Source organism: Heterodontus francisci, chromosome 5 (genome assembly GCF_036365525.1).
Source record: "Heterodontus francisci isolate sHetFra1 chromosome 5, sHetFra1.hap1, whole genome shotgun sequence".
Classification (NCBI taxonomy): domain Eukaryota; kingdom Metazoa; phylum Chordata; class Chondrichthyes; order Heterodontiformes; family Heterodontidae; genus Heterodontus; species Heterodontus francisci.
Genome location: NC_090375.1, coordinates 162,308,529 through 162,379,694, shown reverse-complemented (window position 1 = coordinate 162,379,694; position 71,166 = coordinate 162,308,529).

Sequence of the window (71,166 nt, the reverse complement as noted above, 5' to 3'; positions counted from 1 at the left end):
AGATTTGTCCTTTGTCTTTCCCAGACAGTTTGAATACACAAAAGCCAATCCCTTTTTCTTTGGTGGCCACTTTGGACCATTGTTCACTTTTTAAAATAAAGGTTCATTTTTAAAAGACAAAGTTAGTTTTTCATAACTCTTCAGAGTTAGTCTATAATTTGTATCATCGCACTTCTGGTGTGCATGACAAAGAGCTATGGTCACATTGGTATTGCACTAATGGGGAAGGGGGAGGTCAGCAGCTTACAATTGAGGCAAAATGGAACCTAGCATATGGACAATGATGGCTAAATGGCTAATGAATTGCACAAAATAACTTTTAATTGATGGCAACATTACATATGTTATACATATTAGTGGGAGGTGGTGGCATAGTGGTATTGTCACTGGACTAGTAACCCAGAGACCCAGGGTATTCCTCTGGGGACATGGGTTCGAATCCCACCATGGCAGAAGGTGGAATTGGAATTCAATTAATAAAAAAAAAATCTGGAATTAAAAAGCTTGTCTAATGAAACCATTGTTGATTGTCACAAAAACCCATCTGGTTCACGAATGCCCTTTAGGGATGGAAATCTGCTGTCCTTACCTAGTCTGGTCTACATGGACTCCAGACCCTCAGCAATGTGGTTGACCCTTGAATGCCCTCTGAAATGGCCTAGCAAGTCACTCAGTTGTACCTAACCACTAAAAAGTCAATAAGGAATGAAACCGGATGGATCACCCGACATCGAACTAGGCACCAGAAATGACAATGGCAAATCCAGCCCTGTAGACCCTGCAAAGTCCTCCTTAGTAACAGCTGGGGGCTTCTGCCAAAGTTGGGAGAGCTGTCCCACAGACTAGTCAAGCAACAGCCTGACATAGTCATTCTCATGGAATCATACCTTACAGACAATGAACCAGGCATCACTATTACCATCCCTGAGTATGTCTTGACCCAGCAGAGGTGGCGGCACAGTGGTATACAGTCAGAAGGGAGTTGCCTTGGGAATCCTCAAAATCGATTCTGGACCCCATGAAGTCTCATGGCATCAGGTCAAACATGGGCAAGGAAACCTCCTGCTGATGAATCAGTACTCCTCCCTGTTGAACACCATTTGGAGGAAGCACTGAGGGTGGCAAAGATGCAGAATGTACTCTGGGTGGGGGACTGCAATGTCCATCACCAAGGGTGGCTTGGTTGCACCACTACTGACCGAGCTGGCCGTGTCCTAAAGGACATAGCTGCTAGACTGGGTCTGCAGGAGGTGGTGAGGGAAAACACATACTTGACCTCATTCTCACCAATCTGCCTGCTATAGATGCATCTGTCCATGACTGTATTGGTAGGAGACGACGTCCCGTCTTCAAATTGAGGATACCCTCCACCGTGTTGTGTGGAACTACCACCGTGCTAAATGGGATAGATTTTGAACAGATCTAGCAATGCAAAACTGGGCATCCATGAGGCGCTGTGGACCATCAGCAGCAGCAGAATTGTACTCAACCACAATCTGTAACCTCATGGCCCGGCATATCCCCCACTCTACCATTACCATCAAGCCAGGAGACCAACCCTGGTTCAATGAAGAGTGCAGGAGGGCATGCCAGGAGCGGCACCAGGCATACCACAAAATGAGGTGTCAACTTGGTGAAGTTACAACCCAGGACTACCTGCGTGCCAAAGAGCAGAAGCAGCGTGCGATAGACAGAGCTAAGCAATCCCAAAAGCAACGGATCAGATCTAAGCTCTCAGTCCTGCCACATCCAGTCGCGAATGCTGGTGGACGATTAAACAACTAACTGGAGGAGGTGGCTCCACAAATATCCCCATCATCAATGATGGGAGAGCCCAACACATCAGTGCAAAAGATAAGGGTGAAGCATTTGCAACAATCTTCAGCCAGAAGAGCCGAGTGGATGATCCATCTTGGCCTCCTTCTGAGGTCCCCAGCATCACAGATTCCAGTCTTCAGTCAATTCGATTCACTCCACGTGATATCAAGAAACTGCTGAACGCACTGCATACTGCAAAGGCTATGGGCTCGGACTACATTCTGGCAATAGTACTGGAGACCTGTGCTCCAGAACTAGCAGTGCCCCTAGCCAAGCTAGTACAGCTATAACACTGGCATCTACCCAGCAAAGTGAAAAATTGCCCAGGGGTTGTTCCTGTACACAAAAAAGCAGGACAAATCCAACCGGGTCAATTACCGCCCCATCAGTGCACTCTCGATCATCAGTAAAATGATGGAAGGGGTCGTCAACAGTGCTATCAAGCGGCACTTGCTCAGCAATAACCTGCTCACTGACACTCAGTTTGGGTTCTGCCAGGGCCACTCAGCTCCTGACCTCATTACAGCCTTGGTTCAAACATGAACAAAAGAGCTGAACTCCAGAGGTGAGGTGAGAGTGACTGCCCTTGACATCAAGGCAGTATTTGACCGAGTATGGCATCAATGAGCTCTAGCAAAACTGGAGTCAATAGGAATCAGGGGGAAAACTCTCCACTGGTTGGAATCATATCTAGCACAAAGGAAGATGGTTGTGGTTGTTGGAGGTCAATCATCTCAGTCCCAGGACATCACTGCAGGAGTTTCTCAGGGTAGTGACCTAGGCCCAACCATCTTCAGCTGCGTCATCAATGATCTTCCCTCCATCATAAGATTAGAAATGGGGATGTTCGCTGATGATTGTGCAATGTTCAGCACCATTTGTGACTCCTCAGATATTGAAGCGGCCTGTTCCCAGATGCAGCAAGACCTGGACAACTTTCAGGTTTCAGCTGATAAGCGTCAAGTAACATTAGCAGCACACAAGTGCCAGGCAATGACTATCTCAAACAAGAGAGAATCTAACCATCTCCCCTTGACATTCAATGGCATTATGATCACTGAATCCCCCCCACTATCAACATCCTGGGGATTACCATTGACCAGGAACTGAACTGAGCAGCCATATAATTGCTGTGATTACAAGAGCTAGGTCAGAGGCTAGAAATTCTGCAGCGAGTAACCCACCTCTTGACTCCACAAAGCCTGTCCACCATCTACATGGCACAATTCAGGAGTGTGATGGAATATTCTCCACTTGTCTGGATGAATGCAGCTCCAACAACAATCAAGAAGCTCGACAATCAGCAGCCGCTTGATCCACCACCTTAAACATTCTCTCCCTCCACCACCGATGCACAGTGGCAGTAGTGTGTACCATATACAAGATACACTGCAGTAACTCACCATTCTTCCTTCAGCTGCACCTTCCAAACTCAAAACCTCTTACACCTAGATGGACAAAGGAAGCAGACACGTGGGAACACCACCATCTGCAAGTTCCCCTCCAAGCCAGACACCATCCTGACTTAGAATCATAAAAAGTTTATGGCACACAAAGAGGCCACTTGGCCCATCATGTCTGCGCTGGCCGAAAACCGAGCCACCCAGTCTATTCCCACCTTCCAGCATTTGGTCGGTAGCCCTGCAGATTATGGCACTTGAGTTGCATATCCAGACACCTTTTAAATGAGTTGAGGGTTTCTACCTCTACTACCCTTACAGGCAGTGAGTTCCAGACCCCTATCACGATGCCTTTCCATATGACATGGAAATATAATCGTTCCTTCACTGTCGCTGGATCAAAATCCTGGAACTCCCTTCTGAACAGCACCGTGGGAGTACCCACACCAGATGGACTGCAGCCGTTGAAGAAGGCATCTCACCAGCACCTTCACAAGGGCAAGTAGGGATGGGCAACAAATGTCGGCCTTGCCTGCAATGTCCACATTCCATGAAATGAATAAAAAAATGTATTCTAGCCTTGCCCTGCGTCTATAAGCATTTATTACCCTCTTTGTCCATATTAGGCCCCACTCCACATCTTACTACCTGCTTACTATTTACATGCCGGTAGAAGATTTGTGGGTTCCCTTTTATGTTGACTGTCATTCTATTCCCATATTCTCTCTTTGCCAGTCTTATTTTCCTCTTCAGCCCCCCACTCAACTTATTGTATGTGGTCTGCTTCTCACTTGAAGAATTCTCCTGACATAGATCAGACATCCTCTTTTTTTGTTTCGTCATAATCTCTATCTCTTTTGTCATCCAAGGACCCTTGTTTTTAGTTCCCTTACCTTTCGCCCTTGTTGGAATGTACCTAGCCTGTAGCAAGGCATCTCTTCCTTAGAGATAAACTATTGTTCCATTACAGTTTTCTCTGTTAGTCTTTGGTTCCATTTTACCCTGGCTAGATCCTTTTACATCGCATTGAAGTTAGCCCTCTTCCAATCAAGATGTTCCACCTTATATCGTTCCTTGTTTTTCTGCATTACGTGTCTAAACCTCATGATACAATGATCGCTCTTGCCCAAGTTCTCCCCCATAGACACTAGGTCCACTTGGCCCATCTCAGTTCCCAGCACCAGATTCAGCAATGACGCCTTTCTAGTTGGGCCAACAACATATTGAAAAAGGAAATTCTCCTGAACACATTTCAGAAATTCCTTTCCCTCCTTACCCTTTAATTTCACATTATCCCAATTGATATTTGTGTAATTGAATTCCCCAGTATCACCACTCTATAGTTCTTGTGCATCTCTGTGATTTTCCTGCAGATTTGATCCTTTATCTCTCTCTCACTATTTGGAGGACTATATAATACCCCTAGTAACATGATCATACTATTTTTGCTTCTCAACTCTAACCAAATGGATTCTGCCCTTGCCCCCTCAAGGACATCCCCTCTTTCCAACACTACAATGTCTTCTCTAATCAGTACTGCCACCTCAGCTCCCTTTTTTCCTTCTCTGTCTTTTCTGAACACTTTATATCCTTGTGTATTCAGTGCCCCATCCTCATCATTTTTAAGCCACGTTTCCATTATTGCTGCTACATCATATTCCCAAACTGTTATTTGTGCTTGTAGCTCACCAGTCTTATTCACCACACTTTGTGCATTTACATACATGCATTGTAATCCTGTCTTTGCATTCCTTGTAGTCCTTCTCAGTCTGCTCCTGGCTCACTCCCTTCCCCCTCTCCTGCTCCTCCATTCAATAAGATCATGGCTGATCTGTTTGTGTCTCAAATTCCACACTCCCATCTACCCCGATAACCTCTGATTCCATTGCCTAACAAGAATCTATCTACCCCCTCTCTTAAAATTATTCAATGACCCTGCCTCCACCACCTTCTGAGGCAGAGTTCCAAAGTCGTACAGCCCTCAGAGAAAAGAATTTCTCTTCATCTCTGTCCTAAAAGGGTGACCCCTAATTTCAAAACAGTGCCCCCTAGTTCTGGACTCCCCCTCAAGAGGAAATATCCTTTCCACATCCACTTTGTCAAGACCTTTCAGGATCTTCTATACTTCATTCAAGTCTCCCCTCACTCTTCTAAACTCTAGTGAAAACAAGCTCAGTCTGTCCTACCTTTCCTCATAAGACAACCCACTCATTCCAGGTATAAATCTAGTAAACCTCCTCTGAACCGCCTCCAATGCATTCACATCCTTCCTCAAATAACGAGACCAAAACTGCACATAGTATTCGAGATGTGGTCTCACCAATGCCCTCTATAACTGAAGCATAACATCCTTACTTTTATTTTCTATTCCTCTTGTAATAAAGGATAGCATTCCATTACCCTTCTTTATTACTTGCTATTCCTGTATACTAACTTTCTGTGACTCATGCACGAGAACACCTAGATCCCTCTGCACCTCCGAGTTCTGCAGTCGCTCTTTGTGTAAGTAATACTGCTCTTTTATTCTTCCTGCCAAAGTGAACAACTTCACATTTTCCCACATTATACTCCATCTGCCAGATTTTTGCCCACTCACTCAACCCATCTATATCAGTCTGCAACTTCCTTATGTCCTCCTTATGTCCTGCTGAATATTCTGCAGCCTCTCTGTGCCGTCCTTTACCCTGGCACCAGGGAGGCAACACACCATGCGGGACTCACAATGACATTTACAGAAATTCCTGTGTGTCCCCCTGACTATGGAATCTCCCATACAATTGCATTTCTACACTTTGCTGCTCACTCCTGTGCAGTCCCTTGCTCGTTGGTGCCATGGTCTGGACTGTACTCCTTCAGGGTATTGTCACTCCCAGCAGTCTCCAATGCTGAGTATCGGTTTGACAGCAGCACACACCCTGAAGACACCTGGTATATAAAAAAAATTAAAAGATTTATGAATATTTGCCTGTACCTCAAGATGGCTGGAACATATAGAGGTGGAAGTTATGTTACAGTTATATAGAGCTGTTGTTAGAGCCTTATTCAAAGTACTGTTTTCAGTTCTGAGTACTGCACCTCAAGAAGGATATATTGGCCTTGGAGAAGGTGCAGCGCAGATTCACTAAAATAATACCAGGGTGAAAAGGGTTAAACTATGATGACAAGCTGCATAACCTAGGTTTGTATTCCCTTGAGTAAAGGTTAAGACGTAATCAAATTGAGGTGTTTAAGATGTTTAATGCATTTTATAGGTTAGATAGAAAAGAACTATTTCCTCTGGTGGGTAATCCACAACAAGGGAACATAACCTTAACTTAAGAGCTAGGTTATTCAGTGGCGATGTCAGGAAGCAGCTGTTCACACAAAGAAGAGTTGAAATCTGCAACTATCTGCCAAAAAAGCTGTTGAGGCTACGTTCATTGAAAATTTTGAAACTGTGATTGATAAAGTTTATTTAGGCAAGGATATTAAGGGTTATGGCACCAAAAGGAGGGGTGGGGGAGAGGATTAGATAGAGGGCTGAATTTTTCCAGCTACCGATCTCGTTGGCGAGCTTGAAAAACGATAGGGCACACGCGCAAGGTTTACTCCACAGAACCACCGCGATATTTAGTGTGGAAGGGTTGGCCGTTCCATCCCTGGGAATGGCATCCGGTGCCACTATGCAGGCGCCGGCGCCATTTTTAAAGGGCTTAGAGCCCTTACTGACAGTTTAAATTTTTAAAGGAACAGTTAATATTAAGGTGTTAATAATAATTAGAGAAATCATTCCTGCCCCTCTTCCACACCCCCAATAGCCTTACATGTGAATCCTGCCCTCTCCTCCCCCAAAATACTAACCTTGAGTATCTGACATCTCCCCCCGCCAAAGTTCAGAAACGTTTACCTTTACCCCTTCCCATCACCCCCTCAACCAATCAGGTAAGATTTTTTCCTTGCCCCCCCCCCACCCCCTTCCACACTGAAATACTTAACTCCTCCCCCGTCTCCACATTTTCGGGTCCCCCTGCCACAACCCCCACATCGGGGGGCTAGTAAATTCCAGCCCAGAGTTAAGGTACAGATAAGACATGATCTAATGGAATAACAGTGGAGGCTTGAGGAACTGAAGGCCGACTCCTATTCCTATGTTCCTATTAAGAGAGCAATAGAAAGGCTGATTGTTGACAGCAGCAGGATCAATCAAAATAAGAAAATAGCAAGAAACAAAATAGATGAAAGGCCAGATAGGTCCTTTAAGGGATACGTTAGGCTGAAATGTTATGAAAGAATCAGGAAAAAGCATGATTTGATAATAGATGATTAACCTTGATTCTCACATGAATCTTCATGAATTAATACTCTCGACAATACCAAACTGAATCACATTGGCCTGAGAATCGGTGATGGAGGAGGACCAGTAGTAGCAGACGCAGCAGTACAGAGAAGAGCAGGCTGCATGCCGGGCTGTTGCAAGAATGCCAAAAGGAGTTGAAACGAAGGAACCAATATCCATGCACCAGGTTCTACAGAAACTACACAACTTACCTCAATTTTACCGAGGAATTATGGCCCTGAACTTGATAGGGATGGGTTGTGTAAAAGGTAGGGTGGCGTCTCAATTGGGAAACCCAGAAATCTGGATTTCCCCGCATGCTGGAGAGTTTTGAATCCATAGTGTGTACAGTTTTTTTTTCATAGGTTCCCCATCCAGAAGTCAGCCTGAGTGACAGGCTTGGCTTCCAGTAATGTGGGAAGCACTCCGGGGCAGGCCGCAGTCCCGGGTGAACAGCCTGCAGTGGATACTCGGAGCATGGAGCTGTCTGATCCCTGACTGCAGGGGAGCGGGGTACAATCCCAGGGAGGGGTCTGATCTCTGACTCTGGTGGGGGGGGGCTATGATCCTGGGGTGGGGTCTGATCCCCAACCCTGGGGGACATAAGTTCTGAACCCTGACTCTGGGGGGCTTCTGCTACCCAACTCTGGGGAGGTGTGGAGCATCTGATCTCCGGCCCTGCGTACCTTTGCATTGGTGGGCTTTGATGGTGGCTGGGGGGGTGGGGGTGCGGGGTATGGGAGAGGGGGGAAGGATTCCTGCTCCTCCTAGCCCACATGTGGTGCTGTAAAGGCACTTACCTTCTCCCTGAAGCTCTCCTTCGCTTCCCTTCATCTATTGGGCTTCCTGAAGCCTGGGAAGTCTGGCTGGTGAGAGTTAAACCTGCAAAGAAGGTAAAATCTGTGGCTGTCAGCCTGATTAAAATATTAATTGATAGCCTTCCTTCTGGGAGCAGGTTGGCTGCCCGCCTCTTCTCCTGCCTCTGTTAAATCTGGAGGTGGGTGGGTTGGAAGCCAGTTGATGGCGGATTTGAGACTTCTAAAGTTTTAACAGTGGCGCAGTGGTTAGCACCGCAGCCTCACAGCTCCAGTGACCCGGTTTGATTCCGGGTACTGCCTGTGTGGAGTTTGCAAGTTCTCCCTGTGTCTGCGTGGGTTTTCTCCGGGTGCTCCGGTTTCCTCCCACAAGCCAAAAGACTTGCAGGTTGATAGGTAAATTGGTCATTATAAATTGTCACTAGTATAGGTAGGTGGTAGGGAAATATAGGGACAGGTGGGGATGTTTGGTAGGAATATGGGATTAGTGTAGGATTAGTATAAATGGGTGGTTGATGTTCGGCACAGACTCAGTGGGCCGAAGGGCCTGTTTCAGTGCTGTATCTCTAATCTAATCTAATCTTGCCCGACCCCAAAACATCTGTTTTTGGGGGGTAAGATTCAGCCCTAAGTACTAGGAGGCTCCAGGTCAGCAGCGGGGTTGTTACTGCCTTATATCAACTACTGCAACCAGACCTGGAAGCTAGACCTCTGGGTCTGGATTGGTCAAGGCTCTAGTAGATGATATGGTGCACTTTAACCAGTCAGCCGTTAACCCCTGAATCAAACAGGTTAGAAATGTGACCAATCAGCGTAGAACCAATTAGATTGACATTATGGAGTTTTCTCCCAGTTACCTTCAGGGGACATAAGGACTTATTTTGCTTTTTGTTATTTGCCTTATTCAGATTAACTAAATTAAGGGGAGTTTACGAGAGTGCAACTTGTGCACATTCTGTTGGGAAGAGTGAGGTTGATAATCTGAATATTAATTTCTATACTCTCATAAGTGCTTATTAGATATTTAACTAATTGCATGTCCAGCAGGTTTTGAAAAAAACATCATTAAAAATGTTTGTTTTTCTGGGAGCTATTGGCACCTCTGCATTCAGCTAAAATTGTTGTACAATGACTCTCACTGGTCAGTCGGAGAAGTACAGTAGTTCACATATTTTTCTGAACTCTCATTTTCTTATGAGGTTACTTGATGTTCTTCATAGGCAATATTAACATTAAGAACATAAGAAATAGGAGCCACATGGCCCCTTGAGTCTGCTCCGCCATTAAATAAGATTGTAGCTGAACTTATACATCAACTCCACTTTTCTGTTTGATCCCAATTATCTCTTGGTTCCTTTAGCGTCCAAACATCTACCATTCTCAGTTTGAATATACAACAACAACATGTAATTATATAGCACCTTTAGCATAATAAAACATCCCAAGGTGCTTCAAATGGCATTATAAAGTGAATAAGAAGATTTAGGCTTGGTCAAAGAGGCAGGCTTTAAGAAGCATCTTAAAGGAGGAAAGCGAGTTAGAGAGGCGGAGAGGTGTAGAGAGCTTAGGGCCGAGGCAACTGAAGGCAATTGGTACAGCAATTAAAATCAGGGATGCTCAAGAGGACAGAATTAGAGGAGCGCAGATATCTCAGAGGATATATACTCGATGACTGAACATCCATAGGAGATGGGGCAGAGAATGACAAAGATTAATAACCCTCTGAATGAATAAATTTCTCCTCATTTCTGTAATATTCTGTTACTATTAAGGCTTAGAACAGACTATCTGTAAGAGACTGACAGTTTCAGGGACTGGAGTTTATTTACATATGTCTGGCATCTATGGTTTCCACTCACACTCTACATGAGGTTCTGTACAAGTTCTGTAACATCACTTCCTGTGATGACACTCACAGATTATTTACATATTCCGCCCAGTAACAGCCCTATATTGCATGACACTACAATTTCAATCCTAAATGGCAACCCCTTGTCCTGAAACTGTTACCCCGTGTCCTTTCTTTTTCTTACCATTTAAATGTATTTATGAATGTATTTAAGAGTGGTAACTTGGTACAGTTTTATTAATACAGATGAAAATGAGTTTATCAAAAACATTTTAATAGGGATCCTCTGACGGTGTGTCCCTAATTTAAAATCCCAAAACATGATTTAAAAAATACTGATTCATTTAATAGTTACATTGGTGTACACTAGTCAGTTTCTGACTAAATGGCATACTTTTTGAAATGAGAAATCTTTGAAATTGTGCCTTTGGACCTAAGAAAATGAATGTAATTTGAAGAGCCTTCCCGAACCAACATAATCAGCAGAAACTTGCAATTTTAACCAGGGGGGGTGCATCACCAGTTTTGTGGGTAAGGCAAATTGAATCTTGAACCAATGTAAAAGCTTGAGGAAAACACAAACGTAAGTGGTTTTGGGCATAATTCACTTATGGTTAAAATTCCCCAATTGCTTATGCTAGTTGGGCTGATTCCACCCTAATTGTGCTGCTATTACTGTCTGAAAGAAGTAGAAACTATACCCCTTTATGTCCATTAATCCATTGGTTCTCAAGCTTATTTGGTTGAAGGACCCCTTTCCAAACGATTTAGAAATCAAGGACCATTATCGAAATTAGAATAATTATAATAATATGGTTGAATTTAGAATACAGATGGAGAGTGTGAAGATAAAATCCAATACCAGGGTCCTGCGCTTGAACAAGGGGGACTACAATAGAATGAGGGAGGACTTGGCTAAAGTAGACTGGAAACAAAGATTTTATGGTGGGACAGTTGACGAGCAGTGGAGGACTTTCAAAGCAATTTTTCAAAGTGCTCAGTAAAAGTATATTCCAGTGAAAAGGAAGGACTGGAAGAAAAGGGGTAATCTGCCATGGGTGTCTAAGGAAATAAGGGAGGCTATCAAATTGAAAGAGAAGGCATACAAAGTGGCCAAAAACAGCATGAAACTAGAAGATTGGGAAAACTTTAAAGGTCAACAGAAAGCCACAAAAAGAGCTCTGAAGAAAAGTAAGAAGGAACATGAGAAAAAACTAGCACAGAATATAAAGACAGATAGCAAAAGTTTCTATAAATATATAAAACGAAAAAGAGTGGCTAAAATAAACGTTGGTCCTTTAGAGGATGAGAAGGGGAATTTAGTTATGGGATATGATGAAATGGCCGAGGCATTGAACAGGTATTTTGTATCGGTCTTCACAGTGGAAGACATTAATAACATGCCAGTAATTGACAAAGAGACGAACGTAGGTGAGGACCTGGAAACAATCATTATTACGGAAGAGGTAGTGTTGGGCAAGCTAATGGAGCTAAGGATTGATAAGTCTCCTGGCCCTGATGGAATGCATCCCAGGGTACTAAAAGAGATGACGGGAGAAATAGCAGGTGCACTGGCGGTAATTTTCCAAAATTCGCTGGACTCTGGGGTAGTCCCAGCTGATTGGAAAACAGCAGATGTGACGCCACTGTTTAAAAAGGGAGGTAGACAAAAGATGGGGAATTATAGACAGGTTAGCTTAACCTCTGTAGTGGGTAAGATGCTTGAGTCTATTATCAAGGAAGAAATAGCAGGGCATCTCAATAGAAATTGTCCCGTTGGGCAGACGCAGCATGGGTTCATGAAGGGCAGGTCATGCTTGACAAATCTTTTGGAATTCTGTGATGACATTACGAGCAAGGTGGACAATGGGGACCCAGTGGATGTGGTGTACCTAGATTTCCAAAAGGCCTTCAACAAGGTGCCGCACAAGAGGCTGCTGCATAAGATAAGGATGCATGGCGTTAGGGGTAAAGTATTAGCATGCATAGAGGATTGGTTGACTAACAGGAAGCAGAGAGTGGGGATAAATGAGTGCTATTCTGCTTGGCAATCAGTCACTAGTGGTGTGCCTCAGGGATCGGTGTTGGGACCGCAATTATTTACAATTTATACAGATGATTTGGAGTTGGGGACCACGTGTAGGGTGTCAAAGTTTGCAGATGACACTAAGATGAGTGGCAGAGCAAAGTGTGCAGATGACTGTGAAACTTTGCAGAGGAACATAGATACATTGAGTGATTGGGCAAAGGTCTGGCAGATGGAATACAATGTTAATAAATGTGAAGTCATTCATTTCGGTAGGAGTAACAGTAAAAAGGATTGTTACTTGAATGGTAAAAAGTTGCAGCATGCTGCTATGCAGAGGGACCTGGGTGTCCTTGTGCATGAATTGCAGAAGGTTGGTCTGCAGGTACAGCAAGTAATTTGGAAGGCAAATGGAATTTTGTCCTTCATTGCTAAAGGGATTGAGTTTAAAAGCAGAGAGGTTATGTTGCAGCTGTATAAGGTACTGGTGAGGCCGCACCTGGAGTACTGTGTGCAGTTTTGGTCTCCTTACTTGAGAAAGGATATACTGGCACTGGAGAGGGTGCAGAGGAGGTTCACTAGGTTGATTCCGGAGTTGAGGGGGTTGGTTTATGAGGAGAGACTGAGTAGATTGGGATTATATTCATTGGAATTCAGAAGAATGAGGGGGGATCTCATAGAAACATATAAAATTATGAAGGGAATAGATAAGATACAAGTAGAGAGGATTTTTCCACTGGCAGGTGAAGCTAGGGCAAGAGGGCATAGCCTCAAGATTAGAGGGAGCAGATTTAGGACTGAATTAAGAAGGAACTTCTTCACCCAGAGGGTTGTTAATCTATGGAATTCCTTGCCCAGTGAAGTAGTTGACGCTTCGTCAGTCAACGTTTTTAAAGCTAAGGTAGATATCTTTTTGAACAAAAAAGGAATTAAGGGATACGGTGAGAGTGCGGGTAAGTGGATCTGAGTCCATGAAAAGATCAGCCATGGTCTTATTGAATGGCGGAGCAGGCTCGAGGGGCCGGACGGCCTACTCCTGCTCCTAGTTCTTATGATCTTATGATAATAATATAATACTCATCGAGTATTCATAGTATGAAAGCGCTGCATGTAAAGAGTGTTTTAATAATGCTATTAAGAAAACAAATATTTACCTACAGATAACAGTGAGATGGATGTGTCTGCTTCTCACTGTAAAGTCTGTCTATCCTTGGTAGGAGTACAGAGACAGCAGGAGCCCAGAGAAAGCAGGAACCTGAAGAGAGCAGGAGCCCAGGGAGAGAAGAGCTTGGAGAAGGCATTAGGGAAAGCACAGTCTGGAGAGAGCAGAAGAATATGGAATGTGGTGTCTGGAGAAAGCAGGAATGCTGACAGAGCATGAGCAGGAGCAGAAAAAAGCAGGAGCATGGAGAGAGCAGAGCATGGTGAAAGCTCAAGGGGAGTGAGGGGAAAGTAGATGCACTGTGGGAGCAGAGCACAGAGAGAGCAGGAGCATGGGAAAAGCAGAGTACGAAGAAACCAGGAATGAGCAGGAGCGTGGAGACAGCAGGAGCATGGAGAGAGCTGGAACCAGGAGACAGCAGGAGCTGGGAGAGAGCAAAAGCATGGGGAGAGTAGAGCCCAGAGAAAGCAAGAGCCCAGAGAAAACAGGAGCATGGAGAGAGCAGAGCATGGAGAAAGCACGAGGGAGCAGGGGGAGAGCAGGAGCACTATGGGAACAGAGCACAGAAAGAGTAGTGGCATGGCAGAGCAGAATACGAAGAAAGCAGGAGTATGGAGACAGCAGGAGTATGGAGACAGCATGGTTTGGGGTGGTAGCAGAAGCACAGAGGGACCACTTAGAGGAGCAGGCAGAAAGCAGGAGCACAGGAGGAGCAGAGTACGCCTCTGGCTGCCGCTCACTCACTTACTCTTTAACATAGCGCCCTGGGTGGTCACCTGTAAGGCCAGCCCTGCATTGCAGACCCTCTGGCCAGCAGGGGTCCACAGACCCCAGTTTGAGAACCACTACGTTAATCCTACATCTTCTCCTCTTAATTCAAACATAGTTCAGATGCTTCTTAATTGTGTTTCTCTAGCTTAAAAAATAAATTGCCAGCTAAGTACTGATCAACAGGGAATTCAGCCTCTTGTTATTGATATGCAGACACAAAGTGATATTCTCATACAACATAATAATAAAAGCAAAATACTGCGGATGCTGGAAATCTGAAACAAAAACAAGAAATGCTGGATTCACTCAGCAGGTCTGGCAGCATCTGTGGAAAGAGAAGCAGAGTTAACGTTTCGGGTCAGTGACCCTTCTTCGGAACTGACAAATATTAGAAAAGTCACAGATTATAAACAAGTGAGGTGGGGGTTGGGCAAGAGATAACAAAGGAGAAGGTGCAGATTGGACCAGGCCACATAGCTGACCAAAAGGTCACAGAGCAAAGGCAAACAATATGTTAATGGTGTTTTGAAAGACAAAGCATTAGTACAGATTAGGTGTGAATATACTGAATATAGAACATCAGCAAGTGCAAACCTGAAGAAAAACAACCTGAAAAAAACAGTGGGTAAGCAAACTGAACAAACTAAGATGAAATGAAATAAATGCAAAAAATGTAAAAAGGAATGCAAAAAAAAGGAAGAAAAAATAACTAAAAATGACTAAAAATGAAAGTAAAGTGGGGGGCTGTCATGCTCTGAAATTATTGAACTCAATGTTCAGTCCGGCAGGCTGTCGTGTGCCTAATCGGTAGATGAGATGCTGTTCCTCGAGCTTGCGTTGATGTTCACTGGAACACTGCAGCAATCCCAGGACAGAGATGTGAGCATGAGAGCAGGGGGGAGTGTTGAAATGGCAAGCAACCGGAAGCTCAGGGTCCTGCTTGCGGACTGAGCGGAGATGTTCCGCAAAGCGGTCACCCAGTCTGCGCTTGGTCTCCCCAATGTAGAGGAGACCACACTGTGAGCAGCGAATACAGTATACTACATTGAAAGAAGTACAAGTAAATCGCTGCTTCACCTGAAAGGAGTGTTTGGGGCCTGGGATAGTGAGGAGAGAGGAGGTAAATGGGCAGGTATTACACCTCCTGCGATTGCAAGGGAAGGTGCCCTGGGACGGGGACGAGGTGGTGGGGGTAATGGAGAAGTGGACCAGGGTGTCGCGGAGGGAACGATCCCTTCGGAATGCTGACAGGGGAAGGGAGGGGAAGATGCGACTGGTAGTGGCATCACGCTGGAGGTGGCGAAAATGGCGGAGGATGATCCTTTGGATATGGAGGCTGGTGGGATGAAAAGTGAGGACAAGGGGAACCCTGTCACGGTTCTGGGAGGGAGGGGAAGGGGTGAGGGTAGAGGTGCGGGGAATGGGTCGGACACGGTTGAGGGCCCTGTCAACCACAGTGGGGGGAAATCCTCGGTTGAGGAAAAAGGAGGTCATATCAGAAGCACCGTCATGGAAGGTAGCATCATCAGAGCAGATGCGTCGGAGACGGAGAAACTGGGAGAATGGAATGGAGTCCTTACAGGAGGTAGGGTGTGAAGAAGTGTAGTCGAGGTAGCTGTGGGAGTCAGTGGGCTTATAATGGATATTGGTAGACAACCTATCCCCAGAGATGGAGACAGAGAAGTCGAGGAAGGGAAGGGAAGTGTCAGAGATGGACCATGTAAAGGTGAGAGAAGGGTGGAAATTGGAAGCAAAGTTGATAAAGTTTTCGAGTTCGGGGCGGGAGCAGGAAACGGCACCGATACAGTCATCAATGTACCGGAAAAAGAGTTGGGGGAGGGGGCCTGAGTAGGACTGGAACAAAGAATGCTCGACATATCCCACAAAAAGACAGGCATAACTAGGACCCATGCGGGTACCCATAGCGACACCTTTTACTTGAAGGAAGTGCGTGGAGTTGAAGGAGAAGTTGTTCAATGTGATTACTTAAAGAAAGAATTTGCTTTCATATCGCCCTTATTATATCCTACAGACATCCCAAAGTGGTCACATTCAAAAGAATTACTTTCTGAATTATAGCTATCTAGACCAGCGGCACAGTGGTTAGCACTACAGCCTCACAGCTCCAGCAACCCAGATTCAGTTCTAGGTACTGCCTGTGCAGAGTTTGCAAGCTCTCCCTGTGACTGTGTGGGGTTCCTCCCATGTGCTAAAGACTTGTGGGTTGATAGGTAAATTGGCCATTATAAAAAAAAAGTTGGACCTGGGGAAGGTGGGGATGAGAGAGAAAGATGGGATTAATATAGGATTAGTATAAATGGGTGGTTGCTGCTCAGTGAGCTGAAGGGCCTGTTTCAGTGCTGTATGACTTTATGACAAGCACAGCAATCAATTTGCAGCCAAAAATTCCCCACAAATAAGATGAATGTCAGCTAAACTTCTTTTGATAAAGAAACAGAAAATGTTGGAAAAATTCAGCAGGTGTGGAAGCATCTATGGAGAGAGAAACAGAATTAACGTTTCAGGTCAATGACATTTTGTCTGATGAAAAGTCTTCAATCTTGAACACTAACTCTGTTTCTCTCTCCACAGATGCTTCCACACCTGCTGAGTATTTCTCGCACTTTCTGTTTTTATTTCAGGTTTCCAGCATTCACAGTATTTTGCTTTTACTATACGATAGAGGATGTCCTCAATGTGAAGAGGGGACTTCGTCTCCACACGGACTGTGTGGTGGTCACTCCTACCCATACTGTCATGGACAGATGCATCTATGACAGGTTGATAGGGAGGATGAAGTCAAGTAAGTTTTTCCCTCTTGTTGGTTCTCTTGCCACTTGCTGCAGGCCCAGTTTATGTCCTCAGTATGTCCCCAGTATGTCCTCAGAACTTGACCCGCTCGGTCAATAGTGGGTCTGTTGAGCTATTCTTGGTGATGGACATTGAAATCCCCCACCTAAGATCAATATCATACTCACAAACTGAGCTGCACTCATGCTGTTAATCCTCAAATTGCTGCTTTTGAAAATCTGCTGCTTCTCTACTGCTGTCTGCTGCTAATATTACTGTGACATTTTTAACTACGAAAAAGAAAGAAAATCACACCTGTGACAATGATTGCTGCAAAACCCTCCCCAAATCTGTGCCTTCTTACTTCTTTTTCTTCTTTCTTCTTTGGCCTCCTTGTCTCGGGAGACAATGGGTAAGTGCCTGGAGGTGGTCAGTGGTTTGTGTAACAGCGCCTGGAGTGGCTATAAAGGCCAATACTAGAGTGACAAACTCTTCCACAGGTGCTGCAGATAAAATTGGTTGTCAGGGCTGTTTCGCAGTTGGTTCTCTCCTTGGGCTTCTGTCTTTTTTCCTGCCAACTGCTAAGTCTCTTCGACTTGCCACATTTTAGCCCCGCCTTTATGGCTGCCCGCCAGCTCTGGCCATCACTGGCAACTGACTCCCACGACTTGTGATCAATGTCACAGGACTTCATGTCGCGTTTGCAGATGTCTTTAAAGCGGAGACATGGACGGCCGGTGGGTCTGATACCAGTGGCGAGCTCGCTGTACAATGTGTCCTTGGGGATCCTGCCATCTTCCATGCGGCTCACATGGCCAAGCCATCTCAAGCGCCGCTGACTCAGTAGGGTGTATAAGCTGGGGATGTTGGCTGCCTCGAGGACTTCTGTGTTGGAGATACGGTCCAGCTACCTGATGCCAAGGATTCTCCAGAGGCAGCGAAGATGGAATGAATTGAAACGTCGCTCTTGGCTGACATACATTGTCCAGGCCTTGCTGCCGTAGAGCAAGGTACTGAGGACACAGGCTTGCATACACGCGGACTTTTGTGTTCCGTGTCAGTGCGCCATTTTCCTACACTCTCTTGGCCAGTCTGGACATAGCAGTGGAAGCCTTTCCCATGCGCATCGAGCGACAGGTTACTTGTGATAGTTGAGCCTAGGTAGGTGAACTCTTGAACCACTTCCAGAGTGTGGTTGCCGATATTGATGGATGGAGCATTTAATTTCATACTCTGATTCATGGATCGTCCATTAACGTATTAAGGTGGTTTCAATGGGGGATATCCTGGTTATCATATGAGGTTGGTTGGTTGGCATCCTCCCATTAATGAAAGATGATGGACAGGCAGCAAACAATCCATTTAGGTGGAATGTCTTCTCTTGGTGCACGTTTGCTGATGGCTGTAAAGGCCAATCCTTGAGAGGCAGGTTCTGTCACAAGTGCTGCACATGAAGCTGCCAAGTGACGCTGTGAGTTGTTGTTTTTGACATTGGCGCCTGTTGCCAAGCTGCTATAGCAACTGGTCACTGTTGTAGTGCACGCCAATCCACAGGCTGTGTCGCAATTTCCCTCTTTCGCCAGCTAGTGGCTCCCAAGTGTGATAGTCAACATTTAGGGCTTTTATGTCAAGCTTGCAAGCATTCTTGAAGCGGGCACCACACTCATCGTTTGGCCCCAACTACTTCACCACACAGAAGGGGTATGTGATCATCTTCCATTCTGCGGACGTGTCCGATCCACCGAAGCCTCCTCTGTTTGATTAGTGCCAACACACTTGGGAGCTCTGCCTTTGAGAGGACTGCCACATTTGTGATTTATTCCTGCCAGGATATACCCATAATGTACCGCAGTGAAGATGGAAATGATTGAGCTTCTTTTCCTGGTAGCTGTAAGTCGCCCATGTTTCACAGCCATACAACAAGGTGCCAAGAACACAGGCCTTATAAACCATCAGCTTGGTCTTAAGGGTCATCTTGGAGTTATTCCAAAGGTGGTAGCTGCTTTCCCTATGCATGTATTGAGCTCTGCGTCAAGGGACAGATTGTCCTTGGAACCAATGTAGCAGAATTTGCTAACCACATCCAGTGGCATGTTATTTAGTGTGATCGGGGATGGAGATACAACACTTTGTCCCAAGACTTTGATGCTTATAGTCAAGGAGAACAAGTTACAGGCATGGGAGAGACAGTCCACGAGTTTATGTAGTTGAGTTTTCGTAGCTGAGTTTTCGTGTGAGCGACTAGCGCAACATTATCACCGTAGAGATGTTCTCTGATCAGGACATGATGTGTTTTTGTCTTTGCTTTCATCCTTGATAGATTGTAGATCTTGCCATCTGACCTAGTGTGCAAGTAGACTCCTTCCAAATCTGCAGGGAAGGCGAAGGTCAGGAGCATAGAGAAGAAGATGCTGAACAAAGTGGGGTCTCGGACACAACCCTGTTTCACTCCATTCTTCACTCCGAAACTGTTGGAAGTGGAGCCATCAAACTGTACAGTGCAGTGCATCTTGTAGACCTGCTCTGCTGACTGTGTCGAATGCCTTAGTGAGATCTACACTTCTCTTGTCGCTGGCGTATGGAGAAGATAATTTACACAGTAGATCTGCCAGCATGAAAACCGTATAGTAAATCCGGATACACTCGGTCTGCAAGTAAATGGAATATTTTAAGTATGACCCTAGCAACGGCCTTCCTTGTGATGCTATGGAGTGATATGCCCCTGTTGTTGTTGTAGTCTCCTCTGTCACCTTTGTTTTTGTACAATGTGGTAGTTTTGGCGTCACGCATCTCCTGTGGAGCAGAGCCTACTTTCCAGCAGAGAAGGTCATAAAGGAATGGCAATGGATAGGTCTTTCCATGCTTGAGCAGTTCTGCTGGGATTTGGGTGTCTGTCAGGCAGTTCCTGTGGCTGTGCCTCACCCAAATGTGTGTACCTAGCTCATAAGGGAATGGCCTGTGGCAGTTCATTGGAGCACATCCTGTGTAACATGGGAATAATTGTATGGTGCTGTGGTAGTTTGGAAACAATGTGACTATTGACACCACAGCAGTGGAGAGCAAGGAGGCAACAAAGAAAAACAATGCTTTTCAAGAGCAACCAACAAACCCTCCTGAATGAGACTCAATTTAGGAGATAAAGCTTGCTGGGTGACAACCTTGTGTGACAGCCAGATATAATTGATGTACAGTGTTCATTTAGCAATGTATTGGGGGAAAAAGGTGCATCTAAAATAATTCAGAAAAACTCCAAGAGAGAAAGCAATTGATAATTAGATAAAATAGAAATACATACAAATAGAGTAAATTTAGAATCAATCTATGGTTAAAAAGTCAAGAATCCACTTGAAAAACTCAAAGGAGTTTGCAACATATACGCAGCAGATGGTAATGACCTGGAACTTGATGCCCACAAGGCTGGTGGAAGCAGAGTCGATCATTGACTTCAAGAGGAAGTTGGATGGCCACCTGAGAGAAATAGATTTGCAGGGCTACGGGGATCAAGCTGGGGAGTGGGACTTACTGAATAGCTCCGTGAAGGGTCAGCATGGACACGATGGGCCAAATGGCCGTCTTCTATGCTGTAAATGACTCTATGATTCTCTCTATTCTGTGCCCTTGTTACCCTCAGTGCTTTTTCCAAGTGGTGTTCAACATGAAAAAGTACTGAAATAAAAACAAGAAATGCTAGAAATACTCAGCAGGTCTGGCAGCACCTGTGGAGAGAGAAGCAGAGTTAACGTTTCAGGTCAGTGACCCTTCATCAAAAGTACTGATTCATCAGCTGAAGGAGGGCGGTTGGCATTAATCAGCAGGAAGTTTCTTGCCCGCGTTTGACCTGATGCCATGAGACTTCATGCGGTCTGAGTCGATCTTGCGGATTCCCAGAGCCACTCCCTCACAACAATATATCACTGTGCTGCCACCTCTGGCTGTACATACCCAGGGATGATGATAGAAGAGTCTGGGATATTGGCTGTACAGTATGATTCAATGAGTATGACCATGTCAGGCTATTGCTTGACTAGTCTGTGGGACAGCTCTCCCAATTTTGACACAAGTCCCCAGATGTTAGGGAGGAGGACTTTGCAGGGTCAAATGGGCAGGGTGTGCCTTTGTCGTTTCCGGTGCCTCGGTTGATGCCAGGTGGTCCGTCTGGTTTTATTCATATTTACATTTTCTATAGCAGTTTGATGCAACTGAGTGGCTTGCTAGACCACTTCAGAGGGCAGTTACGAATCAACCACATTGCTCTGAGTCTGAAGTCACATGTAGGCCAAGACTGGGTAAGTATGGCAGCTTTCCTTCCCTGAAGGGTATAAGTGAACCAGATGGTTTTTTAGAACGATCTGGTAGTTTCATGGTTTTTATTAATGAGACTAGCATTTTAATCTAGATTCATTAATTAATCAAAATTAAATACCCCGAGCTGCCGTGGTGGGGTTTGAACTCACATCGCCGGAGCATTACTCAGTGCCACAAGATTACTAATCCAGTAACATTACCACTATGCTACTGTCCCCCTTTGAAGAAGTTCTGCTCTTCTCTCCAACAGGAATTCCATTTATCCCTTTCATCTTGCTCATGTTCATTGCTTTCTGTTTCCCTTCTCGTGTTTGATCAGGTACCTAGAAAAACTTGTTTTCACAGCCACATCTGATCCCTCAACAACTGTTTCGGGACTCTGACATATTCCACATGAATTCCAATTGAAATTCCACCCTTTACATTTCAGATCCACCCACAATTCCAGTTATCTTCAGCCTTCCTGGAACCACTGCTCATGCCACACCCTTAGATCCATGCTCAACACCACGCGCTACCATATGCACACTCTCGACCTCTCTCTTCTGCTGCACCAACTTAAAGTTCTGATGAAAGGCCATCAACCTGAAACGTTAACTCTGTTTCTCACTCCACAGATGCTGCCTGACCAGCCGAGTATTTTCACATTTTCAGATTTCCAGTGTCCATAGTATTTTGCTTTTGTAAACCTTTTTTGGAGTTGGTTTAGTGAGGATGTTTGGCCTGGGCACAAGGACAGCTCCCGTCTCTTCAAATACTAGAATAGGATCTTTTACATCTAGCTGAACCACCTGAAACTCAAATTGACGTAGCATCAGTTTAGCAATTCATCCAAAGCATGGCCTGTCTGACAATGCAGCACTCCTTTAGTATTGCACTGAAGTGTTAAGCAAGACTATATTCTCAAGTCCTACAGTGAGATTTGAACTGTCAACATTCTGAAGTGTGAATTACATAGAATCTACAGCACAGAAACGGGCCATTTGGTCCAACTGGTCTATGCTGGTGTTTCTCCTCCACATAAGTCTCCTCCAACTCTCATTACCTCTTCCCACCTTGCCCTATAGCCCTCTATTCCAAACAAGAGAACTTAATAATTATACAGGATATCAAGCAGGGATTTACAAGGAATATAAATACTGGATTCTTGATACTGAATGTAATAATAATACTGGATACCAGGGAGGAGCCACAGAGACAATATAGGTTTCCAGTGAGTGATCACAGAGACCATACTGGATATTGGGGAGAAGTACAGAGGAGATCCTGGATAAGCAGATAAAATACAAATGGCAATGCTATATTCTCTTAAGCCATGATCTGCTAGAGTTTCATCAATATGGGAATGGTGGTGCAGTGGTAATGCTACTGGATTAGTAATCCAGAGGACCGGATTATTACTCCTGTAACACAAGTTAAAACCCCCACCATGGCAGCAGGTGGAATTTAAATTCAATGAATGAATAAAAAGCTAGTCTGAGTAATGGTGGCCGTGAAACTACCAGACTGTCTAACAAAAAAATCACATTCACTAATGTCTTTTCTGGAAGGAAATCTGCCATCCATACCTGGTCTGGCCTACATGTGACTCCAGACGCACAACAATGTGGTTGACTCTTAACTGCCCTCTGAATGGCCTAGCAAGCCACTCAGTTGCATCAAACCATTACAGCAAAGTAAAAAAAAAGGATGGACCAACCAGCATCGACCTAGGCACCACAAACAACAAAGGCACACACTGAGCAGTCGACCCTGCAAAGTCCTCCTCCCAAACATCTGGGGACTTGTGTCAAAATTGGGAGAGCTGTCCCACAGATTAGTCAAGCAGCAGCCTGACATGGTCATAGTCATAGTCACCAAATCATACCTTACAACCAATGTTCCAGACACCTCTTTCACTATCCCTGGGTATGGCCTGTCCCACCACCAGGACAGACACGCAAGAAGTGGTGGTACAGCGGTGTACAGTTGAGAGGAAGTGGCCCTGGGAGTCTGCAACATAGATACCAGACCTCATGATGCCTTCTGACATCAAGACTAACATGGGCAAGAAACCTCCTGCTGATTACCACCTATCGCCCTCCCTCAGCTGATGAATCAGTACTCCTCCATGTTGAACACCACTTGGAAGAAGCACTGAGGGTATCATGGGCACAAAATGTACTCTGGGTGGGGGACTTCAATGTCCGTCACCAAGAGTAGCTCAGTAGCATCACTACTGGCTGAGTCCAGAGGACATATCTGCAAGACTAGGTCTGGGGCAGGTGTTGACAGAACCAAGAGAGAAAAATATGTTTGACCTCGTCCTCACCAATCTACCTGTCACAGATGCATCTGTCCATGACAGTATTGGTAGGAGTGACCACCGCACAGTCCTTGTGGAGACAAAGCCCAGCTCCACATTGAAGATGACCTCAATTGTGGTGTGTGGCACTAATACCATGCTGAATGAGATAGCTTCAGCACAGATCTAGCACCTCAAAATTGGCATCCGTGAGGCGCTGTGTAGCATGAGACATTAACAGCAGCAGAATTGTATTCAACCACAATCTGTAACCTCATGGATGAGCATATCTCTCACTCTACCATTACCATCAAGCCTGGGAATCAATCCTGGTTCAACAAGGAGTGCAGGAGAGCATGCCAGGAGCAGCACCAGGCATACCTGAAAATGAGCTGCCAACCTGGTGAAGCTACAACACAGGACAACAGTGGAAGCAGCATGCTATAAACAGAGCTAAGCAATCCCACAACCAAATGATCAGATCAAAGTTCTGCAGTCCTACCACTTCCAGTCATGAATGGTGGTGGACAACTAAACAGCCAAACAGAGGAGGTGGATTCACAAACATCCCCATCCTCAAAGATGGGGGAGCTCAGCACATCAGTGCAAAAGACAACGCTGAAGTGTTTGCAACCATCTTCAGCCAGAAATGCTGAGTGGATGAGCGATCTCAGCCTCCTCCTGAGGTTCCCAGCATCACAGATGCCAGTCTTCAGACAATTAGATTCCCTCCACGTGATATAATGAAATGGCTGAAGACACTGGATACTGCAAAGGCTATGGGTCCTGACAACACTAACATCTTCCTGACAATGTGGAAAATTGCGCAGGTACGTCCTGTCCACAAGAAACATGGCAAATCCAATCTGGCAAATTACCACCCCATCAGTCTTCTCTCAATCATCAGCAAAGTGATGGAAGATATCATTGACAGTCTTATCAAGCTGTACTTACACAGCAATAACCTGCTCGTCAATGCTCAGTTTGTGTCCCACCAGAGCTACTCAGCTCCAGATCTCATTACAGCCTTGTCCAAACATGGACAAAACAGCTGAACTCCAGAGGTGAGGTGAGAGTGACTGCCCTTGACATCAAGGCAGCATTTGACCGCATGTGGTATCAAGGAGCCCTAGCTAAATTGAAATCAATAAGAATTAAGGGGAAACTCTCCACTCGTTAAAGTCATACCTAGGACAAATGAAGATGGTTGTGGTTGTTGAAGGTCAATTATCTCAGTCCCAGGACATCACTGCAGGAGTTCCTCAGGGTAGTGCCCTAGGCCCAACTCATCTTCAGCTGCATCATCAATGACTTTTCCTCCATTAAAGGTCAGAAGTGGGGATGTTCATTGATGATTTCACAGTGTTCAGTACCATTTACAACTCTTTAGATACAGAAGTGGTCTGTGCCCATGTGCAGCAAGACCTGGACAAATTCGAGCTTGGGCCGATAAGTGGCAAGTAACATTTGTGTCACACAAGTGCCAGGCAATGACCATCTCCAACAAAAGAGAATCAAACCATTTCCCCTTGATGTTCAATGGCATTACCATCGCCGTATCCCCCACCTTCAATGGCAGTTAAACAGAAACTTGACTGAACAAGCCATATAAATACTGTGACTACAAGAGCAGGTCAGAGGCTGGGGTGTCTGCATTGAGTAACTCACTACCTGACTCCACAAGCCTGTCCGACATCTGCCAGGCATAAGTCAGGAGTGTGATGGAATACTCTCCACTTGCCCAGATGAGTGCAGCATTAAGGACAAAGCAGCCCGCTTGATCGACACCCAATTCACCAACTTAAACATTTATTCCCTCCACCACCAGTGCACAATGGCAGCAGTGTGTACCATATATAAGATGCACTGCAGCTACTTGTAAATCCTTCTTCGACAGCACCTTCCAAACCTGTGACCTCTACCACCTTGAAGGACAAGGGCAGCAGATGCATGGGAGCACCACCACCTGCAAGTTCCTCCTCCAAGCCATACACCATCCTGACTTGGAAGTATATCATTGTTCCTTCACTGTCGCTGGGTCAAAATCCTGGAACTCCCTTCCTAACAGCACTGTGGGTGTACCTACCCCACATGGACTGCAGCGGTTCAAGAAGGCGGCTCACCACTTTTTCGAGGGCAATTAGGGTGGGCAATAGATGCTAACCTTGGCAGCAATGCCCACATCCCATGAAAGAATACAAAAAGACATAAGTAGGTAAAGAGCTGGTAAAAATTACTACAGAATGGTATCAGTTACTGTCCATGAGTTTTACCACTAAACTCCAACTACAAGTTATATTGTACATTTTGCAGCATTGTAAAATGAATTTGGCTTTGTGGAGAGACAAACTTTGTAGTCACCTCAAGGTCTTAGTTCAGCCTCAGATGTTACATAGAATTTGCAGTACTGGAATGGGCCCAATAGGTCTGTGCTGCTGTTTATGTTCCACACAAACCTCCTTTCACCTTAATTCATCTCAGCCTATTAACATACCATTGATTGGGAGGCCACCTCCAGGAGGCACACTTTCACCATTCCAGATTTGCATCAGTGGCACTTTGACTTTTTAAAATTTGTTGAATATTATTTACATTTCTAGGCCCAGAAATTAGTCTAGGCACATTTCTGAGTACAAAAAATTCCAATTTCTACCCTAGTGGATGAGAAATAATTTATGCAAAAATAATAAGAGTAAGATATTGCTCCATTCCATTTTGCATTTTCCCTATAAATGAAAACATCTAAAGGGTGAAATTGTGAACAAAAACTATATATTCCAGCAACAACTTGCACCTTCAACAGAGTAAAACATCCAAAGATGTTTCACAGGAAGGTTAGCAGACAAAATTTGCTGAGCCACAAATACCTAGATATTAAGGATTGCCTGAAAGGAGGCAGTGATGTGGAGAGGCTCAAGGAGTAAATTTCAGAGTTTATGGCCTAGACAACTGAAGGGCTGCCCACCAACTGAGGGGGTGAAGGAAATTCGGGATGCACAAATGGCCAGAATTGAAAGAACACAAAGATTCCAGGGATGTGGAGGCAAACGTGGGGGTTGGGGAGCACGTTGGTGGTGGTATGTTGTTGAGCTGGAGAAGGTTACAGAGATAGGGAGGGGTGAGGCCATGGTGGAATTTCAACACAAGAATGAGAATTTAAAATGCGAGGCATTGCTGGACCAGGAGCCAATGTAGGTCAGTGAGCACAGTGGTATGAAATTCTTCTGTCTGCTATTTGAACAAAAGCCTTCATTAAAAAGTAGACAGAAGATTTTCATACAAACGTGTTAATGTATTTGTATGCTACAAAAGCACAGAATGATTTCACACCAGATATATCTGCACTTTGTAATAAAAGCATTTCTATGTACTTATTTTAAATGATTGAAAAAGTGGTGAACAGAATGCCGAGACTACCTCAGATGCTGTGATTCAGATGCACTTAAGATCACACAATGACCACATTTTACTACTAAAATAATGGTGAGTTTAACGTACATGCATGTGTAAATCGTCCAGCAACTTGTAGTGAGGAAGGAATACCCTGTGAATTGTGAATCGCCAGAAGATCCTGCTGTCAGCCCAGCAAAAACGCATCTCATGTTCAACCTGTCCATGTGTTACAAAAAATTGTTCCTTTTGCACATTAATTGCCAATTAAACTCACCACAAAAAGTTGAGTGTTTAATGAAAGGAAACAATCGAAACATTGTTGTTAGAGATTTTAGGTATTAATTTTAAATTTATTTTCTTTTCTGTTTCTTTTCTCTGTTTTTTCCCTTTATTTCTCTTGCTGTACCTTATTCGTCTCTGATTCAATCTATGCCTTTCTCTGTTGTTCCTCTGTTTCTTTCTCAATCCTTAAATCTCATTGGTTAAGGAGGCAGACTATTAGTCCTGTTATTTACCAAGATTTCAGGTGCTCCGTGCTGTTATTAGCTTCGCCTTCCAACAATTTGCAGTGCAAAAACCTTTTGAGCTGACAGGTGAGGGGAAAAAAGTATAACTAATGGGGCATGCTGCAAGATGCCCTGCTCCAGCAATGTGATTTAACCACAGTAACTTTGACAAACATTTCCACTCATGCTGACTATAACTGGGCTGTAGGGAATTTGGTCAGCTCTCAGTCCTGAAAATACTTACCCTGTCACATACTTAATCCCCCTTTATCCTTGTTATTTTCCCTCATCAAACTGGTATTAGTCATCACATGCCTATCTCAACACAAGCAGTGGGCCGTATGACTGATGTAGCATTCCCAATGTGCTCTGGAAAATCCAGATGTGATAATGGTAATTAGATGTCTCGCTCTGCAGTCTCAGTACTTACTCATGGGCGCTGCACTTATTGGTATGTGGGCGGGCGGAGGAGCTGCAACATTTATCTCTTAATTATTATCTTATAATGATGGATTTTATATGCACTCGGATGATTTTCTAATTAAGAATGTTATTGAAGAACACCTGTCTGTTGTAAACAGTTTCCATCAGAGCGGGTATTAAGCCAATGAGACAAGCCAGGACTTCTTTTAAGAGCTGGTTTCTCTCAAGTATAGTGCACTTCAATTTTTTTTGTCTGTATGTAACCCCCTGGTACACATTATCCTAACATCCAAAAGCTACCTGCAAGAAAACAGCTCCGGCATTGCAGAACAGATTTTTATTAGTATTTTTATTAGTATAAAGCAACACAGCCAAAAGTTAACAAATAGAGGAAAATATATAAGGACAAATTTTATTCTTTGTTACCCCCACCTCTACCCTACTCTGGGTCGCTCAGTTCCAGACACAGTCAACAGGAAATTGATCAGAGATCTGACATGTCAAATCTCTGCCGTCACAATGCTGCCCCAGAATTCCAGGAGCTTCTCAAATTGATGTAACTGGGCTTATGCTTGAAGTAGGTACAGACTCAGCATTCGGATTCTAATGAGATGGGACTTGGGTTGGAGTATCTTTAAAGATTAATTTCCAGGACACTCCTAGAGAAAAATCATTGGACCTGGACCATGCCAGGAAAATTAAGCACACTCCTCCCCTCACTGGTACACTGCATCTGTTAATCATCTCCAGGCAGGGGTCCCGAAAGGAGAATTGTCCGGTAGATCATGGAATTGTCATAACACTGTACTGTGGGTGTGGGGGTGGGGTAAGAGTCCGCCCAGCCACAGATGGATAAAAGTTTGATGATTGTACAGACCTCTGAAGATGTCTTTGAGCAGCTGTAGCATCTATGGACCCCAGCTGAAAAACCTATGCTGTAAAGGCCTTAAATCAGATCCAAATGTGTACCTTCACGGCTATAATTACTTAAATAAAAAGAGCTGTGGAGAGCTGAGGTTTTGGCATGGAAATTGAAACTTACAGGTACCAGAAAAGCTCACTTCACTAACGGTGCTGTTTCATAATTGATAAATACTGTAGGACCACCAAACCATAGAATTTTACAGTACAGAATGAGGTCATTCAACTAACCAAATTTGACAAGCTGTCCTCTCGACATGTACTTGTGTTGGCAGCAGATCATGTTTGGATAAGCAAGTTGTATGACTAGCCAAAGAAGGTATGGTATCATAATCAGAAGTATAATGAAAAATGTAAAATTTAACAATCATGAAAGTCATGACAATTAGTGAACACAATGCAATTAATATTCTGGTACATATTGGGGAGAGACCCCTTCTGTGATCAGCCTATCCAGTTAAAACTGACTGCTGCTTATACATACAGTATACATGCAGTGGCGCAGTGGTTAGCACCGCAGTCTCACAGTTCCAGGGACCCGGGTTCGATTCTGGGTACTGCCTGTGCGGAGTTTGCAAGTTCTCCCTGTGACCACGTGGGTTTTCGCCGGGTGCTCCGGTTTCCTCCTACAGCCAAAGACTTGCAGGTGCTAGGTAAATTGCCCCTAGTGTAGGTAGGTGGTAGAGAATATGGGATTACTGTAGGGTTAGTATAAATGAGTGGTTGGCACAGACTCGGTGGGCTGAAGGGCCTGTTTCAGTGCTGTATCTCTAAATAAAATGTGTGCCATAAGTAAAGTTGTTATCGAAAGTATACTATATAAAGTGAAGTGTTTGTAGAATTTGAATGATTGAGTGTGCAGGCTGGGAAAATGTTTGTGGAAGAGAGTTGGAATGTGTACAAATAGGAGCATAGTATCATTTTGAAATTGGAGAAAGAAATCTATTATTGACATTACTGTATGGTTAATTGGGGAGTTTACATAGAAAAATTGAGCTTTCTATCCACCAATAAAAATTACCTAGTCATTGATCTAATTTTGTTATTTGTGGGATCTCGCTGTGTGAAAATTGGCTGCCATATTTGCCTGCACTTTAAAAGTAATTCATTGGCTAAAAGGCCATCTGGAATATCCTGAGGAAATGAAAAATACTATTTAAATGTTATATCTTTCTTAATCAGGCTTGCAGGGGGGAGGGATGAGGTGCTGTAAAAAGATGCAGTCTTCAAATAAGTTGCATGCTATGATTGCAAATACACTGCACTGACTATGCACAGCTTGTTTTATCTTTCTGTTCTTATCAGAAAACAAAGGCAATGCTGTGGTGACACAAGCGGTTAGAATCCACCTGGCACTTTCACGAAGCACATCCCCTAGCCCAAGAACTTCTTTCATAAAAAGTACGCAGAATACCTAGAGGTATGGATGATCAGGAGGCTCTTGCAAAATAGTCTTTAGGGCTAAAAACATAAAATCCTGGAAATACTCAGCAGGTCTGGCAGCATCTGTGGAGAAATAAACAAAGTTAACGTTTCAGGTCAACGACCGTTCATCAGAACTAGAAAAAAGTAAAGATGTTACAGGTTTTCAGTAAGTGCTGAGTCAAGGAAAGGAGGGAGGGGAGGAAGAACAAATGGAAAGTTCTGTGAATTGAAATTTTAAATTGTTGAACTCAATATTGAGTCCAGAAGGCTGCAACATGCCTAATGAAAAGATAAGGTGCTGTTCCTTGAGCTTCAGTTAAGAAAGTAGCACCTCATCTTTCAATGAGACACTTTAAAACCTTCCAGACTCAACATTGGATACAAAAATTTCAGATCATAAGAATTTGCAGGCATAAGAAATAGAAGCACAAGTAGGCCATATGACCCCTTGAGCCAGCTCCAACATTCAATAACATCATGGCTAAACATTTACATCAACTCTACTTTCCCACCTTAGTTTAGTTTAGTTTAGTTTAGAGATACAGCACTGAAACAGGCCCTTCGGCCCACCGAGTCTGTGCCGACCATCAACCACCCATTTATACTAATCCTACACTAACCCCATATTCCTACCACATCCCCACCTGCCCCTATATTTCCCTACCAACTACCTATACTAGGGGCAATTTATAATGGCCAATTTACCTACCACCGTGCAAGTCTTTTGGCTTGTGGGAGGAAACCGGAGCACCCGGAGAAAACCCACGCAGACACAGGGAGAACTTGCAAACTCCACACAGGCAGTACCTTATTCCCATATGCCTTGATTCCCTTAGTGCCCAAAAATCTATTGATTTCTGTCTTGAATAAATCCATCAACTGAGTATCCCCAATCCTCTGGCATAGAGAATTCCAAAGATTCACAATTTCTCCGCATCTCAGTCTTAAGTGGCTGACCAGACTCTTCAGCCAGGGGAAACAGTCTCTCAGTATCACCCTGTCAAGCTCTCCAAAAATATTATACTTTTCGATGACATCATGTCTCATTCTTCTAAATACCAGATAACATAGGCTCACTCTACTCAATTTCTTGTCATAGGACAGCCCACTCACAGGAATCAATCTAGTGAGCCTTCGGTGCACCCCCCTCTCAGGCAAGTATATCCCTCCTTTGGTAGGGAGACCAAAACTGTATACAGTACTCCAGGTGGTACCTGCATGTTAACATTCTGTGATTCATGTGCAAGAACACCCAAATCACACTGAATCCCAACATTTGCTACTCTTTCACCTATTATAAAATATTCTGCTTTTCCATTCCTCCAACCAAAATGGATAATTTCACACTTTCCCTCATTATACTAAACTGCCACCTTCAAGCCCAATCACTTAACCGGTCTTTGCCGCCTTTTTTTTATTCGTTTATGGGGATGTGGATGTCACTGGCCAGACCAGCATTTATAGCTGATCCCTACTGATAGAATTCTTCATTAAGATGGAGAGTGAGAGAGTTGATTCCGAGACTAGGGTCCTGAATTTAAATAAAGGAAACTATGAAGGTATGAGGCGTGAGTTGGCTATGGTAAATTGGGGAATGTTACTTAAAGGGTTGACAGTGGATAAGCAATGGCTAGCATTTAAAGAGCACATGGATGAATTACAACAATTGTTCATTCCTGTCTGGCACAAAAATAAAACAGGAAGGGTGGCTCAACCGTGGCTTATAAAATAAATTAGGGATAGTATTAGATTCAAGGAGGAGAAATATAAAATGGCCAGAACAAGCAGCAAACCTGAGAATTGGGAACAGTTTAGAATTCAGCAAAGGAAGTCAAAGGGATTGATTAAGAAGGGGAAAATAGAGTATGAGAGTAAGTTTGCAGAGAACATAAAACTGACTGTAAAAGCTTACTTATATTTAGAGATACAGCACCGAAACAGGCCCTTCAGCCCACTGAGTCTGTGCTGACCATCAGCCATCCATTTATACTAATCCTACATTAATCCCATATTCCTACCCCATCCCCACCATTCCCCTACCTATACTAGGGGCAATTTAGAATGGCCAATTTACCTATCAACCTGCAAGTCTTTGGCTGTGAGAGGAAGCCGGAGCACCCGGTGAAAACCCATGCGGTCACAGGGAGAACCTGCAAACATCGCACAGGCAGTACCCAGAATTGAACCCGGGTCGTTGAGGCTGCGGTGCTAACCACTGCGCCACTGTCCCACTTCTATAGATATGTGAAGAGAAAAAGATTAGTGAAGACAAATGTGGGTCCCTTACAGTCAGAAATGGGGGAATTTATAATGGGGAACAAAGAAATGGCAGACCAATTAAATACATACTTTGGTTCTGCCTTCACAAAGGAGGACACAAATTAAATTCCAGAAATGTTGGGGAACATAGCGTCTAGTGAGAAGGAGGAACTGTATGAAATCACTATTAGTAGGGAAATGGTGTTCGGGAGATTGATGGGATTGAAGGCCAATAAATCCCCAGGGCCAGTAATCTACATCCCAGAGTACTTAAGGAAGTGGCCCTAGAAATAGTTGATGCATTGCTGGTCATTTTCAAAATTCTATAGACTCTGAAACAGTTCCAACAGATTGGAGGGTAGCTAATGTAACCCCACTATTTAAAAAAAGAGGTAGAGAGGAAACAGGGAATTATAGACTGGTTAGGCTGACGTCAGTAGTGGGGAAAATGCTAGAGTCCAGAGCACTTGGAAAACAATGACAGGATTGGACAAAGTCAACATGGATTTACGAAAGGGAAATCATGCTTGACAAATCTACTGGAACTTTTTGAGGATGTAACTAGTAGAATAGATAAGGGAGAAACAGTGGATGTGGTGTATTTGGACTTTCAGAGGGCTTTCGATAAGGTCCTACATAAGAGATTAGCATGCAAAATTAAAGCACATGGGATTGGGGGTAAGGTACTGACATGGATAGAGAACTGGTTGGCAGACAATGGGTATTTTTCCGAGTGGCAGGCAGTGACTAGTTGGCTACCACAGGGATCAGTGCTAGGGCCCTAGCTATTCACAATATATCTTAAAGATATAGATGAGGGAATTAAATGTAATATATCCAAGTTTGCCTATGTTGCAAAGCTGGGTGGGAGTGTGAGCTGTGAGGAGGATGCAGAGAAGCTCCAGTGTGATTTGGACAGGTTGAGTGAGTGGGCAAATACATGGCAGATGCAGTATAATGTGGATAAATGTGAGGTTATCCACTTTGGTGGCAAAAACAGAAAGGCAGATTATTATCTGAATGGCAATATATTGGGTAAGGGGGAGGTGCAGCGAGACCTGGATGTCCTTGTGCACCAGTCGCTGAAAGTAAGCTTGCAGGTACAGCAGGCAGTTAAGAAGGAAAATGGTATTTTGGCCTTCATGGCGAGAGGATTCGAGTACAGGAGCAGGGATGTCTTGCTGCAATTATACAAGGCCTTGGTGAGACCACATCTGGAGCATTGTGTGCAGTTTTGGTCTCCTTATCTGAGGAAGGATGTTCTTCCTATGGAGGGAATGCAGCAGGAGTGCAGAGGGAATTCACCATACTGATTTCTGGGATGGCAGGACTGACGTATGAACCGAGATTGGGTCGATTAGGCTTGTATTCGCTAATGTTTAGAAGAATGAGAGGGGATCTCATAGAAACCTACAAAATTCTAACAGAACTGGACAGACCAGATGCAGGAAAGATGTTCCCGATGGCGGGAGAGTCCAGGACCAGGGGTCACAGTCTAAGGATAAGGGGTAAGCCATTTAGGACTGAGATGAGGAGAGATTTCTTCACCCAGAGAGTGGTGATCCTGTGGAATTCTCTACCACGGAAAGCAGTTTGAAGACAAATCATTAAATGTATTCAAGGAAGAGTTAGATATAGTTCTTAGGGCTAATGGGATCAGGGATATGGGGAGAAAACGGGAACAGGTTACTGAGTTTGGATGATCAGCCATGATCGTATTGAATAGCGGAGCAGGCTCAAATGGCCGAATGGCCTACTCCTGCTCCTATTTTTTTCCTATGCTTCTATTTGCCCATGAGAAGGTGGTGGATAGATGCCTTCTTAAACCACTGCAGTCCATGTGGGGTAGGTTCACCCACAGTGCTGTTACGAAGGGAGTTCCAGGATTTTAACCCAACGACAGTGAAGGAACAGCATTATAGTTCCAAGTCAGGATGGTGTGTGGCTTAGAGGGGAACATGCAGGTGGTGGTGTTCCCATTCATCTGCTGCCCTTGTCCTTCTAGGTGGTAAAGGTTGCTGGTTCGGAAGCTGCTGTCTAAGGAGCCTTGGTGCATTGCTGCAGTGCATCTTGTAGATGGTACTGCTGTCACTGTGCATCGGTGGTTGAGGGAGTGAATGTTAGTGGATGGGGTGCCAATCAAGCGGGCTGCTTTGTCTTTGATGGTGTTGAGATTCTTGAGTGTTGTTGGAGCTGCACCCATCCAGGTAAGTGGAGAGTATTCCATCAGTCTCCTGACTTGTGCCTTGTAGATGGTGGACAGGCTTTGGGGAGTCAGGAGGTGAGTTACTCACCGCAGGATTCCTAGCCTCTGACCTGCTCTTGTAGCCACAGTATTTATATGGCTACTCCAGTTCAGTTTCTGCTCAATGGTAACTCCCAGGATGTAGATACTCAGAGATTCAGTGATGGCAATGCCATTGAATGTCAAGGGGAGATGATTAGATTCTCTCTTGTTGGAGATGGTCATTGCCTGACACTTGTGTGGCACGAATGTTACTTGCCACTTATCAGCCCAAGCCTGGATATTGTCCAGGTCTTACTGCATTTCTACACGGATTGCTTCAGTATCTGAGGAGTCACGAATGGTGCTGAACATTGTGCAATCGTCAGCGAACATCCCCACTTCTGACCTTATGATTGAAGGAAGGTCATTGATAAAGTAGCTGAAAGATGGTTGGGCCTAGGACACTACCCTGAGGAACTCCTTCAGTGATGTCCTGGAGCTGAGATGATTGACCTCTAACAAGCACAACTATCTTTATTTGTGCTATGTACGACTCCAACCAGTGGAGAGTTTTCCTCCTGATTCCCATTGACTCCAATTTTCCTAGGTCTCCTTGATGCCATACTTGGTCAAATACTGCCTTGATGACAAGGGCAGTCACTCTCACCTCCTGTTCAGTTCTTTTGTCCATGTTTGAACCAAAGCTGTAATGAGATCAGGAGCTGAGTGGCCCTGGTAGAACCCAAACTGAGCGTCACTGAGCAGGTTATTACTAAGCCAGTGCCACTTGATAGCACTGTCGATGACACCTTCCATCACTTTACTGACGAATGAAAGTAGACTGATGGGGCGGTAATTGACCGGGTTGGATTTGTCCTGCATTTTGTGTACAGAACCAACCCCTGGGCAATCTTCCACATTGCCAGGGTAGATGCCAGCATTGTAGCTGTACTGGAACAGCTTGGCTAGGGGCATGGCAAGTTCTGGAGCACAGGTCTTTAGTACTATTGCCAGAATTTTGTCAGGGCCCATAGCCTTTGCAGTATCCTGTGCCTTCAGTCGTTTCTTGATATCATATAGAATGAATCAAATTGGCTGAAGACTGGCATCTGTGATGCTGGGGACCTCAGGAGGAGGCCAAAATCAATCATCCACTCGGCACTTCTGGCTGAAGCTTGTTGCAAATGCTTGAGCCTTATCTTTTGCTCTGATGTGCTGGGCTCCCCCATCATTGAGGATGGGGATATTTGTGGAGCCACTTCCTCCTGTTAGTTGTTTAATTGTCCACCACCATTCACGACTAGATGTGGCAGGATTGCAGAGCTTGGATCCAATCCGCTGGTTGTGGGATCACTTAGCTCTATCTATTGCATGCTGCTTATGCAGTTTGGTATGCAAGTAGTCCTGGGTTGTAGCTTCACCAAGTGGACACCTCATTTTGAGGTATGCCTGGTGCTGCTCCTGGCATGCCCTCCTGCACTCTTCATTGAACCAGGGTTGGTCTCCTGGCTTGATGGTAATGGTAGAGTGGGTGATTTGCCAGGCCATGAGATTGCAGATTGTGGTTGAGTACAATTCTGCTGCTGCTGATGGCCCACAGTGTCTCATGGATGCCCAGTTTTGCATTGCTAGATCTGTTCAAAATCTATCCCATTTAGCACGGTGGTAGTGCCACACAACACGATGGAGGGTATCCTCAATGTGAAGACAGGACTTTATCTCCACACGGACTGTGCGGTGGTCACTCCTACCAATACTGTCATGGACAGATGCATCTGCGGCAGGCAGATTGGTCAGGACGAGGTTTAGTATGTTTTCCCTCCTGTCGGTTCCCTCACCACCTGCCACATACCCAATCTAGCAGCTATGTCCTTTAGGTCTCGGCCAGCTTGGTCAATACTGGTGCTACCGAGCCACTCTTGGTGATGGACATTGGAGTCCCCCACCCAGAGTACATTCTGCACCCTTGCCACCCTCAGTGCTTCCTCCAAGTAGTGTTCTACATGCAGAGTACTAATTCATCAGTGGGGGGGTGGGCAGGGGTGTGGTAATCAGCAGGAGGTTTCCTTGCCTATATTTGACCTGATGCCATGAGACTTCATGTGGTCTGGAGTCGATGTTGAGGACTCCCAGGGCAACTCCCTCCCGACTGTATACCACTGTGCCGCCACCTCTGCTGGGTCTGTCCTGTTAGTGGAACAGGACAGACCCAGGCATGGTGATAGTCATCTCTGGGACATTGTCTGTCAGGTATGATTCGTTGAGTATGTCTATGTCAGCTGTTGTTTGACTAGTCTGTGGGACAGCTTTCCCAACTTTGGCACAAGCCCCCAGATGTTAGTAAGGAGGACTTTGCAGGGTTGACACAGCTGAGTTTGCTGTTGTCATTTCCGTTGCCTAGGTCGATACTGGGTGGTCGGTCTGGTCTCATTCCTTGTCGACTTCATAGCAGTTAGATACAACTGAGTGGCTTAGAGTCATAGAGAGATACAGCACTGAAACAGGCCCTTCGGCCCACTGAGTCTGTGCTGACCAACAACCACCCAATTATACTAATCCTATATTAATCCCATATTCCCTACCACATCCCCACCATTCTCCTACCACCTACCTACACTAGGGGCAATTTACAATGGCCAATTTACCTATCAACCTGCAAGTCTTTGGCTGTGGGAGAAAACCGGAGCACCCGGCGGAAACCCACGCGGCCACAGGGAGAACTTGCAAACTCCGCACAGGCTTGCTAGGCCATTTCAGAGGGAATTTAAGAGTTAGCCAAATTGCTGTGGGTCTGGATTCCCATGTAGGCCAGACCAGGTCAGGACAGCAGATTTCCTTCCCTAAAGGACATTAGTGAACCAGATGGGTTTTTACGACAATCGACTGTGGTTTCATGGCCGTCATTAGACTAGATTTTAATTCCAATTCCTCCTTCTGTCGTGGTGGGATTGGAACCCATGTTGCCAGAGCAATACCCTGGGTCTCTGGGTTACTAGTCCAGTGACAATACCACTTTGCTACCCCCTCCCCCTTTACAACCTACTCACTGCTTACTTTCCCACCTAACTTTGTATTGTCTGCAAACATGGATATATTACACTCAGTACCCTCATCTTAGTTATTACCATAGAATGTAATTAATTTAGGCCCAAACACTGATCCTTGTGGCACTTCACTAGTTTCACCCTACGTTGCTGAAAATGACCCATTTGTTCCTATTCTCTGTGTCCTGACTGTTAACCATTCCTCAATATGTTCTAACATATTATCCCCAATCCCATAAATCCTAACCTTTTTGAATGCCTTCTAAAATATACTACATCCACTGGTTCACCCTTATCTACCCAGCTAGCTGCAGCCTCAAAAAGCTCCAATAGATTTGTCCAACACGATTTTCCTTTCATAAAATTGTGTTGACTTGCCCAATCATATTGCAATTTACCAAGTGACCCATTACTGAAGAATAGATTCTAGCATTTTCCCTACTACTGATATCAGGCTAACTGGCCCAGAGTTCCCTGCTTTCCCTCTCCTTCCTTTTGAGGTTACATTTGCAGCCTTCCACTCCACAGGGACAATTCTAGAATATAGGGAATACTAGAAGGTCAAAATCAATGTATCCACTATCTCTGCAGCCATGTACTTGGAAATCCTAGGCCATCAGGTTCAAGGGATTTGTTGGCTTTTAATCCCATTCATTTCTCCACTACTTTTTCTTTACTAATATTGATTACTTTAAGTTCCTTACTCTCATTACATCCTTGACTCCTCACAATTTCTGGTATGTTCTTTGTGAAGGCAAACACAAAATATTTGTTTAATATAATTCCCTTATTCCCCATAGCAATACCTCCTGTCTTAGTCTCTAAGGGACTCGTGTTTACTTTCACTCTTTCTTCCTTTTTACATACTTGAAGAAGCTTTTATAATCTGTTTTTACATTTCTTGCTAGTTTACTCTCATATTCTATTTCTTTCTCTTTATCAATTTCTTGGTCATCCTTTGCTGAATTTTAAAATCCTCCCAATCTTTTTGGCCATTGTAATCCTCTTCTTTTAATTTAATATTATCCTTAGCTGCTCAAGTGAGTCCCATTTGCAGCAATTTTCCAGTTAAGTTTCTATTCCTCAAGGAAATGTATATTCAGTAAAAATTAAGAATTATTTATTTAAATGTTTACCATTGCTAAAATAGGGTGGAAGGCAGGAGAGATTAAATGACAAGAGGAATGATGGTGGAAGGCAAGACTTACATCAATTTGGTTTGACATCATATCTTTTAATGTAATTTCCCAATCTACCGCAGCCAATTCGCCTCTCAAACCAGTGTAATTGGTTTTGTTTAAATTTAAGACCCTAGTTTTTGACTTACCACAGCACTTTCAACTTAATGTGAAATTTGATCATATTATGATAACTCTTCTTAGAGGATCCTTTAGCATAAGATTACTCATTAACCCTGTCTCATTACACAATACTTGATCAAAAATAGCCTGATACCTAGTTGGTTCCTTGACATATAATAGAAAACTATCTTGAATGCATTCCATGATGTTTTCTTCCTATCTACTTTTGTCAATTTGGTTTGACTAGTCTATATGAAGATTGAAGTCCACCAAGAATATTGCATTACCCTTGTTATGTGCCCCTCTATCATAGCCACTGCTCCCATGTTTTCAGACAGCAGCTGTTGGTAATGAATACTGCTATTGCACCTCCTCCAGATGCATCTTGTGTTTACTTGTCCCATTACATCCCCTCCATCATTTTAATCTCTCCTGCCTTCCACATAGTTTCGACCTTCCCTTTTCTTCTTTCCTCCTCCCCCTTTTGATGAAATGTCATCAACCTGCAATGTTAACTCTATTTCTCTCTCCACAGATGATGCCTGGTATGCTGAGTATTTCCGGCATTTTCTGTTTTTATTCCAGATTTCTAGCATCAACAGTATTTTGCTTTTGTAATAGTCTTTCAAGGCTCCTTCTGGGGGTTCCTGTCACTTGTTGCAACGTCTGTTTTGCTGAGAATGAGACCTCTGTGAAGACACTTTGGAATGGAGAATGCTAAAGGGATACTGAGCTCCAAATGATGGACCTCCTGCTTTCCATCCCATCACCCTTCCCTCACACTGCCTTTCTCTTTCTGATTTCCTATTTTCAGATACCCAAGAACTGTCACCTGCCCAGTAACAAAGCATCTAGGAGAAGAGAGCAATAGCACTGACAAAGAGGCCCCTTCACTTGATCTGACACATGCAGCCACTAGTGCAGATCCTAACACTGAACGTGTGAACCTTAGAAGCTAGCATAGCATTGGGATCTGCACTAATGGGCTGCAGCCAGGGAGAAAGGATAGTTTCTGAAGGGTGGGGTCACAGACAAGTTCTGCTACAGAAGACTCAGATGAAGACTTCGATGGGGCGGTATACAGGAGAATATTGATGGTCATGCAGATGGAAATGCGGGGTGCATCAGCTAGCTGGCCAGACATACTCCTATCACTGTCAAGGAGCATGGAGGAGTCCTGCTCCAAGCTGGCTGAGGGCTTCGCACAGAGCTTTCTCTCTCTGCAGCCTTTGCTCTATCTGCACGTCATTGTTGCAGACCCAGAGGCACTGCAACTGCAGCCCCCATACCTATTGGAGCCTTTGTTTGGATAGGTCACCAAATCCTCTGTGAGAATGCAGGGTGCAGCCTCGCTACCAAATCCAAGAACTCAACACAACATCATCAAATACACTCCACAGTACTTCCAGAGACTTTGCAACAGCACAAGTTATTCCAAATGACCTTACCTGCAAGTTGGCTGCTTGACCCTATAAATAACATTACTTCTGGGCCCCTTTTACAGCTGAATGCAACAACCAGATACATTGAATGGACCTGCGTGTCCTAAATTCACAAATCAACCATTAGGGCTGAATGATGACATGGCAGCACCAGTTGGGAGGCTTCTGTCGCACGCAGGGTTCCCCGTGCAAGTGCCCTTCCCAGCATGGGGAACCATGCGGCCGTGCTGGAAGCGCAGTGCGCCCAACGCAGAGGACCTCTGGCTTCTGCCTCCAGCAGGGTGATCAATCCAAATTTCATGCCCACATAGTTCTTACAGGGAATTCATTCCAAGCATTAAGAAGCAACTAAAAGAACTTTACTAATCTTTTATAAAAGTAAAATACTGCGGATGCTGGAAATCTGGAATAAAAACAAGAAACGCTAGAAATACTCAGCAGGTCGGGCAACATCTGTGGACAGAGAAGCAGCGTTAACGTTTCAGGTCAGTGACCCTTCTTCAGAACAGACAGATATAAGAAATGTAAAAGATATTAAGCAAGTAAAGCAGGGGGGCGGTGGGGGTGGGGCAAGAGATAACAAAAGAGGTGTTGATAGGACAAGGTCACAGAGAATAACTGATCAGAAGGTCATGGAGCAAAGGTAAACAGTATGTTAATAGGTGTGCTGAAAGACAAAGCATTAGTGCAGATAGGATGTTAATGGACTGAAAACTGAACAGCCACAAGCACAAATTGGAAAAAAACTGAGGGTAGGCACAGTAGAAACAAACTGAACAAACTAAAATAAAATAAACACGAAAAAGTAAAAAGAAAAAAGAACTCAATATAAAGTAAAATGGGGGGCCCAGCATGCTCTGAAATGATTAAACTCAATGTTCAGTCCAGCAGGCTATAGCGTGCCTAATCGGTAAATAAGCTGCTGTTCCTCGAGCTTGCGTTGATGTTCACTGGAACACTGCAGCAATCCCAGGATAGAGATGTGAGCATGAGAGCAGGGGGGTGTTGAAATGGCAAGCAACCGGAATCTCGGGGTCATGCTTTCAGACTGAGCGGTAGTGTTCTGCAAAGCGGTCACCCAGTCTGCGTTTGGTCTCCCCAAAGTAGAGGAGACCACATTGTGAGCAGCGAATGCAGCATACTACATTGAAAGAAGTACAAGTAAATCACTGCTTCACCTGAAAGGAGTGTTTGGGGCTTTGGATAGTGAGGAGCGAGGAGGTAAATGGACAGATATTACACCTCCTACGATTGCAGGGGAAGGTGCCATGGGAAGGGGACGAGGTGGTGGGGGTAATGGAGGAGTGGACCAGGGATTAAGGTGAATGAGGAATTGAAGGAAATTATCAGCACAACACCACCTCCTTTTCCTTTTTGCCTATCCTTCCTAAATGTCGAATATCCTTGAATATGCAGTTCCCAGTCTTGGTCACCCTGTAGCCACGTTTCCATTATAGCACTAAAATAAAAGTAAAATACTGCGGATGCTGAAAATCTGAAATAAAAGCAAGAAATGCTGGAAATACTCAGCAGGTCTGGCAGCATCTGTGGAGAGAGAAGCAGAGTTAATGTTTCAGGTCAGTGACCCTTCTTCAGAACTGGCAAATATTAGAAATGTAAAAGGTTATTAGAAGCAAGTAAAGCAGGGTGGGACAAGAGATAACAAAGGAGAAGGTGTAGATAGGACAAGGTCACAGAATAGCTGACCAGAAGGTCATGGAGCAAAGGCAAACAATATGTTAATGGTGTGTTGAAAGACAAAGCATTAGTACAGATAGGGTGTTAACGGACGTGAAATTTGAACAGCCGCAAGTACAAACATGAAAAAAAAACAGTGGGTAAGCAAACTGAACAAACTAAGATGACATAAAATAAAATAAACACCAAAATATATAGAAAAAAAGGAAAAAGAAAAAAATGACTGAAAATAAAAGTAAAATGGGGGGCCCAACATACTCTGAAATTATTGAACTCAATGTTCAGTCCGGCAGGCTGTAGTGTGCCTAATCGGTAAATGAGATGCTGTTCCTCGAGCTTGCGTTGATGTTCACTGGAACACTGCAGCAACCCAGGACAGAGATGTGGGCATGAGAGCAGGGGGGAGTGTTGAAAGAAGTGTTCTCCTGCTACTGTCTGTTGTTCTACTGCTGCTGCCTGGTGTTCTCCTGCTGCTGCCCAGTGTTCTCCTGCTGCTGTCTGGTGTTCTCCTGCTGCTGTTGCCTGCTGTTCTCCTGCTGCTGCCTGTTGTTCTCCTGCTGCTACTGCCTGTTGTTCTCCTGCTGCTGCTGCCTGGTGTACTCCTGCTGCAGCTGCCTGTTGTTCTCCTGTTGCTGCTGCCTGTTGTTCTCCTGCTGCTGCTGCCTGGTGTTCTCCTGCTGCTGCCTGGTGTTCTCCTGCTAGTGCCTGATGTTCTCCTGCTACTGTCTGCTGTTCTCCTGCTGCTGCCTGGTGTTCTCCTGCTACTGTCTGGTGTTCTCCTGCTGCTACTGCCTGGTGTTCTCCTGCTGCTGCCTGTTGTTCCCCTGCTACTACTGCCTGGTGTCCTCCTGCTGCTGCTGCCTGGTGTTCTCCTGCTGCTGCTGTCTGGTGTTCTCCTGCTGCTTCTGCCTGTTGTTCCCCTGCTGCTGTCTGGTGTTCTCCTGCAGCTGCTGCGTGGTGTTCTCATGCTACTGCCTGTTGTTTGCCTGCTACTGTCTGGTGTTCTCCTGCTGCTGCCTGTTGTTCTCCTGCTGCTGCCTGGTGTTCTCCTGCTGCTGCCCAGTGTTCTCCTGCTGCTGTCAGGTGTTCTCCTGCTGCTGCTGCCTGCTGTTCTCCTGCTGCTGCCTGTTGTTCTCCTGCTGCTACTGCCTGTTGTTCTCCAGCTGCTGCTGCCTGGTGTACTCCTGCTGCAGCTGCCTGTTGTTCTCCTGTTGCTGCTGCCTGTTGTTCTCCTGCTGCTGCTGCCTGGTGTTCTCCTGCTGCTGCCTGGTGTTCTCCTGCTAGTGCCTGATGTTCTCCTGCTACTGTCTGCTGTTCTCCTGCTGCTGCCTGGTGTTCTCCTGCTGCTGCCTCTTGTTCTCCTCCTGCTGCTGCCTGTTGTTCTCCTGCTACTGTCTGGTGTTCTCCTGCTGCTACTGCCTGGGGTTCTCCTGCTGCTGCCTGTTGTTCCCCTGCTACTACTGCCTGGTGTCCTCCTGCTGCTGCTGCCTGGTTTTCTCCTGCTGCTGCTGTCTGGTGTTCTCCTGCTGCTTCTGCCTGTTGTTCCCCTGCTGCTGTCTGGTGTTCTCCTGCAGCTGCTGCGTGGTGTTCTCATGCTACTGCCTGTTGTTTGCCTGCTAATGTCTGGTGTTCTCCTGCTGCTGCCTGGTGTTCTGCTGCTGCTGCTGCCTTGTGGTCTCCTGCTGCTGCTGTCTGGTGTTCTGCCACTGCCTGGTGTTCTCCAGCTAGTGCCCGGTGTTCTCCTGCTGCTGCTGTTTGGTGTTCTCCTGCTGCTGCCTGGTGTTCTCCTGCTACTGCCTGTTGTTCGCCTGCTACTGTCTGATGTTCTCCTGCTGCTACTGCCTGATGTTCCCCTGCTGCTGTCTGGTGGTCTCCTGCTGCTGCCAGTTGTTCTCCTGCTGCTGCCTGTTGTTCTCCTGCTGCTGCCTGTTGTTCTCCTGCTACTTTCGGGTGTTCTCCTGCTGTTGCTGCCTGATGTTCTCCTGCTGCTGCCTAGTGTTCTCCTGCTACTGCCTGGTGTTGTCCTGCTGCTGCTGCCTGGTGTTCTCCTGCTGCTGCCTGGTGTTCTCCTGCTAGTGCCTGGTGTTTTCCTGCTGCTGCTGCCTGTTGTTCTCCTGCTGCTGCCTGGTGTTCTCCTGCTACTGCCTGGTGTTCTCCAGCTACTGCCTGGAGTTTTCATGCTGCTGTTGCCTGTGTTCTCCTGCTGCTGTTTGGTGTTCTCCTGCTGCTGCCTGGTGTTTTCCAGCTGCTGCCTGGTGTTTTCCTGCTGCTGCTGCCTGGTGTTCTCCTGCTGCTGCCTGTTGTTCTCCTGCTGCTGTCTGGTGTTCTCCTGCTGCTGACTGGTGTTCTCCTGCTACTGCCTGGCGTTCTCCTGCTGCTGCCTGCTGTTCTCCTGCTGCTGCCTGTTGTTCTCCTGTTGCTGCTGCCTGTTGTTCTCCTGCTGCTGTTGCTTGGTGTTTTCCTGCTACTGCCTGGCGTTCTCCTGCTGCTGCTGCTGCCTGGTGTTCTCCTGCTGCTGCCTGGTGTTCTCCTGCTGCTGCCTGTTGTTCTCCTGCTGCTGTCTGGTGTTCTCCTGCTACTGCCTGGCATTCTCCTGCTGCTGCCTATTATTCTCTTGCTGCTGCCTGTTGTTCTCCTGCTGCTGCCTGTTGTTCTCCTGTTGCTGCTGCCTGTTGTTCTCCTGTTGCTGCTGCCTGTTGTTCTCCTGCTGCTGCTGCCTGTTGTTCTCCTGCTGCTGTCTGGTGTTCTCCTGCTACTGCTGCCTGGTGTTCTCCTGCTGCTGCCTGGTGTTCTCCTGCTGCTGCCTGTTGTTCTCCTGCTGCTGTCTGGTGTTCTCCTGCTACTGCCTGTTGTTCTCCTGCTGCTGTCTGGTGTTCTCCTGCTGCTGCTGCCTGTTGTTCTCCTGCTGCTGTCTGGTGTTCTCCTGCTACTGCTGCCTGGTGTTCTCCTGCTGCTGCCTGGTGTTCTCCTGCTGCTGCCTGTTGTTCTCCTGCTGCTGTCTGGTGTTCTCCTGCTACTGCCTGGCGTTCTCCTGCTGCTGCCTATTATTCTTCTGCTGCTGCCTGTTGTTCTCCTGCTGCTGCCTGTTGTTCTCCTGTTGCTGCTGCCTGTTGTTCTCCTGCTGCTGCTGCCTGGTGTTCTCCTGCTGCTGCCTGGTGTTCTCCTGCTGCTGCCTGTTGTTCTCCTGCTGCTGTCTGGTGTTCTCCTGCTACTGCCTGGCGTTCTCCTGCTGCTGCCTATTATTCTCCTGCTGCTGCCTGTTGTTCTCCTGCTGCTGCCTGTTGTTCTCCTGTTGCTGCTGCCTGTTGTTCTCCTGTTGCTGCTGCCTGTTGTTCTCCTGCTGCTGCTGCCTGTTGTTCTCCTGCTGCTGTCTGGTGTTATCCTGCTGCTGCTGCCTGTTGTTCTCCTGCTGCTGTCTGGTGTTCTCCTGCTACTGCTGCCTGGTGTTCTTCTGCTGCTGCTGCCTGTTGTTCTCCTGCTGCTGACTGGTGTTCTCCTGCTACTGCCTGGCGTTCTCCTGCTGCTGCCTATTATTCTCCTGCTGCTGCCTGTTGTTTTCCTGCTACTGCCTGGCGTTCCCCTGCTGCTGCCTGTTATTCTCCTGCTGCTGCCTGTTGTCCTCCTGCTGCTGTCTGGTGTTCTCCTGCTGCTACTGCCTGGTGTTCTGCTGCTGCTGCCTGGTGTTCTCCTGCTGCTGCTGCCTGTTGTTCTCCTGCTGCTTAAGCCTGTTGTTCCCCTGCTGCTGTCTGGTGTTCTCCTGCTGCTGCTGCCTGGTGTTCTCCTGCTACTGCCTGTTGTTTGCCTGCTACTGTCTGGTGTTCTCCTGCTGCTGCCTGTTGTTCTCCTGCTGCTGCTGCATGGTGTTCTCCTGCTGCTGCTGCCTGTTGTTCTCCTGCTGCTTAAGCCTGTTGTTCCCCTGCTGCTGTCTGGTGTTCTCCTGCTGCTGCCTGTTATTCTCCTGCTGCTGCCTGTTGTCCTCCTGCTACTGTCTGGTGTTCTCCTGCTGCTACTGCCTGGTGTTCTCCTGCTGCTGCTGCATGGTGTTCTCCTGCTGCTGCTGCCTGTTGTTCTCCTGCTACTTAAGCCTGTTGTTCCCCTGCTGCTGTCTGGTGTTCTCCTGCTGCTGCTGCCTGGTGTTCTCCTGCTACTGCCTGTTGTTTGCCTGCTACTGTCTGGTGTTCTCCTGCTGCTGCCTGTTGTTCTCCTGCTGCTGCTGCATGGTGTTCTCCTGCTGCTGCTGCCTGTTGTTCTCCTGCTGCTTAAGCCTGTTGTTCCCCTGCTGCTGTCTGGTGTTCTCCTGCTACTTTCGGGTGTTCTCCTCCTGCTGCCTTGTGTCCTCCTGCTGCTGTTTGGTGTTCTCCTGCTGCAGCGGTCTGGTGTTCTCCTGCTACTGCCTGGTGTTCTCCTGCTGCTGCTGCATGGTGTTCTCCTGCTGCTGCTGCCTGGTGTTCTCCTGCTACTTTCGGGTGTTCTCCTCCTGCTGCCTGGTGTTCTGCTGCTGCTGCTGCCTGGTGTTCTCCTGCTACTGCCAGGTGTTCTCCTGCTGCTGCTGCATGGTGTTCTCCTGCTGCTGCCTGTTGTTCTCCTGCTGCTTAAGCCTGTTGTTCCCCTGCTGCTGTCTGGTGTTCTCCTGCTGCTGCTGCCTGGTGTTCTGCTGCTGCAGCTGCCTGGTGTTCTCCTGCTGCTGCTGTTTGGTGTTCTCCTGCTACTGCCTGTTGTTCTCCTGCTACTTTCGGGTGTTCTCCTGCTGCTGCCTGGTGTTCTCCTGCTGCTGCTGCCTGGTGTTCTCCTGCTGCAGTCTGGTGTTCTCCTGATGCTGCTGCCTGGTGTTCTCCTGTTGCTGCTGCCTGGTGTTCTCCTGCTACTGCCTGGTGTTCTCCTGCTGCTGCCTGGTGTTCTCCTGCTGCTGCCTGGTGTTCTCCTGTTGCTGCTGCCTGGTGTTATCCTGCTGCTGTTGCCTGGTGTTGTCCTGCTGCAGCTGCCTGTTGTTCTCCTGCTGCTGCTGCCTGGTGTTCTCCTGTTGCTGCTGCCTGGTGTTATCCTGCTGCTGTTGCCTGGTGTTCTCCTGCTGCTGCTGCCTGTTGTTCTCCTGCTGCTGTCTGGTGTTCTCCTGCTACTGCTGCCTGGTGTTCTCCTGCTGCTGCCTGGTGTTCTCCTGCTGCTGCCTGTTGTTCTCCTGCTGCTGTCTGGTGTTCTCCTGCTACTGCCTGGCGTTCTCCTGCTGCTGCCTATTATTCTCCTGCTGCTGCCTGTTGTTCTCCTGCTGCTGCCTGTTGTTCTCCTGTTGCTGCTGCCTGTTGTTCTCCTGCTGCTGCTGCCTGGTGTTCTCCTGCTGCTGCCTGGTGTTCTCCTGCTGCTGCCTGTTGTTCTCCTGCTGCTGTCTGGTGTTCTCCTGCTACTGCCTGGCGTTCTCCTGCTGCTGCCTATTATTCTCCTGCTGCTGCCTGTTGTTCTCCTGCTGCTGCCTGTTGTTCTCCTGTTGCTGCTGCCTGTTGTTCTCCTGTTGCTGCTGCCTGTTGTTCTCCTGCTGCTGCTGCCTGTTGTTCTCCTGCTGCTGTCTGGTGTTATCCTGCTGCTGCTGCCTGTTGTTCTCCTGCTGCTGTCTGGTGTTCTCCTGCTACTGCTGCCTGGTGTTCTTCTGCTGCTGCTGCCTGTTGTTCTCCTGCTGCTGACTGGTGTTCTCCTGCTACTGCCTGGCGTTCTCCTGCTGCTGCCTATTATTCTCCTGCTGCTGCCTGTTGTTTTCCTGCTGCTGCCTGGTGTTCTCCTGCTACTGCCTGGCGTTCCCCTGCTGCTGCCTGTTATTCTCCTGCTGCTGCCTGTTGTCCTCCTGCTGCTGTCTGGTGTTCTCCTGCTGCTACTGCCTGGTGTTCTGCTGCTGCTGCCTGGTGTTCTCCTGCTGCTGCTGCCTGGTGTTCTCCTGCTGCTTAAGCCTGTTGTTACCCTGCTGCTGTCTGGTGTTCTCCTGCTGCTGCTGCCTGGTGTTCTCCTGCTACTGCCTGTTGTTTGCCTGCTACTGTCTGGTGTTCTCCTGCTGCTGCCTGTTGTTCTCCTGCTGCTGCTGCATGGAGATCTCCTGCTGCTGCTGCCTGTTGTTCTCCTGCTGCTTAAGCCTGTTGTTCCCCTGCTGCTGTCTGGTGTTCTCCTGCTGCTGCCTGTTATTCTCCTGCTGCTGCCTGTTGTCCTCCTGCTACTGTCTGGTGTTCTCCTGCTGCTACTGCCTGGTGTTCTCCTGCTGCTGCTGCATGGTGTTCTCCTGCTGCTGCTGCCTGTTGTTCTCCTGCTACTTAAGCCTGTTGTTCCCCTGCTGCTGTCTGGTGTTCTCCTGCTGCTGCTGCCTGGTGTTCTCCTGCTACTGCCTGTTGTTTGCCTGCTACTGTCTGGTGTTCTCCTGCTGCTGCCTGTTGTTCTCCTGCTGCTGCTGCATGGTGTTCTCCTGCTGCTGCTGCCTGTTGTTCTCCTGCTGCTTAAGCCTGTTGTTCCCCTGCTGCTGTCTGGTGTTCTCCTGCTACTTTCGGGTGTTCTCCTCCTGCTGCCTTGTGTCCTCCTGCTGCTGTTTGGTGTTCTCCTGCTGCAGCGGTCTGGTGTTCTCCTGCTACTGCCTGGTGTTCTCCTGCTGCTGCTGCATGGTGTTCTCCTGCTGCTGCTGCCTGGTGTTCTCCTGCTACTTTCGGGTGTTCTCCTCCTGCTGCCTGGTGTTCTGCTGCTGCTGCTGCCTGGTGTTCTCCTGCTACTGCCAGGTGTTCTCCTGCTGCTGCTGCATGGTGTTCTCCTGCTGCTGCCTGTTGTTCTCCTGCTGCTTAAGCCTGTTGTTCCCCTGCTGCTGTCTGGTGTTCTCCTGCTGCTGCTGCCTGGTGTTCTGCTGCTGCAGCTGCCTGGTGTTCTCCTGCTGCTGCTGTTTGGTGTTCTCCTGCTACTGCCTGTTGTTCTCCTGCTACTTTCGGGTGTTCTCCTGCTGCTGCCTGGTGTTCTCCTGCTGCTGCTGCCTGGTGTTCTCCTGCTGCAGTCTGGTGTTCTCCTGATGCTGCTGCCTGGTGTTCTCCTGTTGCTGCTGCCTGGTGTTCTCCTGCTACTGCCTGGTGTTCTCCTGCTGCTGCCTGGTGTTCTCCTGCTGCTGCCTGGTGTTCTCCTGTTGCTGCTGCCTGGTGTTATCCTGCTGCTGTTGCCTGGTGTTGTCCTGCTGCAGCTGCCTGTTGTTCTCCTGCTGCTGCTGCCTGGTGTTCTCCTGTTGCTGCTGCCTGGTGTTATCCTGCTGCTGTTGCCTGGTGTTCTCCTGCTGCTGCTGCCTGTTGTTCTCCTGCTGCTGTCTGGTGTTCTCCTGCTACTGCTGCCTGGTGTTCTCCTGCTGCTGCCTGGTGTTCTCCTGCTGTTGCCTGTTGTTCTCCTGCTGCTGTCTGGTGTTCTCCTGCTACTGCCTGGCGTTCTCCTGCTGCTGCCTATTATTCTCCTGCTGCTGCCTGTTGTTCTCCTGCTGCTGCCTGTTGTTCTCCTGTTGCTGCTGCCTGTTGTTCTCCTGCTGCTGCTGCCTGGTGTTCTCCTGCTGCTGCCTGTTGTTCTCCTGCTGCTGTCTGGTGTTCTCCTGCTACTGCCTGGCGTTCTCCTGCTGCTGCCTATTATTCTCCTGCTGCTGCCTGTTGTTCTCCTGCTGCTGCCTGTTGTTCTCCTGTTGCTGCTGCCTGTTGTTCTCCTGTTGCTGCTGCCTGTTGTTCTCCTGCTGCTGCTGCCTGTTGTTCTCCTGCTGCTGTCTGGTGTTATCCTGCTGCTGCTGCCTGTTGTTCTCCTGCTGCTGTCTGGTGTTCTCCTGCTACTGCTGCCTGGTGTTCTTCTGCTGCTGCTGCCTGTTGTTCTCCTGCTGCTGACTGGTGTTCTCCTGCTACTGCCTGGCGTTCTCCTGCTGCTGCCTATTATTCTCCTGCTGCTGCCTGTTGTTTTCCTGCTGCTGCCTGGTGTTCTCCTGCTACTGCCTGGCGTTCCCCTGCTGCTGCCTGTTATTCTCCTGCTGCTGCCTGTTGTCCTCCTGCTGCTGTCTGGTGTTCTCCTGCTGCTGCTGCCTGGTGTTCTCCTGCTGCTTAAGCCTGTTGTTCCCCTGCTGCTGTCTGGTGTTCTCCTGCTGCTGCTGCCTGGTGTTCTCCTGCTACTGCCTGTTGTTTGCCTGCTACTGTCTGGTGTTCTCCTGCTGCTGCCTGTTGTTCTCCTGCTGCTGCTGCATGGTGTTCTCCTGCTGCTGCTGCCTGTTGTTCTCCTGCTGCTTAAGCCTGTTGTTCCCCTGCTGCTGTCTGGTGTTCTCCTGCTGCTGCCTGTTATTCTCCTGCTGCTGCCTGTTGTCCTCCTGCTACTGTCTGGTGTTCTCCTGCTGCTACTGCCTGGTGTTCTCCTGCTGCTGCTGCATGGTGTTCTCCTGTTGCTGCTGCCTGTTGTTCTCCTGCTACTTAAGCCTGTTGTTCCCCTGCTGCTGTCTGGTGTTCTCCTGCTGCTGCTGCCTGGTGTTCTCCTGCTACTGCCTGTTGTTTGCCTGCTACTGTCTGGTGTTCTCCTGCTGCTGCCTGTTGTTCTCCTGCTGCTGCTGCATGGTGTTCTCCTGCTGCTGCTGCCTGTTGTTCTCCTGCTGCTTAAGCCTGTTGTTCCCCTGCTGCTGTCTGGTGTTCTCCTGCTACTTTCGGGCGTTCTCCTCCTGCTGCCTTGTGTCCTCCTGCTGCTGTTTGGTGTTCTCCTGCTGCAGCGGTCTGGTGTTCTCCTGCTACTGCCTGGTGTTCTCCTGCTGCTGCTGCATGGTGTTCTCCTGCTGCTGCTGCCTGGTGTTCTCCTGCTACTTTCGGGTGTTCTCCTCCTGCTGCCTGGTGTTCTCCTGCTGCTGCTTGGTGTTCTGCTGCTGCTGCTGCCTGGTGTTCTCCTGCTACTGCCAGGTGTTCTCCTGCTGCTGCTGCATGGTGTTCTCCTGCTGCTGCCTGTTGTTCTCCTGCTGCTTAAGCCTGTTGTTCCCCTGCTGCTGTCTGGTGTTCTCCTGCTGCTGCTGCCTGGTGTTCTGCTGCTGCAGCTGCCTGGTGTTCTCCTGCTGCTGCTGTTTGGTGTTCTCCTGCTACTGCCTGTTGTTCTCCTGCTACTTTCGGGTGTTCTCCTGCTGCTGCCTGGTGTTCTCCTGCTGCTGCTGCCTGGTGTTCTCCTGCTGCAGTCTGGTGTTCTCCTGATGCTGCTGCCTGGTGTTCTCCTGTTGCTGCTGCCTGGTGTTCTCCTGCTACTGCCTGGTGTTCTCCTGCTGCTGCCTGGTGTTCTCCTGCTGCTGCCTGGTGTTCTCCTGTTGCTGCTGCCTGGTGTTATCCTGCTGCTGTTGCCTGGTGTTGTCCTGCTGCAGCTGCCTGTTGTTCTCCTGCTGCTGCTGCCTGGTGTTCTCCTGTTGCTGCTGCCTGGTGTTATCCTGCTGCTGTTGCCTGGTGTTGTCCTGCTGCAGCTGCCTGTTGTTCTCCTGCTGCTGCTGCCTGTTGTTCTCCTGCTGCAGCTGCCTGTTGTTCTCCTGCTGCTGCTGCCTGTTGTTCTCCTGCTGCTGCCTGTTGTTCTCCTGCTGCTTAAGCCTGTTGTTCCCCTGCTGCTGTCTGGTGTTCTCCTGCTGCTGCTGCCTGGTGTTCTGCTGCTGCAGCTGCCTGGTGTTCTCCTGCTGCTGCTGTTTGGTGTTCTCCTGCTACTGCCTGTTGTTCTCCTGCTACTTTCGGGTGTTCTCCTGCTGCTGCCTGGTGTTCTCCTGCTGCTGCTGCCTGGTGTTCTCCTGCTGCAGTCTGGTGTTCTCCTGATGCTGCTGCCTGGTGTTCTCCTGTTGCTGCTGCCTGGTGTTCTCCTGCTACTGCCTGGTGTTCTCCTGCTGCTGCCTGGTGTTCTCCTGCTGCTGCCTGGTGTTCTCCTGTTGCTGCTGCCTGGTGTTATCCTGCTGCTGTTGCCTGGTGTTGTCCTGCTGCAGCTGCCTGTTGTTCTCCTGCTGCTGCTGCCTGGTGTTCTCCTGTTGCTGCTGCCTGGTGTTATCCTGCTGCTGTTGCCTGGTGTTGTCCTGCTGCAGCTGCCTGTTGTTCTCCTGCTGCTGCTGCCTGTTGTTCTCCTGCTGCAGCTGCCTGTTGTTCTCCTGCTGCTGCTGCCTGGTGTTCTCCTGCTGCAGCTGCCTGGTGTTCTCCTGCTGCTGCCTGTTGTTCTCCTGCTGCTGCTGCCTGGTGTTCTCCTGCTGCTGCCTGGTGTTCTCCTGCTGCTGCTGCCTGGTGTTCTCCTGCTGCTGCTGCCTGGTGTTCTCCTGCTGCTGCTGCCTGCTGTTTTCCTGCTGCTGCCTGGTGTTTTCCTGCTGCTGTTGCCTGGTGTTTTCCTGCTGTTGCCTGTTATTCTCCTGCTGCTGCCTGGTGTTCTCCTGCTACTGCCTGTTGTTCGCCTGCTACTGTCTGGTGTTGTCCTGCTGCTGTCTGGTGTTCTCCTGCTGCTGCCTGGTGTTCTCCAGCGACTGCCTGGTGTTCTCCTGCTGCTGGTGCCTGTTGTTCTCCTGCTGCTGGTGCCTGTTGTTCTCCTGCTACTGTCTGGTGTTCTCCTGCTGCTACTGCCTGGTGTTCTCCTGCTGCTACTGTCTGGTGTTCTCCTGCTGCTACTGCCTGGTGTTCCCCTGCGGCTACTGCCTGGTGTTCTCCTGCTACTGCCTGGTGTTCTCCTGCTGCTACTGCCTGGTGTTCTCCTGCTACTGCCTGGTGTTCTCCAGCTACTGCCTGGTGTTCTCCTGCTACTGCCTGGTGTTCTCCTGCTGCTACTGCCTGGTGTCCTCCTGCTGCAGCCTGGTGTTCTCCTGCTACTGCCTGGTGTTCCCCTGCTACTGCCTGGTGTTCTCCTGCTGCAGCATGGTGTTCTCCTGCTACTACTGCCTGGTGTTCTCCTGCTACTGCCTGGTGTTCTCCTGCTACTGCCTGGTGTTCTGCTACTGCCTGTTGTTCGCCTGCTACTGTCTGGTGTTCTCCTGCTGCTGTCTGGTGTTCTCCAGCTACTGCCTGGTGTTCTGCTACTGCCTGTTGTTCGCCTGCTACTGTCTGGTGTTCTCCTGCTACTGTCTGGTGTTCTCCAGCTACTGCCTGGTGTTCTGCTGCTGCTGCCTGGTGTTCTCCTGCTGCTGGTGCCCGTTGTTCTCCTGCTGCTGCCTGGTGTTCTCCTGCTGCTACTGTCTGGTGTTCTCCTGCTGCTACTGCCTGGTGTTCCCCTGCGGCTACTGCCTGGTGTTCTCCTGCTACTGCCTGGTGTTCTCCTGCTGCTACTGCCTGGTGTTCTCCTGCTACTGCCTGGTGTTCTCCTGCTACTGCCTGGTGTTCTCCTGCTGCTACTGCCTGGTGTCCTCCTGCTGCAGCCTGGTGTTCTCCTGCTACTGCCTGGTGTTCCCCTGCTACTGCCTGGTGTCCTCCTGCTGCTGCTGCCTGGTGTTCTCCTGCTGCTTAAGCCTGTTGTTCCCCTGCTGCTGTCTGGTGTTCTCCTGCTGCTGCTGCGTGGTGTTCTCCTGCTACTGCCTGTTGTTTGCCTGCTACTGTCTGGTGTTCTCCTGCTGCTGCCTGTTGTTCGCCTGCTGCTGCCTGTTGTTCTCCTGCTACTTTCGGGTGTTCTCCTGCTGCTGCTGTTTGGTGTTCTCCTGCTGCTGCCTGGTGTTCTCCTGCTACTGCCTGTTGTTCGCCTGCTACTGTCTGGTGTTCTCCTGCTGCTGCCTGGTGTTCTCCTGCTACTGCCTGGTGTTCTCCTGCTGCTGCCTGGTGTTCTCCTGCTACTGCCTGGCGTTCTCCTGCTGCTGCTTGGTGTTCTCCTGCTGCTGCCCGGTGTTTTCCTGCTGCTGCTGCCTGGTGTTCTCCTGCTGCTGCCTGATGTTCTCCTGCTGCTGTCTGGTGTTTTCCTGCTGCTGCTGCCTGGTGTTCTCCTGCTGCTGCCTGATGTTCTCCTGCTGCTGTCTGGTGTTTTCTTGCTGCTACTGCCTGGTGTTCTCCAGCTGCTGCCTGGTGTTCTCCTGCTACTGCCTGGTGTTCTCCTGCTGCTGCCCGGTGTTTTCCTGCTGCTGCTGCCTGGTGTTCTCCTGCTGCTGCCTGATGTTCTCCTGCTGCTGCCTGGTGTTTTCCTGCTGCTGTCTGGTGTTTTCCTGCTGCTGCTGCCTGCAGTTCTCCTGCTGCTGCCTGGTGTTCTCCTGCTACTGCCTGGTGTTTTCCTGCTGCTGCTGCCTGCAGTTCTCCTGCTGCTGCCTGGTGTTCTCCTGCTGCTGCCTGGTGTTCTCCTGCTACTGTCTGGTGTTCTCCTGCTGCTACTGCCTGATGTTCCCCTGCTGCTGCCTGTTGTTCTCCTGCTACTTTCGGGTGTTCTCCTGCTGCTGCCTGGTGTTCTCCTGCTGCTGCCTGGTGTTCTCCTGCTACTGCCTGGTGTTCTCCTGCTGCTGTTGCCTGGTGTTGTCCTGCTGCTGCTGCCTGTTGTTCTCCTGCTGCTGCCTGGTGTTTTCCTGCTGCTGACTGGTGTTCTCCTGTAACTGCCTGGCATTCTCCTGCTGCTGCCTGTTATTCTCCTGCTGCTGCCTGTTGTTCTCCTGCTGCTGCCTGCTGTTCTCCTGCTGCTGCCTGTTGTTCTCCTGCTGCTGCCTGGTGTTCTCCTGCTACTGTCTGGTGTTCTCCTGCTGCTACTGCCTGATGTTCCCCTGCTGCTGCCTGTTGTTCTCCTGCTACTTTCGGGTGTTCTCCTGCTGCTGCCTGGTGTTCTCCTGCTACTGCCTGGTGTTCTCCTGCTGCTGCCTGGTGTTCTCCTGTTGCTGCTGCCTGGTGTTCTCCTGCTGCTGTTGCCTGGTGTTGTCCTGCTGCTGCTGCCTGTTGTTCTCCTGCTGCTGCCTGGTGTTTTCCTGCTGCTGCTGACTGGTGTTCTCCTGTTACTGCCTGGCGTTCTCCTGCTGCTGCCTGTTATTCTCCTGCTACTGCCTGGTGTTCTCCTGCTGCTGCTGCATGGTGTTCTCCTGCTGCTGCTGCCTGTTGTTCTCCTGCTGCTTAAGCCTGTTGTTCCCCTGCTGCTGTCTGGTGTTCTCCTGCTGCTGCTGCCTGGTGTTCTCCTGCTACTGCCTGTTGTTTGCCTGCTACTGTCTGGTGTTCTCCTGCTGCTGCCTGTTGTTCTCCTGCTGCTGCTGCCTGGTGTTCTCCTGCTACTTTCGGGTGTTCTCCTCCTGCTGCCTGTTGTTCTCCTGCTGCTGCTGCCTGGTGTTCTCCTGCTACTTTCGGGTGTTCTCCTCCTGCTGCCTTGTGTCCTCCTGCTGCTGTTTGGTGTTCTCCTGCTGCAGCGGTCTGGTGTTCTCCTGCTACTGCCTGGTGTTCTCCTGCTGCTGCTGCATGGTGTTCTCCTGCTGCTGCTGCCTGGTGTTCTCCTGCTACTGCCTGGTGTTCTCCTGCTACTGCCTGGTGTTCTCCTGCTGCTACTGCCTGGTGTCCTCCTGCTGCAGCCTGGTGTTCTCCTGCTACTGCCTGGTGTTCCCCTGCTACTGCCTGGTGTCCTCCTGCTGCTGCTGCCTGGTGTTCTCCTGCTGCTTAAGCCTGTTGTTCCCCTGCTGCTGTCTGGTGTTCTCCTGCTGCTGCTGCGTGGTGTTCTCCTGCTACTGCCTGTTGTTTGCCTGCTACTGTCTGGTGTTCTCCTGCTGCTGCCTGTTGTTCGCCTGCTGCTGCCTGTTGTTCTCCTGCTACTTTCGGGTGTTCTCCTGCTGCTGCTGTTTGGTGTTCTCCTGCTGCTGCCTGGTGTTCTCCTGCTACTGCCTGTTGTTCGCCTGCTACTGTCTGGTGTTCTCCTGCTGCTGCCTGGTGTTCTCCTGCTACTGCCTGGTGTTCTCCTGCTGCTGCCTGGTGTTCTCCTGCTACTGCCTGGTGTTCTCCTGCTGCTGCTTGGTGTTCTCCTGCTGCTGCCCGGTGTTTTCCTGCTGCTGCTGCCTGGTGTTCTCCTGCTGCTGCCTGATGTTCTCCTGCTGCTGTCTGGTGTTTTCCTGCTGCTGCTGCCTGGTGTTCTCCTGCTGCTGCCTGATGTTCTCCTGCTGCTGTCTGGTGTTTTCTTGCTGCTACTGCCTGGTGTTCTCCAGCTGCTGCCTGGTGTTCTCCAGCTGCTGCCTGGTGTTCTCCTGCTACTGCCTAGTGTTCTCCTGCTGCTGCCCGGTGTTTTCCTGCTGCTGCTGCCTGGTGTTCTCCTGCTGCTGCCTGATGTTCTCCTGCTGCTGCCTGGTGTTTTCCTGCTGCTGTCTGGTGTTTTCCTGCTGCTGCTGCCTGCAGTTCTCCTGCTGCTGCCTGGTGTTCTCCTGCTACTGCCTGGTGTTTTCCTGCTGCTGCTGCCTGCAGTTCTCCTGCTGCTGCCTGGTGTTCTCCTGCTGCTGCCTGGTGTTCTCCTGCTACTGTCTGGTGTTCTCCTGCTGCTACTGCCTGATGTTCCCCTGCTGCTGCCTGTTGTTCTCCTGCTACTTTCGGGTGTTCTCCTGCTGCTGCCTGGTGTTCTCCTGCTGCTGCCTGGTGTTCTCCTGCTACTGCCTGGTGTTCTCCTGCTGCTGTTGCCTGGTGTTGTCCTGCTGCTGCTGCCTGTTGTTCTCCTGCTGCTGCCTGGTGTTTTCCTGCTGCTGACTGGTGTTCTCCTGTAACTGCCTGGCATTCTCCTGCTGCTGCCTGTTATTCTCCTGCTGCTGCCTGTTGTTCTCCTGCTGCTGCCTGCTGTTCTCCTGCTGCTGCCTGTTGTTCTCCTGCTGCTGCCTGGTGTTCTCCTGCTACTGTCTGGTGTTCTCCTGCTGCTACTGCCTGATGTTCCCCTGCTGCTGCCTGTTGTTCTCCTGCTACTTTCGGGTGTTCTCCTGCTGCTGCCTGGTGTTCTCCTGCTACTGCCTGGTGTTCTCCTGCTGCTGCCTGGTGTTCTCCTGTTGCTGCTGCCTGGTGTTCTCCTGCTGCTGTTGCCTGGTGTTGTCCTGCTGCTGCTGCCTGTTGTTCTCCTGCTGCTGCCTGGTGTTTTCCTGCTGCTGCTGACTGGTGTTCTCCTGTTACTGCCTGGCGTTCTCCTGCTGCTGCCTGTTATTCTCCTGCTACTGCCTGGTGTTCTCCTGCTGCTGCTGCATGGTGTTCTCCTGCTGCTGCTGCCTGTTGTTCTCCTGCTGCTTAAGCCTGTTGTTCCCCTGCTGCTGTCTGGTGTTCTCCTGCTACTGCCTGTTGTTTGCCTGCTACTGTCTGGTGTTCTCCTGCTGCTGCCTGTTGTTCTCCTGCTGCTGCTGCCTGTTGTTCTCCTGCTACTTTCGGGTGTTCTCCTCCTGCTGCCTGTTGTTCTCCTGCTGCTGCTGCCTGGTGTTCTCCTGCTACTTTCGGGTGTTCTCCTCCTGCTGCCTTGTGTCCTCCTGCTGCTGTTTGGTGTTCTCCTGCTGCAGCGGTCTGGTGTTCTCCTGCTACTGCCTGGTGTTCTCCTGCTGCTGCTGCATGGTGTTCTCCTGCTGCTGCTGCCTGGTGTTCTCCTGCTACTTTCGGGTGTTCTCCTCCTGCTGCCTTGTGTTCTCCTGCTGCTGCTTGGTGTTCTGCTGCTGCTGCTGCCTGGTGTTCTCCTGCTACTGCCTGGTGTTCTCCTGCTGCTGCTGCATGGTGTTCTCCTGCTGCTGCCTGTTGTTCTCCTGCTGCTTAAGCCTGTTGTTCCCCTGCTGCTGTCTGGTGTTCTCCTGCTGCTGCTGCCTGGTGTTCTCCTGCTGCAGCTGCCTGGTGTTCTCCTGCTGCTGCTGTTTGGTGTTCTCCTGCTACTGCCTGTTGTTCGCCTGCTACTGTCTGGTGTTCTCCTGCTGCTACTGCCTGATGTTCCCCTGCTGCTGTCTGGTGTTCTCCTGCTGCTGCCTGGTGTTCTCCTGCTGCTGCTGCTGCCTGGTGTTCTCCTGCTGCTGCCAGGTGTTCTCCTGCTGCTGCCTGGTGTTCTCCTGTTGCTGCTGCCTGGTGTTCTCCTGCTGCTGCCTGGTGTTCTCCTGCTGCTGCCTGGTGTTCTCCTGTTGCTGCTGCCTGGTGTTCTCCTGCTGCTGCCTGGTGATCTCCTGTTGCTGCTGCCTGGTGTTCTCCTGCTACTGCCTGGTGTTCTCCTGCTGCTGCCTGGTGTTCTCCTGCTGCTGCCTGGTGTTCTCCTGTTGCTGCTGCCTGGTGTTATCCTGCTGCTGTTGCCTGGTGTTGTCCTGCTGCAGCTGCCTGTTGTTCTCCTGCTGCTGCTGCCTGGTGTTCTCCTGTTGCTGCTGCCTGGTGTTATCCTGCTGCTGTTGCCTGGTGTTGTCCTGCTGCAGCTGCCTGTTGTTCTCCTGCTGCTGCTGCCTGTTGTTCTCCTGCTGCAGCTGCCTGTTGTTCTCCTGCTGCTGCTGCCTGGTGTTCTCCTGCTGCAGCTGCCTGGTGTTCTCCTGCTGCTGCCTGTTGTTCTCCTGCTGCTGCTGCCTGGTGTTCTCCTGCTGCTGCTGCCTGGTGTTCTCCTGCTGCTGCTGCCTGCTGTTCTCCTGCTGCTGCTGCCTGCTGTTCTCCTGCTGCTGCTGCCTGCTGTTCTCCTGCTACTGCCTGGTGTTTTCCTGCTGCTGTTGCCTGGTGTTGTCCTGCTGTTGCCTCTTATTCTCCTGCTGCTGCCTGGTGTTCTGCTACTGCCTGTTGTTCGCCTGCTACTGTCTGGTGTTCTCCTGCTGCTGTCTGGTGTTCTCCAGCTACTGCCTGGTGTTCTGCTGCTGCTGCCTGGTGTTCTCCTGCTGCTGGTGCCTGTTGTTCTCCTGCTACTGTCTGGTGTTCTCCTGCTGCTACTGCCTGGTGTTCTCCTGCTGCTGCCTGGTGTTCTCCTGCTGCTACTGTCTGGTGTTCTCCTGCTGCTACTGCCTGGTGTTCCCCTGCGGCTACTGCCTGGTGTTCTCCTGCTACTGCCTGGTGTTCTCCTGCTGCTACTGCCTGGTGTTCTCCTGCTACTGCCTGGTGTTCTCCAGCTACTGCCTGGTGTTCTCCTGCTACTGCCTGGTGTTCTCCTGCTGCTACTGCCTGGTGTCCTCCTGCTGCAGCCTGGTGTTCTCCTGCTACTGCCTGGTGTTCCCCTGCTACTGCCTGGTGTCCTCCTGCTGCTGCTGCCTGGTGTTCTCCTGCTGCTTAAGCCTGTTGTTTGCCTGCTACTGTCTGGTGTTCTCCTGCTGCTGCCTGTTGTTCGCCTGCTACTGCCTGTTGTTCTCCTGCTACTTTCGGGTGTTCTCCTGCTGCTGCTGTTTGGTGTTCTCCTGCTGCTGCCTGGTGTTCTCCTGCTACTGCCTGTTGTTCGCCTGCTACTGTCTGGTGTTCTCCTGCTGCTGCCTGGTGTTCTCCTGCTACTGCCTGGTGTTCTCCTGCTGCTGCCTGGTGTTCTCCTGCTACTGCCTGGTGTTCTCCTGCTGCTGCTTGGTGTTCTCCTGCTGCTGCCCGGTGTTTTCCTGCTGCTGCTGCCTGGTGTTCTCCTGCTGCTGCCTGATGTTCTCCTGCTGCTGTCTGGTGTTTTCCTGCTGCTGCTGCCTGGTGTTCTCCTGCTGCTGCCTGGTGTTCTCCTGCTACTGCCTGGTGTTCTCCTGCTGCTGCCCGGTGTTTTCCTGCTGCTGCTGCCTGGTGTTCTCCTGCTGCTGCCTGATGTTCTCCTGCTGCTGCCTGGTGTTTTCCTGCTGCTGTCTGGTGTTTTCCTGCTGCTGCTGCCTGCAGTTCTCCTGCTGCTGCCTGGTGTTCTCCTGCTACTGCCTGGTGTTTTCCTGCTGCTGCTGCCTGCAGTTCTCCTGCTGCTGCCTGGTGTTCTCCTGCTGCTGCCTGGTGTTCTCCTGCTACTGTCTGGTGTTCTCCTGCTGCTACTGCCTGATGTTCCCCTGCTGCTGCCTGTTGTTCTCCTGCTACTTTCGGGTGTTCTCCTGCTGCTGCCTGGTGTTCTCCTGCTGCTGCCTGGTGTTCTCCTGCTACTGCCTGGTGTTCTCCTGCTGCTGTTGCCTGGTGTTGTCCTGCTGCTGCTGCCTGTTGTTCTCCTGCTGCTGCCTGGTGTTTTCCTGCTGCTGACTGGTGTTCTCCTGTTACTGCCTGGCATTCTCCTGCTGCTGCCTGTTATTCTCCTGCTGCTGCCTGTTGTTCTCCTGCTGCTGCCTGCTGTTCTCCTGCTGCTGCCTGTTGTTCTCCTGCTGCTGCCTGGTGTTCTCCTGCTACTGTCTGGTGTTCTCCTGCTGCTACTGCCTGATGTTCCCCTGCTGCTGCCTGTTGTTCTCCTGCTACTTTCGGGTGTTCTCCTGCTGCTGCCTGGTGTTCTCCTGCTACTGCCTGGTGTTCTCCTGCTGCTGCCTGGTGTTCTCCTGTTGCTGCTGCCTGGTGTTCTCCTGCTGCTGTTGCCTGGTGTTGTCCTGCTGCTGCTGCCTGTTGTTCTCCTGCTGCTGCCTGGTGTTTTCCTGCTGCTGCTGACTGGTGTTCTCCTGTTCCTGCCTGGCGTTCTCCTGCTGCTGCCTGTTATTCTCCTGCTACTGCCTGGTGTTCTCCTGCTGCTGCTGCATGGTGTTCTCCTGCTGCTGCTGCCTGTTGTTCTCCTGCTGCTTAAGCCTGTTGTTCCCCTGCTGCTGTCTGGTGTTCTCCTGCTGCTGCTGCCTGGTGTTCTCCTGCTACTGCCTGTTGTTTGCCTGCTACTGTCTGGTGTTCTCCTGCTGCTGCCTGTTGTTCTCCTGCTGCTGCTGCCTGGTGTTCTCCTGCTACTTTCGGGTGTTCTCCTCCTGCTGCCTGTTGTTCTCCTGCTGCTGCTGCCTGGTGTTCTCCTGCTACTTTCGAGTGTTCTCCTCCTGCTGCCTTGTGTCCTCCTGCTGCTGTTTGGTGTTCTCCTGCTGCAGCGGTCTGGTGTTCTCCTGCTACTGCCTGGTGTTCTCCTGCTGCTGCTACATGGTGTTCTCCTGCTGCTGCTGCCTGGTGTTCTCCTGCTACTTTCGGGTGTTCTCCTCCTGCTGCCTGGTGTTCTCCTGCTGCTGCTTGGTGTTCTGCTGCTGCTGCTGCCTGGTGTTCTCCTGCTGCTGCCTGGTGTTCTCCTGCTGCTGCTGCATGGTGTTCTCCTGCTGCTGCCTGTTGTTCTCCTGCTGCTTAAGCCTGTTGTTCCCCTGCTGCTGTCTGGTGTTCTCCTGCTGCTGCTGCCTGGTGTTCTCCTGCTGCAGCTGCCTGGTGTTCTCCTGCTGCTGCTGTTTGGTGTTCTCCTGCTACTGCCTGTTGTTCGCCTGCTACTGTCTGGTGTTCTCCTGCTGCTACTGCCTGATGTTCCCCTGCTGCTGTCTGGTGTTCTCCTGCTGCTGCCTGTTGTTCTCCTGCTACTTTCGGGTGTTCTCCTGCTGCTGCCTGGTGTTCTCCTGCTGCTGCTGCCTGGTGTTCTCCTGCTGCTGCCTGGTGTTCTCCTGATGCTGCCTGGTGTTCTCCTGTTGCTGCTGCCTGGTGTTCTCCTGCTGCTGCCTGGTGTTCTCCTGTTGCTGCTGCCTGGTGTTCTCCTGCTGCTGCCTGGTGATCTCCTGTTGCTGCTGCCTGGTGTTCTCCTGCTACTGCCTGGTGTTCTCCTGCTGCTGCCTGGTGTTCTCCTGCTGCTGCCTGGTGTTCTCCTGTTGCTGCTGCCTGGTGTTATCCTGCTGCTGTTGCCTGGTGTTGTCCTGCTGCAGCTGCCTGTTGTTCTCCTGCTGCTGCTGCCTGGTGTTCTCCTGTTGCTGCTGCCTGGTGTTATCCTGCTGCTGTTGCCTGGTGTTGTCCTGCTGCAGCTGCCTGTTGTTCTCCTGCTGCTGCTGCCTGTTGTTCTCCTGCTGCAGCTGCCTGTTGTTCTCCTGCTGCTGCTGCCTGGTGTTCTCCTGCTGCAGCTGCCTGGTGTTCTCCTGCTGCTGCCTGTTGTTCTCCTGCTGCTGCTGCCTGGTGTTCTCCTGCTGCTGCCTGGTGTTCTCCTGCTGCTGCTGCCTGGTGTTCTCCTGCTGCTGCTGCCTGGTGTTCTCCTGCTGCTGCTGCCTGCTGTTCTCCTGCTACTGCCTGGTGTTTTCCTGCTGCTGTTGCCTGGTGTTGTCCTGCTGTTGCCTGTTATTCTCCTGCTGCTGCCTGGTGTTCTGCTACTGCCTGTTGTTCGCCTGCTACTGTCTGGTGTTCTCCTGCTGCTGTCTGGTGTTCTCCAGCTACTGCCTGGTGTTCTGCTGCTGCTGCCTGGTGTTCTCCTGCTGCTGGTGCCTGTTGTTCTCCTGCTACTGTCTGGTGTTCTCCTGCTGCTACTGCCTGGTGTTCTCCTGCTGCTGCCTGGTGTTCTCCTGCTGCTACTGTCTGGTGTTCTCCTGCTGCTACTGCCTGGTGTTCCCCTGCGGCTACTGCCTGGTGTTCTCCTGCTACTGCCTGGTGTTCTCCTGCTGCTACTGCCTGGTGTTCTCCTGCTACTGCCTGGTGTTCTCCAGCTACTGCCTGGTGTTCTCCTGCTACTGCCTGGTGTTCTCCTGCTGCTACTGCCTGGTGTCCTCCTGCTGCAGCCTGGTGTTCTCCTGCTACTGCCTGGTGTTCTCCTGCTACTGCCTGGTGTTCTCCTGCTGCAGCCTGGTGTTCTCCTGCTACTACTGCCTGGTGTTCTCCTGCTACTGCCTGGTGTTCTCCTGCTACTGCCTGGTGTTCTCCTGCTGCTGCCTGTTGTTCTCCTGCTGCTACTGCCTGGTGTTCTCCTGCTGCTGCTGCCTGGTGTTCTCCTGCTACTGCCTGGTGTCCTCCTGCTGCTGCTGCCTGGTGATCTCCTGCTACTGCCTGGTGTTCTCCTGCTACTGTCTGGTGTTCTGCTGCTGCTACTGCCTGGTGTTCTCCTGCTACTGCCTGGTGTTCTCCTGCTGCTGCCTGTTGTTCACCTGCTACTACTGCCTGGTATCCTCCTGCTGCTGCTGCCTGGTGTTTTCCTGCTGCTGCTGACTGGTGTTCTCCTGTTACTGCCTGGCGTTCTCCTGCTGCTGCCTGTTATTCTCCTGCTACTGCCTGGTGTTCTCCTGCTGCTGCTGCATGGTGTTCTCCTGCTGCTGCTGCCTGTTGTTCTCCTGCTGCTTAAGCCTGTTGTTCCCCTGCTGCTGTCTGGTGTTCTCCTGCTGCTGCTGCGTGGTGTTCTCCTGCTACTGCCTGTTGTTTGCCTGCTACTGTCTGGTGTTCTCCTGCTGCTGCCTGTTGTTCGCCTGCTGCTGCCTGTTGTTCTCCTGCTACTTTCGGGTGTTCTCCTGCTGCTGCTGTTTGGTGTTCTCCTGCTGCTGCCTGGTGTTCTCCTGCTACTGCCTGTTGTTCGCCTGCTACTGTCTGGTGTTCTCCTGCTGCTGCCTGGTGTTCTCCTGCTACTGCCTGGTGTTCTCCTGCTGCTGCCTGGTGTTCTCCTGCTACTGCCTGGCGTTCTCCTGCTGCTGCTTGGTGTTCTCCTGCTGCTGCCCGGTGTTTTCCTGCTGCTGCTGCCTGGTGTTCTCCTGCTGCTGCCTGATGTTCTCCTGCTGCTGTCTGGTGTTTTCCTGCTACTGCTGCCTGGTGTTCTCCTGCTGCTGCCTGATGTTCTCCTGCTGCTGTCTGGTGTTTTCCTGTTGCTACTGCCTGGTGTTCTCCTGCTGCTGCCTGGTGTTCTCCTGCTACTGCCTGGTGTTCTCCTGCTGCTGCCCGGTGTTTTCCTGCTGCTGCTGCCTGGTGTTCTCCTGCTGCTGCCTGATGTTCTCCTGCTGCTGCCTGGTGTTTTCCTGCTGCTGTCTGGTGTTTTCCTGCTGCTGCTGCCTGCAGTTCTCCTGCTGCTGCCTGGTGTTCTCCTGCTACTGCCTGGTGTTTTCCTGCTGCTGCTGCCTGCAGTTCTCCTGCTGCTGCCTGGTGTTCTCCTGCTGCTGCCTGGTGTTCTCCTGCTACTGTCTGGTGTTCTCCTGCTGCTACTGCCTGATGTTCCCCTGCTGCTGCCTGTTGTTCTCCTGCTACTTTCGGGTGTTCTCCTGCTGCTGCCTGGTGTTCTCCTGCTGCTGCTGCCTGGTGTTCTCCTGCACCACCAATAATGGCTGAATTATGACTTCGGGTGGTCCCCTCGTTCTGCAATTCTACCCTGCAAGTTGTCCTCCAGGCTTTATTGGCAAAGCGGGAGTTCCTCTTCCCAAGTGGTGGGAGCAGCAGAGGGCCCTGGCTGACCAAGCAAGCCTGAGCAGAGATTGCAGTGGAGGTCAGCAGCCATGGCTCATCCCCAGAATCTGGATCTTCTGTTGAAAGCACGTCAATGATCTCATTTGGTCAGCTAAACTGTGTATGCTGAGTTCGCTGACGGGCTTGTCATCGAGTCATTCACAGCACAGAAGGAGGCTATCTGAGCTCTCTGTAGAGCAATTCGTTCAGTCCCAATCCCACCTTCTATCCCGGTAGCCCTGCAGGTTTATTTTCTTCAAGTGCCTATCCAATTTCCTGTTGAAGCCATTGATCGTCTCTGTTCACACCACCCTGGTCGGCAGCGAGTTCCAGGTCATTGCTAATTGCTGTGTAAAAAGTTCTTCCTCACAACCCCTTGCATCTATTGCCCAAAACGTTCAATCTGTGTCCCCTAATCCTTGTACCATCAGCTAATTGGAACAGTTCTTTGTCTACCTTATCCAAACCTGTCATAATCTTGTACACCTCTGCCAAATCTCCCCTCAATCTCCTTTGATCCAAGAGAGCAACTCCAGCTTTTCCAACCTAACTTTGGAGATAAAATCCCTCATCCCTCAAACCATTCTGGTATATCTGCTCTGCACCCTCTCCAGGACCCTCATATCCTTCCTAAAGTGCAGTGATCAGAACTGGATGCAGTACTCTAGTTCGGGCCTAACCAGGGCTTTATAAAGGTTCAGTATAACTTGCCTGCTTTTGTACTCAATCCCTCCATTTATGAAGCCCAAGATCCCATATGCTTTTACTAACCTCTCTCTCAATATATGCATATGCAGCCCCAGGTCCCTCTGATACTTAACACTCTTTGGAACGGCATCACCCCTCGCGTACCATTTTGCCTCTTTGGGCGGAGTGAGTGGCCGAGAGGAGGGAAGTGGCCTACAGCCTAGAGCTAGCGTCTGGAGGGGTGGGGGGGGCAAAGGGGGGATTGAGCGGCCGGAGAGCGGGGGGAAGGGGGGTGCGAACAGCCGGAGAGCGGGGGGAGGCGGAGAGCGAGCGCCCGGAGAGTGGAGGTGGGTGGTGGGGGGGTGGGTGGGGGGGGAACGGGGAGCGAGCTTGCGGCCTGGAGTGAGTGGCTGAGGGGCAAGAGCGTTTTCCTGTGCATACGCCAGCTAGCATTTTCTTGTGACTGCACCAGTTAGTCCTGGCAAGGCAAGCCGTTGGCTGTGCAGATGCAGAATCTCAGCACGCACAAGACCATTTGTGCTTGTACGCAGCTTGGAGCTCTCTGATGACGTCAGCGGGCCACTTCGTTGTCAGGAGTCACTTTGTAGTCTATATGACCTTTCCCTATCCCTTCTGCCAAATGCATCACCTCACATTTCTCTGTATTAAATTCCATTTGCCACTTGTTTGTCCATTCTGCTGGCCTATCCTGACATGCATCTTGTATGTGTTAACGTGAGAACATTGGCATGGTGCTGAAGGAGTGACCACCCAGTCGGTGGCAAGATGAGGCAGCAGCATATCCTGTCATTGTCATAGCTGCATCTTGGTGAGAGGCACATGTCTGTCTATGCTGATCCCCACAACGTCCCTCGAGAATGGCCATATGCAGTTGGCACCCGAATCTCATCTTCAGAAGGACAACTGCCTGCTCAATGGTCACTCTAGTTGACCCATGGCAGGTGTTGAACCTCTCTTCTGCATCCGTGCGTTGGTTCCTCACAGGCTTCAGTAGCCATGTCTTCAGTGAGTAGCCCTTTTCTCCAAGAATTAAACCTTCTTGGCATGCAGGTGGCCAGAAAATCTGTGTTGATCTGGAACAGGCAGAGTATGTATGCACCGTGGCTGCTTCCCAGAAACCATGCACATACCAGAAGGATTCGCTTTGGGTGGTTTCAGACATGTTGTTCATTGAACGAGTAGAAGCTCTTCCTGTTGATGAAGGTGGTTGGCTGGTCTGTGGGAGCCTTGATGGCCACGTGTGTGCAGTCAATGACACCTTGCACCTGGGGAAAATCTAGCGATGGCCCAGAACACAATGGACCTCTTCACCTGACTTTCCATATTGGTGCTGTATAGTACATAGTTGCCGGCCCTCCTGAACATGGCATTGGTCACCTTCTTGATGTATCAATGCGTTGCAGACTGAGAGATCTGACACATATCTCCAGTGGATCCCTGGAAAGAGCTGGAGATGTAGAAGTTGAGAGCCACAATGATCTTCAAGTGTCAGGTGTCCACCAAACCCCATGGGTCTCAACTCGCTCTACAGCATGGTGAAGGGATCAGTGATGGCCTCCCTGGAGATCTGTAGTCTTCACTGACACTGCTGCTCAGACATTTGGAGAAAGTTCAGCCTCAGACGATAGACTCTCTCCTGGGGATAGGCTCTTCTGCACGCACATGGCTGTTTGCATGCCCCTCTGTGCCCTACTGCACTATGCCCATCCTAAAGATGGTCCTCTTGATGGTTGTGAGGTTAGTGATGTGCCCCCGCCAGTGCCTGGACCTCCCTCCCTTTAAGCTGCCTCTCCTTCTCAACGGGGCCACGAGGTTTGGGTGAATGAGGCCAATGGCAGGTGGCCTTTCTCTGAATCCTAGGCCTTCCACCAAGATGCCTCCTACCCCCATCACCCCAAACATGCCCGTCAGTCCTATCCTCCGGGCAACTGCCACTGCCCCTATGTGAACCTGGCCACAAGGCCCGGCACTCCTGCACCTTCTCCCCATTTCTACCGACATCTGCCAGTGCCCTTTGCACACTGCCCTTCCTTCCACTGCACACTGGCTCTCCCCATGGCTTCGTTGAACAGGCAGCACTCATGCATCGCTTTGTTGCCGTGCCTCGCTTTGCTGCCACCTCGTTTCACCAGGTGGGACTCTGAAGCCCCTTGCTCCCTGTGCACTGATAAAATCCAAATTTCCCCATAAAATTCCAGGTAATTTGCCTTTTTAAGTACCTCAACTGCTGTTCTAGTACATCGATATCAGAATGGTTTCTGCCATCGGTAAATTCCGGAAGCTACGCCAAGGCATTGGTCTTCTGGCCCAATGCGGTCCACTCCAGCATCCAACTCACACTTACTAACCCAGAAAATTCCAGCCAATATGTAGCATTGCAAGAAATTAAATTGTGCAGATTCCAAAATCTTTCTGTTTGCATCTAATCACAGAAAATTATTGTTGGCCCAATAATGTCTACAAGCTGCCATTATGTGCACAACACCCTCTTTAAGTTTCTCTATATTACCAAATCATAATAAATGGAACATTAATCCCCCCCGTTACTGATAGGTCTGGGTGGCTTTCATCACCACCCTATTGTCTTGTTTTTGCTAGTGTGTTACTCTTTTTTACTTAATACTGGGAATTATTTGTTTCATTATTAACATCAAGGTAAGCACTGAAAAATATGTCACTTTCTCATTTTTAATTCATGCCTATTAGAGGCCATTTTATGCTGTGGACCTGTTCACATTATTAACTGGGTAAAATTATCCAAACTCATTTCATATAACACCTTCATTGGAAATTTTCATTTCTCAATTTAAGTCCAGTTTTGAGGTCAAAAGCCGATGTCTAACCCACTACAATACCTAATACCACAAATATTAGTCCCAATTTTAACCCCATTCGCCTTCAGCAGTTAAAATGGCAGCTAGATGGAACCCATTGCATTCCTGTGATTTAAACTCCTGAGTTTTCAAGGAAATGTTCGGGTCCGACGGCATAATTTGCATCATGCATAATTAAAACTCTGAAATGTGTGATTTGTGCCCTCTCTGAGGCTTTAGTAATGAGCCAGAAAAGGTTCAGGTAAGAATTAATTTTTTAAATTTTGGTAATATTTATTGTGGCTCAGGAGGAGCAGAAATGCTTCTATTAGCTCAGCAAGAAAACCTCGGGCCTTCGCTTCCCTGAGTTCTTCCTCCCTTTCTCCAGTATGATTGGCCTGGACCCGCCTCCTTTTTGACTTACCTTGCCAGGGACTGTTTCCTTGGATCTTCAATGGCATCCAGCTCCTGTCTCAATTCCCGCAATCACCCACCAGCATTGATATTATTCGCATCAATAGTTTAGCACTATTTAAATGAGGCTCAGTGCCCAACACTCCACAGGGGTCTCCTTCCCACATAGAGTCATAGAGTTTTACAGCACAGAAACAGGCCCTTCAGCCCAACACGCCTGCGCCAACCATCAAGCACCCGTCCTAACACTTCCCCGCACTTGGCCCGTAGCCTTGTATGTTATGGCGTTTCAAGTGTTCATTTAAATACTTCTTAAATGTCATGAGTGTTTCTGCCTCTACCACCTCTTCAGGCAGTGTGTTCCAGATTCCAACCACCCTCTGGGTGAAATTTTTTTCCTCAACTCACCTCTAAACCTCCTGCCCCTTACCTTAAATCTATGCCCTCTAGTTATTGACCTCTCCGCTAAGGGAAAAAGTTTCTTCCTATCTATCCAATCAATGCCCCTCATAATTTTGTACACCTCATTCAGCCTTCTCCGCTCCAAGGAAAACAATCCCAGCCTATCCAGTCTCTCTTCGTAGCTGAAATGCTCCAGCCCAGGCAACATCCTGGTAAATCTCCTCTGCACCCTCTCCAGTGCAATCACATCCTTCCTAGAGTGTGGCGACCAGAACTCTACACAGTACTCCAGCTGTGGCCTAACCAGCATTTATACAGCTCCATCATAACCTCCCTGCTCTTATATTCTATGCCTCAGCTAATAAAGGCACATATCCCATATGCCTTCCTAACCACCTTATCTACCTGTGCTGCTGCCTTCAGTGATCTATGGACAAGCACCTCAAGGTCCCTCTGACCCTCTGTACTCCCTAGGGTTCTACCATCCATTGTATATTCTCTTGCCCTGTTAGTCCTCCCAAAGTGCATCACCTCACACTTCTCAGGATTAAACTCCATTTGCCACAGCTCCGCCCATCTTACCAGCCCATCTATATCGTCCTCACTATTTACGACACCACCAATTTTCATGTTGTCTGCGAACATACTGATCATACCTCCTATATTCATGTCTAAATCATTAATGTACACTACAAACAGTAAGGGTCCCAGCACCAATCCCTGTGGTACAGCACTGGTCACAGGCTTCCACTCGCAGAAACAACCCTCTACCATCACCCTCTGCCTCCGTCCACTAAACCAATTTTGAATCCAATTTGCCAAATTACCCTGGATCCCATGGGCTCTTACTTTCTTAACCAATCTCCCATGCGGGACCTTATCAAAAGCCTTACTGAGTGCATGTAGATGACATCAGCTGCTTTGCCCTCATCTACACATCTAGTCACCTCCTCGAAAAATTCAATCAAATTTGTTATCATGCACCAAGTTAAAATTGGGGCTATTAATTCAATAATGATGGAATACTCTCCACTTGCCTGGATGGGTGCAGCTCCAACAACACTCAAGAAGCTCGACACCATCCAGGACAAAGCAGCCCGATTGATTGTTACCCTATCCACAAACATTCACTCCCTCCACCACCGACGCACAATGGCAGCAGTGTGTACCATCTACAAGATACACTGCAGCAACACACCGAGGCTCCTTAGACAGCACCTTCCAAACCCGCCACCTCTACCACCTAGAAGGACAAGGGCAGCAGATGCATGGGAACACCACCACCTGCAAGTTCCCCTCCAAGCCGCACACCATCCTGACTTGGAACTATATCGCCGTTCCTTCACTGTCACTGGGTCAAAATCCTGGAACTCCCTTCCTACCAGCACTGTGGGTGTACCTACCCCACATGGACTGCAGCAGTTCAAGAAGGCAGCTCACCACCACCTTCTCAAGGGCAATTAGGGATGGTCAATAAATGCTGGCCTAGCCAACAATGCCCACATCCCATGAATGAATAAAAAAAATGATCCCTGGCCATTGAAAACTGGCAACACCGAGGCAAGACCTCAGTGCCGCGACGGGAGGCAGCCAACACCAGGACTGCCTGGGGTAAATGGGGGAGCAGAGGCCATTGTTGTCCTACAGTGCTGTGCGCTTTGCATGGGTATGTTGGGTCTCAGATGTCAGTACCCAATGAGGTGGTTCTTGTCCGGTCTGCAAAGGTGAGCTGGGTCTCGGGTGCTCTGCAGGAGGTGCAAGGCTTTGGTGGCTGTATCAGGTGTCCAAACTGTTGACAGAAGATTGGGTGCCCTTACTGCTGGGTGAGAGGTTTGGCTAACAGCAAAGGTGGGCCCTGAGGGCCATCAGGGAGTCTGCTGGGGAAAAATAGCAAAGGGACAGCTGTCAAGGCAGGGTCATCTCTGTAAGGACAGCACTCTGATCATCTGGCATTTGTCTCATACACCCTGTCTTTATGGACCCCTGTGGCATGATGCAGCACCTCTGATGGAGGAAGGGCCAGCATGCATCTGCGCCTGCCTGTGAATCTCCATGATGAGAGCAACAGCAGACGGCCACACCAAGAAGGGCCCATCTGCACCAGAGAGTGCACCGGACTTCATCAGCTACCTCCAAATGTCCGAGCAGCATTGTCCAGGCAGGTTGTCACCGACATATGTATCCTGCTGCAGGATGAATTATGACCTATGGGATTTGGTTGTCACCCTCTGCCCTTGGCCTTAAAAATCATTGTTTCACTTAACTCTTACACATCTGGATCATTCCAAGGATCTACCAGGGACATATATGGGATCTCCCAGGCAGCAGCCCACCACTGCATCAAGGAGGTGACCAATGCCCTGTTCAAGAGGGCCAATGATTATGTGCACTACCAGACCGACCATGGCAGTCAGGCTGAGAGGGCCATCAGATTCTGGGCCATTGCTGGATTCCCCCAGGTGCAGGGTGTGATAGATTATTATTGTCTTCATCAACAGGAAGGGCTTCCATTCCATCAATGTTCAAATGGTGTGCGACCATGGAAAGCATTT